The following is a 67,933-nucleotide window of genomic DNA, read 5'->3' as shown; positions in this document are numbered from 1 at the left end:
GCCCCGGTGGGGAGGTCTTGCGTGCGGGCTGCCCCCGAGGGCCGTCCCGGGCCGCCCCCCACGGTCCTGAGCGCGGCGGGGCCCTCGCGTGGTGGCCGCCGACCCCAGCCGCCTCCTGCAGCCTAGGCTGGCGGGAGCCGGGACGCGGGAGGCCTGCGTTCCCGGGAACAGCGTGGCTTCTCGAGCAGTCCCGTCGGCCGTGCGTTTTGGTAACAGTACTTAGCCAGCTAGGCCGTGGGCTCCCTCGCAGGTAGAAGTTGCTTTGTGCCAGCCGTCGTGATCCCCTTTGGTTAGTTCGGACTGTGAAGAACTAGGTAACCTTGCCGTGGGGTCCCGTTGGTGCGGCCTAATGTGCTTAGTGGATTAAGACGCCCGCTGGTGCCCTGGGAACCCCCAGAGCGGGATGCACTGATGGGCTGCGCCTGTGGGCGCCGCGTTCATCGCAGGTGCTTTTCCTCAGGAGCAAGCTCGAAGGCTCAGTACTGGTGTAGTGGCCTTAATTTGAACTATGCGTTGCCTTGATTCTGGTGGAAAGGTCACGATTCTACAGTACCACTGAGATGTAGGAATAGTACTTTCAGGAAGGGGTCAGCGGACCAGTTTAGAAAGCTTGCTGAGCAGGCATTCTGCTGGAAGTCCTGAGCTGTAGCCCTCGGCCTCCACTTAGTCATCAGGACACTCGGGGCTTAAACACTTAGCTTTGTTTTAAACCTGTTTTGGTGTTGCATAAGCAACAGTTTGGAAATTGACCTTTTTCACTTTTCATTTTTACAGTCGTTGCTTACTGGTTTTGTTAAACCTCAGGTTCTGTGTAGCAGTGGAGAAATGCTGCTTTGGATACAACTTTGTCTGATTTTATGTTATATTTTGTTTTTTTGAGATAGAGTTCTTGGTATGTAGTTCAGGTTAACCTTAAACTCGCATTTGTGCCTCAGCGTGCTGAGTGTTGGGACTACAAGTGTGTACCACCACAGCTGGTTGCTATACCTGATGTTAAAAAGAGTTGATGATGTGCGCATGAAACGCCTCAGAAAGTTACCTGTTGTGTCCCCGGCAGTTAGTGGTACTCACCTCTCAGCAACGTGCTGCAGCAAGATGCCCCCTCCTTGCCACACGCCTCCCACTGACCACGGGTCAGGCTTTGATTTTTCCTTTACTTCACCGCGAATCTTGACTGCACTGTGTTGGGTTTTGCATGGCTTTGCCCTCTTCGTAGTGATGTCTTCCACTCTCCCTGCGCTCCTTTCCACAGTTCTGTAGTATTTCGCGGAAGTCTGTCTCCCTGAGTGTTCTTGCTGTTAAACATGGTGCATCGTGGGCTCAGCTCCTGGGCTTCAGTCCTGCGCGTATTTTTAAGATGGTACGTGTGGGGACGGCTTGGGCCTTGGGATACTTGCAGCGCTTTCAGAAAGCTCTTGCTTTATTTTTAGCAGGGTGAGTGTGGGTTTTCTTTTGTTACATTTGGCCAGAGCATTGGGCTTGGGATCTGTCTGCTATGTAGAGGTAAGTGTTTCTCTTGGCGCTCTCAGGTTAGTGTAGTCCATTGATGGCAAACGTGTTAGAGATTTCGGTGGGCTGAAATACTGGCTCGGCACGCACACCATAGGCTCCCCAGCGATGGTCTGGTCTAGCTGCGCTACCTGATTGCTCGGGAGTACGTGTCGCCTCGTAAGATAAGGAATCAAAAACTTGATACTACTATGGACTTCGAAGTTTTGGGATTGTTAAGAATTGGATATTTGAGGACTAGAAATATGAGTAGGGAGTAAAGGCCAGGCACCAAGCTGGGATTTCATTTATTTTTGAGACAGGGTCTTACTGTGTAATTCAGGCTGCCTTTTTTTTTTTTTTTTTTTTTCCCTTTGGTGGAACAGGGGATTGACCTCAGGCCCTTGTGCTTGCCAGGCAAACACTTATTCTACTGAGCTATCTCCCCGGCCCCCAGGCTGTCTTCAAACTCACTGTGTAGCCCAGGCTGGCCTTGAACTCACTGTGACCCTCCTGTCTGAGGTCCCAGAATGTGGGGGCTGCAGGAGCATGCCACACTTCCAGCTCCATCCTGGCGTTCGAACCTGGAAGTGGCCTTGCTGGTTAGAGGTGCTTGTACTAGCAGAGGGCTTGTCTCCCCATTTTAGCAGTCCAGTTCCCACTTATTTTTGCTAAATGAGGTGTCTGTTTTGTAGCTAGCTTTAGAAGGGAGTAGATACAATTTTATTTTTCATTGAGAAGCCTTCTGAATTTATCAATCTGGGCAGTCCCAATTCAGATGCCTGATGAGACTCAGTTGTGCTCCACTCAACTTGGTATTTGTGCTGTGGTCCTGGGGTATGGCTTGCGGCTGCCCCATGTGAGGTTGGGTCTTACAGGAAGGGTTAGAAAAGGGGTTTGGGCTGGATCGGCACACTCTCTGCCCCTGAAAACTGCCGACTTGGCGCAGGTCTTTGTTTTCTTTGGGAAGCCTCCACTCACAGGTCCCCTGGGTTGCCCTCCTTGAAGGCAGTGCTTTCTGTCTGGGTGCCCAGTGGGGAGTTGGCTGTGGGGGTTGGGGTGGCTTAGGTTCCTCACCCAGCACTCTGTTGTTCCTAGGTTGTGAGGGTGAACCAAACCGCTCTCCTTTGCTGTAGGAATTGAAAGCAGCTGAAACTCCAAGGCTGGCTGCCTGAGGCCGGGCTGCCTTTTTGGCTTGCCTGCAGGAGTGCGGGCCCCTAGGCTGCCATCTGTAGTGAGTGGCGGGCTGGGCGTGCCCCTTTCTGGCTGTGGACATGTGGTCCTCCTCCAGTGTCCTTGGGCTCTGGTGCCATAGCCGAGATTGTGACTGCCCTGGCCTTTTATTTTTAGATTCCCGTTCCATTTTTTGGCCAACTCTTGAGTTTCATTGACAGTCTTAATTGTTACTACCTTTAATTGCAAAAAGCTTTGTGGTTTGGAGACAGGTTAGCCTCAGACGTGCTGTGCCGTACCTCGGTTGGGTGCTGACCTCTCAAGCCTGCCTCCGCCCGAGTGCTGGGGTTATAGGCATGTGCTGCCAAGCCTGGCTGCCACTGTACGTTGTGTATGTGCCCTCAGCTGACGCAGACTTCCGGCCTGGCTGCAGGAGGCGGTGAGGAGAGCGGAGCTCTTGCTGCTCCGCGAGGACCATGCTGAAAGCAGCAGGGAGGTATGGGAAGACTCGGACTAGTTGCAAGCCGTTGCTGTGCGGCTCCTTCCGCACAAGCTGACTGGCCCCTCTGCCCTGAGCTGCCCCTGCCCACCTCTGCACTTCCTTTCCTGCCTCCTGTTTTCCACCCTTGCTAGAGTCATTTTAGCTGCTGATCTGAAAAGCTGGCTGTGGAGGAGGAAACCCTGGCCCAGTGGTCTTGGGAGCAGGGTCCATCCAGGGGAAGTTGTGGCTGGCTGCAGTGTGCTTTGCTTCATTGCTCTGGGGTTCCTGGGGAGCTGTGTGCTGTGACCTCTCCATCCGTGGAGCCCCTCTGGAGCCTGTCACTGGCCTGGGACCTCCCTCCCAGTGAGCCTCTGAACAGCAGCACCTTTGGATTCCAAGTCTGAAGCACTTTGTCCATGTTAGGGGGCGATTTCAGAGAGAGTTTGGAGGGTGTTCTAGTAGTCTTCTGTTCTTGGCAAGGAGAGGGGTGCTCTTTCCTAAGTGAGAGGGACAGAGCGCCTTCAGGTGTGTAGTGCTGTGCTTGGGGCTTGTGCAGTGGAGGAGGAGGGGGAGGACAGAGGGTCTGGGTCTGCCCTGGTGGCTGGGGGAGGCTGAACTCATGATTCTGAGGGGCTTTGGTTTGCGCGGTCTCCTTCCTGTCCTGCTGCCCATCTGGGACACTGACAAGAGCAGAAGTCCAGCTTTACCTCCATCCATTCTCCTTTAGGTCTGAGTTCCTCCGCAGGGCAGGGCCGGCTGCTGTCAGCATGCTTCCGGATGCTCTTGGGCAGACTTCTCAGAGGGGCCACAGCACATTTTGTTCCTGCTTATCCTTAGTAGTCAGCGTTACAGTCAAGACGGAGCCCAGTGTTACAGTCGTGGTCAGTGACAATCTAGTGGCTACTGTGTGTGTCTTTTTTTATTATAGGGGAAAAAAGTGACAAGTTACTGATACCATGTACATGGTAGATTAAAATCTGCACCAGTCTCAGGCACACGAGTAATATGGAGTTCATGTGGGCCTTGGATCTCACCACGGTGCTGCCAGCAGAGAACCTGGGCTCAGAGAGGGAGCGCAGGGAAGGCCAGGCGAGGTTTGTGGGCTCAGTCAGTAGCTAGAGTGGAGGGCGTGAGTGTGCGCGTGCACGCGTGCGTGCGTGCGTGCGTCGGTCCGTCCGTCCGTCCCGGCATGCATCTGTGCACCTGGCAGAGGCAGAGCCCCCCCCCACCCCCCATGAGAGGTGATCTGCAGGTGAGGGACTGGCAATGGTCCCGGCCTGCCTGAGTGCTTGCAGGAAGGTGGGAGGAGCCAGGGCTGAGGGGTGGAGGCAGGAGCCAGGTGGGACAAACTCTAGCTGGGGTCACTGCTGTCACCAGGTTGGAAATCCCAAGGGCTCCCCTCCTGTTGGGATGAGGAAGGCAGATTGACTGGTAAGTGGAAGGGGGATGAGCTGGGGGGGTTGTGGGTAGGGGTGACCTAGGGACCATAGTACCTGCAAAGGGATAGTGATAGTTTCTAGTTTCCTGGCTTTGTTATCACAGGTGGAGAGGTGGCCTTTGATGTCTTGTTTCTTTTTAAAAACATTTTATTTATTTATTTATTTGGTACAGGGTCTCACTACACAGCTCAAATGTGTAGAGATCCTCCTGTCTCAGCCTCCCTAGCACAGTGGCAGGCATGTGGTGCTGGGGATCAAAGTTGAGTCTTTGTGCTTGCCAGGCAGACGCTTAGACTGCTGAACTGTCTCTCTAGCCTGATGTTTTATTTCTGTTGCTGGCTTTTTTTTCCCTCTCCCAGTACTGTGGAGTGAACCCAAGGTCTTTGTATTGAGTTATCCCTAGTCCTTTTTAATTTTTATTTATTTGTTTAATTTAATTTTATTTTTTTGGTGGAATCGGGGGATTGAACTCAGACCCTTGCGCTTGCCAGGCAAGCGCTTATTCTACTGAGCCATCTCCCTGGCCCCTAGTATTTTATTCAGAGAAAGGATCTCGGTAAGTTTCCCGGGCTGGGCTTGAATCTTTGATCCTCCTGCCTCAGTCTCCCAGAGTGCTGCCATTCTAGGCTTGAGACTCCTTCCGCAGCTGACTTTTTGGGTCTGTTTTGGTGGCACTGGGAATTGAGTCAGGGCCTTATGTGTGGTAGGCAAGCACTCCACCACTGAGCTACATCCCCAGCCCCAGCTGACTGCTTTTTTCTCTCTCTCCCTTGCCGCGCCCCCTTTTCTTTCCTTTTAACCTGGAATGGAGCTCAGGACCTTGTGCTTGGCAGGCAGGTGCTTGTGCTGCTGAGCTATATCCCTGGCCCTGAATTTTTTCTTGAAGTGGATATTGGGGATTGAAGGAAGGCCCCCTTTTTATGTAGCTGCTCTTCCTGTGATGCGGGGTTGTGTCCAGATAAAACCATTGAAAATTGGAAGTGTACGTTAGGTCTGTAGTGCTTATAAATTAGCCAGCACTTGGCAGGGTGGCTGTGCCACCCTGGAGGGTCACAGTTGTTTTCCCAGTGACCCTGGCATCGTTTGGCATATGGGCAACCTGAGGGGAGGTCAGAATTGCACATAGTTTCTGCTGAGTGCACATTGCCTTTGTACCACGTGAAGGTTAAAATTCCACACTGCCTTACGGAATCCGCGTAAGCCGTCCCTGAATCAGGATGCGTGGCGTCTCAAGCCCCGTGTAGGGCAGGCTGGGTATACGGGAAGACCACTTGGGGCTACTGAGAGAAGCACAACAGGCAGGAAGGAGAGGGGCCTCCGGGGAGTCTGCTGAGTGTGGCGGGTGAGGACCGAGGGGCATGGCAGCGGGCAGGTGCCAGGGAAGCTGGTGTCTCAGGGACTGCCGGTGTAGGAGGAAGCACAGCCCAGGGGTGATAGAGTATAAACTAGCCAACCCCGGCCCCATTTGCTCCATGTGTGCTGGGGTGCTCTTGCAGTTTTTGAGGGGGAGGGGTCACTTGAAGTTGGGGCTTTCAGTCTCTTTGAAGGCAAGTGCTTACAGCCCACTGGAGGGCGTTTTGTTACTGTTTTTTTGAACAGAGTCTCACTATGCAGTTCAGGCTGGCCTTGAACTCATGGGACTCCATCTGCTTCCGCTTCCCAAGTTTGAGTTCTGGGGTGACAGGCGTGCTTTTCTGTGCCTGGCTCCATTGCACGTGTGAAGTGCAGACTTATTTGGACCTTTGAGAAAGCCCTCTCTACTGAGGTATAATTTGCATGCCCTCAAACCCATGTTTAGGAGTGTAGTTGGGTGAGTTTAAAGGAAGGTGCGTGCTGCTGTGACCATTGCCGCAACTGAGAGAAAGTGCTTTCGTCCTTGTTGAGGTCCCCAGAGTCAGCAGGGCTTCCCGAGCTGGCCCTGGTGCTGCAGAGGCGCCTCTCCGTGGAGTTCCTGCACCTGAGCACACAGCCAGGCCTCGAGCGTCCTCCTCCACACCACGGACTACAGCCATGCGCCGGGAGCGTTGGGCCTCCCCTCGCCCCTCTTCTGCTTTCAGCTTTGGGGAAGTCTCACTGACCGGCCTCAGCCTCCTGGGCAGCAGGGATTGCGGCACGTGCCCCTGCCCCAGCTCGGGTGGCATTTGGAGGTTTCCTGTGAGGGTCCTTTTGTTTGGTGATTGTGCCATTCCTTGGCACAGTTGTCCGCAGTTTACTTCTTTCCCTGTTGGTAGGTGGTGACGTTGCCTCCAGTTTTTCACTATTGCAGATAAGGGTGCTGTGAACATCGTGTGGACAGATGCTTTCTTGAGTCGCCAGATGTGGGCCTCTGGGTCAGTGCACGTGGCCTTGGGAGGAAGTGATTTCCAGAGCAGCGGCATTGGGCTGGGTATGGCGGCTGCTCCGCCGACTGGCTGGCCCTGGCGCTGGCCACTTGTAATTTTAGCGTGTGGGTGGATGGGCAGTGCTGTCTCGCTGTGGCTTAGGGTGCATTTCTTTGGTCACTGATGATGCTGGCCTTAAAAATAAGTTAGTCATCTGAGTACCTGTTTCTGTGAAATACGTTTTATAATCTTGGTCACCTTTAAAAAGTTAAATTTTTTATTGGAAGATAATTGTGTTTAACACACAGCTGTAAGAAATACTGCCGGGGCCCTGGGCACCTTTACGCAGTCTCCCAGGGGCCACTTGGAAAGCTGGAAGAACTGTGAGCCAGGGCTTCCTGCCCCGCACCCGAGCTCAGCCTTGAGGCCGAGCCACGGGCCAGGAGCTGGCCTCCCGGGTTGAGGCGCCCCTCCTCACCCTCAGCGGCTCCTTAGCTGCAGCCCCGTGTTGACGGGTCGCATTGTCATTGTGTCCAGCTCTGTGTACGGTTTTAATGTTTCCCTTGGCGCCTCCTCTGTGACTCACTGGCCTAGTGTGTTTGGGCCACTTGAGCACCTCTGTGTGCGGAGTTCCTAAGTGACCGTGATTCGGTGCTCATTTCTAGGGGTGGGTGAGTGCCCGAATGGGCGCCAGTGGACTTGGCTCTGCCGAGGCCCTCTTCCTGTTCGCAGGCTGTGCCTTCTGGGTGTCTGCGCATGGAGAGGACACTCCGGCCTCCTCGGCCACTTGAGACAAGTGCTGCTCCTGTTCTTCCCTTCCTCACCACCCAGGGGCCCCGCTACAGTGGGGGTGCAGCTCTGGAGTTCTTGTAGACTTCCCTGTTGGGGCTTTGTTGCCATTTCGATTTCTTTTTTTTCTATTTTTGTTGATAGAGGGTCTGGCTACACAGTTTGGACTTGTAGTGATCCCTTGCCTCTGCCTCCCCAGTGCTGGGATTGCAGGCGTGCCCCACCACACCCAGTTTTGGGGCTGGCACTGTGTGCACCAGGTTTTGGGGCCAACACGGCATACCGTACTAGGGATCGAACCGGGTCCTTTCGCTTGCCAGGCAGGTGCTTAGACCGCTGGGTTATTTCCCCAGCCTGTTATTTTAATTTCTAATAAGATAGCATACTCTGGTTTTTATCTTTTAAACTTGTTTAGGTGTGTTATATGGTCTATTTTGGCTTGGTGACTGTTCCATGGGTGTTTGAAAATGTTCATTGTGCTGGCGTGTTGGGCACTGGAAGTTGGACGCAGAGGTCGGTGCCCACTCTGCCCATCTGGCTCACGCGTGAGACCTGGCACTTGCCAGTGTCCCTGACTGTACTTGGAGCTTTCCGTGGTGTTTTTGTCAGCTGTTAGCTGTTTCCTGTATTTTGAGGCTCCCTGGTTTGATGTGTACACAGTGAGGGTTTTGAGGACTTCCTGGTGGATTGGTCTTTTTTCTTCTGAGTCCCTCTGTGTCTTTAGTACTACGCTCTTTTACCAGATGAGACTGTAAGGAGGTGGCACTCCTCTGTGCTTGTGCTTGGTGTGGACCTGCGATCCGCCATGGCCGAGGAAGTGAAGTGGAAGAATACCAGAAATAACTTCTACATTTGAAATTTCATGCACGTTGAGTCACTCACTGAAATCTTGCCTGCTGCCCGGGAGGGGACTCATCCCGGTCCCAGGGCTGTGCTCTGCGGAGGCACGCGCCCGCTGGTCCTGACGTTCACATCTAGTGCCGTGGTGTGCCAGGGTCTCACACCAGAGTGCAGAAAGCAGCAGCGCTGGCCATCTGTCACCACAGTGTCCCCATGGGTAAGGCACTGCCCCTCTTCTGCTTCTTTTTAAATGTTTGCATAGGTTGTTGTTTTGTATCAGCTTACTTTCTAACTCATTTCCATTATTGATGTGAAGTCAGTTTTTGGGACAAGCACGTCATGTCATTTTTTTTTTTTTTTTAAACTTACTTTGCTGTTGTCAGTCTTTTAATTGGTCTGTTTAGATTTATTGTAATTGTTGTTATGTTAGGGCTAAAGTCTCACATTTTGTTTGTTTCTCTTTTTTTCTGTCTTCCCACCCCCACCTCAGATGGGATTGAGCCCAGCGTCTTCTTCACACTGAAGTAATCTCCAGCCTTGCCTGTTTAAATTCCTTGTTTCCCGTTGAGTTGCCCAGGCTGACCTCATATTCGCAGTCCTCCTGTCTAAGTCTCCGGAGTAGCTGGGGTAGCTGGGCTTAGGGCTTGTGGTTTTGGTTTTCATTGTATGAAACTTTAAGAACTCAAAGGCGAAAGGCAGTCTGTGTTTATCCTGACTCTTCATCTTTCTGATCCTCCAAGACTCCTTTTTGCGTGTCCTTTCTCTTGGCTTCCTTTAGCCTCTAGGTTTGCTGGAGACAAATTCTTTTACTTCCCTTCATATGAAATGTCAGTATTTCCCCTGTACTCCTTAAGGGTGGTTTCACTGAATATGGAATTTGTGTTTGAGCAGCATTTTCCTCCAGCACATGAAAGATAGGTGCCGCCTCCATGGCTCCCATCGCTGGCACTGTGTCCCCGGCCACCCAGCCTCCCGCGTGCTTGGAGATGTTTTGCCTTTAACTCTGGAATTCGCTAGGATGGGTCTCAGGCATTCCTGGGGTAGGCAGGCGCTCTGTGTTTTGTCGGGGCTGGGGCCTTGGGCCCAGCAGCTCCCGCAGGCCCCGCCCGCCCCGCGGCTTGCCTGGGTCTGCTAGGGACTGTTGCTCCAGATGTGCTCTCCAGCCCTGCACCTGCCTGGGAGTTTTTAGCTGTGTCTCTGCATTTTCAGCTGGATACTTGTGACTTTTTAAAGCTTTTTTGTTGTTGTTTTGGTTGTTCTCTCCCAGCATATTTATAATTGCTTGTCGAGTCACTTTATGGTAGGTTTTTTTGTTGTTGTTGTTGTTTTTTTTTTTTTTTGGTGCCTGCTCAGCCTGCCTGGGGCAGGGCTGGCATTGCATGTGGTGCCAGGCATCTGAACCGCATCCCTGTGCCTGCTTAAGCGTGCCTAAGCAGGCGCTTCAGACTGCTGGACGCTCTAGCCGACCCTTTACGGTAGTTACTGGAAAGTCTTTGTCAGGTAGGTGTTAGCTGGTTATCGTTTTCTTCAGTGGAGGTTTTCCATTATTTCCTGATCACATGGCTTTTCTGTTAGGAGATGCTGGGCGCTTGAGCCTGGGCCCCGTGTGGGCTGTGGTCTGCGTTGTGTGTGCCTGTTGTTTTCTTTTGGCGGAACCGGGGATTGAACTCAGGCCCTTGCGCTTGCCCAGGAAGGGCTTATTCCACTGAGCCCTCTCCCCGGCCCCTGCACCTGGTTCCTGCTGGTGGGCTCTGTCCCCGGACACAGCTTATGGGCAGCACGGTCCCTGTGGCTAGCCCTGCCGGCCGCTCAGCTGTGTTTGTCGCGTGGGGGCGGAGCCCCAAGCCCGACAGGGAGGAGTGCCTCGTGTCTCTGGGGTGGCCCGCTCACCTGGTGACTCGCTTGCAGTGGGGCAGCCACAGCCCGGTGGGGAACAGCAGTGTAGGAACAACAGCTGGCTCTGTTGTGGGTCCCGGGATTCTTGGTGTTGGCAGTCGGGCCTCCTGTTGGTGCCCTCCCTCACGGGGGTGGGGGGTGGGGCAGGGGAGGGGAGGGCAGGGGGCTTTCCTTGCTCCACCGGGACTCCACAGGCTCTGGCTGGCCTGCCCACGCCCCAGCATTCTCCTTCCTGTGTCCTTAAGCTATTCAGGGCTTGTAGCTGCGCCTGCAGGCAGAGAGGAGGATGGAGTCTGCCGACCTGGTCTGACCAGAGACTCCTGGCGCTTTAGAAAGGGCCTTTGTCTGTGGCCGGCATCAGCACTACTGTGGTGCTCGCCGCGGCTTTCTTTTCTTAGGCCTGCAGGCATTTTGAAGTGCTTCTTGAAGCTGTGATTTGTGAATTTTGCACAAATTGGAAGCTTCTCATCCACATCTACTTAATAAATACTCTTCTGCCCACGTTGGTCTCTTTTCTCTCTGGGCTTTCAGTTCCGTTTTCCTGACACCTGATGCCTGTCCTTTCCCTTCTCTGCACGTTCCCTTCCTGGGTCTCGCGCTCTTCCTCCGGCATGCTCCAAACTCTTTTCTGTCTCCCCTGGGTGTGAGCCACTGCGCGGGCTGCAGAGGTGGCTGCGTGGCTGAGCATGCGCGAGGCCCTGGGTTCAAACTCAGAACCTCCAGAAACACCTGTGGTATAAATTTACCTTTGGTGACTGTTCTTTTCTGTTCCAGAGTTTCTATTTTGTCCCTTAATGTCAAGAGCTTTTCATTTTCTTTTTTTAAAATAGCTTCTCCAGGGCTGGGATAGCTCAGCAGCATAAGTGCCTGCCTGGCATGTGCAAGGTACTGAGTTCGATCCCTGGTACCAAAATAATAAGAATAACAATAAGAAGAATAACAATAAGAAGAATAACAAGAAGAAGAAGAAGAAGAAGAAGAAGAAGAAGAAGAAGAAGAAGAAGAAGAAGAAGAACAACAACAACAACAACAACAACAACAACAACAACAACAACTGGAATAGCTTTCCTTTTCTGCCAGCGTTCTTGCCTGTTTTCTGTCACATTTGACACCATGTCCTTTAGCATCTGTGGCTGTGATTGCTCAGGCTGAGGTCCGTGAGTCTGCTTTTCCTCTGGGCTTTTCAGTCTGGTGGCTGTGGGCACCATCCCTCCTCACGCTCACCCTTGGGGGCTTGCTGCGCTTCCTGGCCCCTGAGCTGGGCTCTGAGCCGTGTGTACCTGGGCATTTCTCTGCCTCATTCCTCCCCTGGCACACACAGGAGGCCTCGGTGTCTCGTGCACCTCCCGGGACGACTGGCTGCGGCTTTATGCCTCCCTCGCTCCCCCTGCAGTCTCTGTTCTGTTGAGTCTGTCAGTGAGTTTTGTGTTGGTTTTGTCTTTTTCAGTTCAAGAATTTTTTTATTTTTTATGTATTTAGTATAGGGCCTACAGGGCCTCTCCGTAGATTGGCTCATAGTGATTCTCCTGTTTTCAGCCCCCCAAGCGCTAGGATTGCAGGCACACACCGCCACGCCCAGTCTCAATCCCATCTCAGCACACCTCAGAGACGGGGACAGGGACCCAACCCCAGCTGCTGCGTCAGTTCAGGAATTGTGATTAATGTCTTTCAGTTTTCTTTCTGTGTTGAGCTCTTGTGTTTCATCACCTGCCTCTTTCTAGGTATTTGCATGCTCTGCTGCTTTATGCCAGTTTACTTTCTGACCTGCTGCCGTCACTGACGTGAAACGAGCGTCTCTTTCCTCAGTAGCATGCCTGCAGCTGGTGGAGCCGGCTGCCTTAGCGCGGCGGCAGCCCAGCGCCTGGGTCCTCGCGGGCTTGGCCTGCTCCATTGACTTCCCCCGACTGTGGGCCATGTTTTCCTGGTTCTTTGTGTCAAGTGGCTGCGGATGGCGTCCTGGATATTTGTGTTCGGAAGCTTTTGGGAGTAATCTGAGAGGCCTGAGTGCAGATAGGCCTTTCTGCAGTGGGACTGACCCTTGTTCCAGTAGGTGCTGGGAGCCAGTGGCCCGTCCTGCGCTTGCCTCAGCTGCAGGCTCCGTGGCCTCTGGAGAGCCAGTCTGTGTCACCTGTTTCCTGCCACTACCCAGAGCATGGGGGAGGCCACTGGGCAGGCCGTGGGACCCTTTCTTTGTCATTAGGCACTGGCAAAAGGCTTGAAAACAGTTGCACTTCTTTCCCTCCCCTTCAGATCTGGATTTGCCTCCCAGGAGAGAAGGCTGACACCTAGGTAGAGCGGCGGCCAGGGGCACCTTCCTCCGGCTGGCTGGCGAGTGCCATGTCCTATGCCAGCGGAGCCTCAGTGCAGCATCTGTGTGCACCGCCCTCCTGTCTGTGGCAGAGACCCTTGAACGAGGGGCCCTCTGCCCTCCCCTCGCTCTGGGAGACTTCCTGTCTTCTGGGCCTCGCTCTCGCTTCGGCTGTCGGGCCAGGGTTCTCAGGTGTCTTGTTCTCTTTCTGTGTGCTGGCATTGGATACCTTGGCCAACTCGTGTGGCGGTGCTTCCTTGGGGCTGCCAGTGGTGCCCTTTCAGGGAGCCCCCGGGCACAGGGATCTTGGTGTGCATTTGGACTCCCCTGGCCCCTTTGTTTCCTTATAACCGGGGAGGTATCTTTCTCTGCTGGGCCTGGCCTTTTTTTAGGGGGTATGAGGAATTAAACTCAGGACCTTGCACTTGCCAGGCAGGCCCTGTGCTGCTGAGCTATCTCCCTGGCTTGGGCCTGGCTGTTTAGAAGAGCTGTGCTGTGCCTGCTGGGCTGGGGATGGGCATGGGGGATGGGCAGCAGCTCAGTAGTAGACTCTGAGTCCCTCCTTTTGGCTCCCCTGTCCTGCTCCGTGTCTGGGCTCCTGGCCCGAGCTCCAGGGTAAAGTCAGGGCAGCCTAGGGCAGGCGGGACGGCTATGCTGGCTCCCGCCTGTCTTTCTGTTCTCAGGCACTGGGTGCCTTCTGCTGTGGTCTTTGGGTTCCCTGCGCACTGGGCTGCTTTTCTGCCCCCTCCAGTGCCTGTCCTCTCTTCAGAGCACATTGCAGTAATCCTCTAAAGTCTTGGTTGGACAATTCCGACATTCGGTTCATGTCTGTCAATTGCTTTTCTCTTGAGTTACAGGTTTTCTTGTGTTTGCTTTTCTCGTTTGCTGAGGGATTTGGAGAATATCCACCCACTTCTTTTTTTGGTACTGGGAATCGAACTCAGGACTTCACTCTTGCCAGGCAGGTACGTGTGCCACTGAGCTATCTCCCCTGCACTGTTGAGGGATTTGGGAGGTACAGAGAGGTGCAGTGGCCACTTGGCTCAGCACATTTTGCAGCTCTGTGGGACCTGTTAGGAACTGGGATGCTGGTGTTCTGTTTCGCCACTGTCCCCCAGCCCCAGGAGTCGCAGGGCACTGCTGGCGGGTCTTCCCAGCCAGGCCCTCCTGGCGGGCACCAGGTGAGATGCAGGCTGTGGGCTGCCTGTGCCCTCACGGCTATCACCGTGGCTACCGCAGGTTTCATGTCATGCATGGGCAGAGGTCCCCTCACCCCTCCTTGGGATGCCTTCCTGGCCCAGCTCGAAGCCGAAGTTTGCACTTTCACGCCTGTGCCTGTGCAGCACGGAGGCGCCTCACCAGGTGCCTCGCTTCTGCCACTGGGGCACGGGGTTGTGGCTCCCCATGGTACCTGTCGGTGCGTGGGTGTGGCCCTGCTGTGGCCGGGCCAACTTTTCACTTTTACTTTTATTGTTGTCATGGTTCTGTGACTCAGACTCGGGCCTGGGCATCCAAGCAAATGGCCCCCACGGGCTGCAGCCCCAGCTTCTGGTCCGGGGCCTGCAGGCACATGCCACGGGCCTGGCTTGGGGGCAGCTTGGCTTTTTTTCCGTTGGGGTACAGTAGTGGTGGTCTGGAGTCAAAGGATCTCCAGCCGCTGCCTCTTGGAGGCCCCTTCTGCTTGCCTTCTCCTGCCTGAGCATCACTGTACCATTGTGTTCCAGGGCTGATGGCACCAAGCCCGCTCCCCTGGCACAAGAGCCGTGGGGCTCTGCGCGCGGCTGGCACTTGCTGGGAGGAGCTGGGGCTAGTGTGGGCACGTCCACCGCAGCCCTGCTCAGGCGCAGGGTGGCTGAGGGCAGCTGCTGCCTTGAGTGTGTAAGAGAGACACCAGGGATGAGGAGGATGCTGAGACCCGCTGCGTGGTCACCGTGCTGTGCTGCATCCGCTCCAGGGGCCCAGTGTGGGCGAGTGGTCTGGTCCTCACACAGCCCGGCAGGTGGAGGCCTCTCGTGTCCCAAGCTCCCCGGTGGGGTTTAAGGTTTGGAGGCCAGGCAAGAGCACAGCGGGAACTGGGTCCACTGTTGGCTGCAGTCCCCACATTGGCTCCAGGCTTGTCCGCACCCTTGCCCCCTTCAGAGCACCTTTCCCGCTCCGGCAGGTTGTGCCCCGGCGAAATGCAGCCAGCAGAGCAGAGCAAGAGCTTCCGGAGAGGTGTGGCCAGTGCCCTTGTGCTGTGTCCCGTCCCCGGGGCCTGCGATGGCTGCACCTCCTGGCCCGGGACTCTCCCACTGCTCGGCCCAGGTGGCGTTTGGCCCTCAGCCCGTAGTCTGTCTCTTCAGTGTTGCTGGGTGGCCCCTCTGAGAGGTGGCCTGCCTCCCTCTGAGCTGTGCAGCGCCGTGGTCGTGCCCAGCCACTGTAGTTCCTCTCTTTGGCCTCTCTCCTGGGCCCACCTGACACGGTCTGCTCTGCAGGCCTCCTCTGCCCTCCGACTGGGAGACAGCCTCCGGGGTATTGTCTTATTTATCTGTTTTCTTTCTTTCTCTCCCCCCTCCCCCAGTACCAGGGATTGAACTCAGGACCTTGTGCTTGCCAGGCAAACACTGTCCTTCCTCCGTGGGTACTGTGTTCATATATGGTAGGTGCCAAGTGCCACCCCTTTGGCCTGTGCCTCTGATTCCTGATGATGGCATTCCTCTGATGCCTGCCCCGGCTGAGCTCCTGCCCGTGGCAGCTCCTTCCCTGTCAGCTCCCGGCTGCTGGCTCCTACCGTGTCTCGGCCAGCAGGGCGTCTTTCCATGTAGTTAGTGCTCACACTTCTCTGGCTGAGAGACGGACGCTTCTGCTTCCTTCCCAGGCCCCTCGCTCTCCTCAGCCCAGAACCGCCACCCGCGTCCAGACCTGCCCTCCACTCTGAGCAAGAACAGCAGCAGATAGTGTGATTTCTTTTTTTCTCTTTTTTTTTGTGGTACCAGGGATTGAACTTGGGACTTTGTGCTTGCCAGGTGGGTGCTTACGCTGCTGAGCTATCTCCCTGGCCCCAAAGCAGCACACAGAGTTTTCCTGCCCTCCAACTTCTGCTCCTGAGCAGCCTGGCCTGTCTGTCCTCACCACATGCGTGCAGAGCACCTGACCCTGATCACCCAGACAGCTCTGCAGCGAGGGCGGTGGGTGCTCGGCTGAGGACTTGCTAAAGGAACGGGGAGACACTGAGTTTGTCCCTCCTGTGTGGATATGCGGAGTCACGCTTAGGTTGCTAGGCCACCCCTGGCCTGTGTCTGTGTGGTGCCCCCACACCCTGTGGGTGGGGTGTGTTGGCGTCTTTGTCCTTGTTGGAGCCTGGGCCTGAGTGCTGCGGCTCTTAGACCTCACCTCTCTGTTATCTTCCTACTCTTCCTGGCTTACCCAGGTGCTCAGTAGTCGTTGAACAATTCTGCTTCATTGGGTTTTAGAAGAAATGGAAAGTAAGTCACCAGAAAGATACTCCAGGCGTTTACAGAGCTGACTTAAAAATAGCTGTTGACTGATAAATTGGAAACATCAGGTTCTTGGTGCCTGCGCTCCACATCTGAGGGCCTGGTGGATGTGAGGGGTGTGGCTGGCCCATCCCCGAGCAAGCTGGCTTCTGTGGCTGAGGCGGAGGGAGTGTGCGGAGGACCTTGGGTGCAGAGCTCTCCTGGGCCTGTACCCTGGATCTCGGAGCTCCTGTGGTGAATCGGAAGCATGGGTGGCTTCCCTGACTCATGTGCACGCAGGATTCAGAGTTGAAATGACCCAGGGAAGCATTTCTTTTTTTTTTTTTTTAAAGTTTATTTATTCATTTTGTGTGTGTGTGGCCAGCTCAGCCCACCAGGGGGCGGGGCTGGCTGGCATGTGGTGGTGGGGGATTGAACCGCGGTCCCTGTTCTTAGCTTAGCTTGTTCTCAGTGGGTGCTTTAGACCACTGAGCCATCTCACCAGCCCAGGGAAGCATTTCTGCTGGACGGATGGTGGGTTTAAGAGGCCCTGCCAGGTCAAGCCTTCCCTCCTGTCAGCTCCAGCACTCACGCTGGGTGTCTCTTCACCCTGTGGCCTCCGGCTGTAGCAGCTGCTCTGGGGCCTCCTCACTTCCATTGAAGGCCAGCTTTGCTGAGCCTGTGTCCCCGTCCTGTCCTGTGTCTCAACCCCCACCGCCAGCACCCAGAGAGGCAGGACCCTGTGCAGTCTTAAGGAGCTCTCCTAGGGTGGAGCCTTCCCAGTTGTCCCTGCAAGAGTGGAGAGTGACCTGGGCCAGCCAGTGGGGCTTGGTGTCCTGGATGTCACGTGGACTTGTCACATGGCAAGATCACGGGTGGCTCCTGGAAGGGCCAGGGCCAGGGCCAGAGTGTGCACTTGGTGATTGCTGCACATCTGGAGCCTTCCAAGTCATTAGGTGGAATGGGGTCCCCTGGGGTGGGAAGTAGGATGTGTCCCTTGCTGTCTTTGGAAAAGAGCGACCCAGGCAGCGGTGTTGCCAAAGGAGAGTGGAGGAAGGCGGTGGTTGCTGTGACCTGGAGCCACTGGGCTGCTGCTGCAAGCACATCCTCTTCGTGGTGGCCACGAGAGCTTCTTAGGCCTTGGCTGGGTCACGGGACTCTTGGCCCCATGCCCGTCCCTGACTTCCACCTGTTTAGTCGGACTCGCTCTGTGTGGTGCCGTCTGTCTCTGGCTACTGTGGCTCCCGCATGTGAGGTGGCTCCTGCCCTCATGTCATTGCAGAAGGCAGAGGCCTGAGCTTATGCTGCTCGCTGAGCTGCTGCCTTCTGCTGTTGCTTTGGTCCCATTCAAAACTGCGGTAATTTCAGGGTAGGCAGCTACCCCGTGTGCTCAGGACTGTGGGGTTCAGCCTAGTGACACCATCGAGCCTGGGAAGGCTGCGGCTCCTGCAGGGTTGCCATGGTGACCAGATGAGAGGTGCAGCACGGTGATTCAGAACCACAGCATGTGTGGACGCTGGCCTCGCTGTTCAGAAAGGAACCCAAGGAGGTGTGAGGAATGCGGGGCAGGGGCGGGTCCACACACCCACAGTTAGATTCAGGCTCAAAAAATAGCACTGGGAGGAGGAAAGGAGCAGAGAGGGTGTGCTGCTGAGGGGCTGAAGTGCCGCTGCTCTGCTCAGTGGCCACGCACCCTGGACCTGGTAGGTGCTGGAGGATGTGGGTGTCCAGGTGGCGTAAACAGCGCCAGTGTCCCTGGCTGCTTCTGGGCTGGTTGTATGTGGGCTTTCCTCAGCCCCCTTCCCGGAGGTGGTGACTTTCTAGACACATCTGGAGGTTTGGGCAGTTCCAGAAGGCACTGGGGTGCTACAGTCCCGGCAGAGCGTGTGGCCAGCTGGGTGCTGGGTAGGAGCTTCCTGCAGGACTTGTCTTGCAGATTCCTGTGAAGGGCACAGTGGGGAGGCTCAAGGGGCTGGAGCGATGTAGTGCACTTGCCTGCACGTCTGGGTGGTGCTGTGTGTGCGTGTGTACATGCCTGGAGTGTCAGGCAGCGCAAGAGCAGGTTGTGTGGATGCAGTTGGGCTCTTCTCAAGCCTTAAGCATGGCTCCTGCCTCCCTGCCTGTGACATGGGGAACTCTTCCTCATCCCGACTGGATGAAGGGAATGGGTTTTGTGTAGAGGTGACTGCTGCTTGGCCAGAGCAGAAGGAAAGGCGATGGCTGCTGTCCTGCTGCCCCTGAGGTTGCAGCGGCACCAGCCGGGCTGCTGCTGTGGTAAAGACTGGCTGTTTGGTCCAGCTGTGCCCTCCATCCTGAGGCTAGAAGGCCATGCCGATGCCTCCTCAGGGCGTGAGGTGGTGACGACTGCACCCCATTTTCTCTGCCCCCCGTCACCAAGTCTGGGTCTTTGGGCGAGCTGCAGTTGTGAGTATGACACACTGGCGTCTGTCGCTGCAGTGTCCCAGATCTTCACACCTGGCAGTGGTCCAGTTTGTGGGTCGCAGCTTTGCCAGGGCTGCCGAGAGGCTGCCCTTGTCTGTCCTGGGCCCGGACGTCCGTGTGCCTGTGCTTCGCTCACAGGTGCTCTCTCCTGTCCTAGACAACATCCCTGAAGATCTCCGAGACCCCTTCTACACTGACCAGTATGAGCAGGAGCACATCAAGCCGCCCGTCATCAAGCTGCTCCTCTCCAGTGAGCTCTACTGCCGCGTCTGCAGCCTCATCCTCAAAGGGGACCAGGCAGCTGCCTTACAGGGACACCAGTCGGTCATCCAGGCCCTGTCCCAGAAGGGCATCTACGTGATGGAGAGTGATGACACCCCAGTGACTGACACTGACCTTGGCCAGGCCCCCATAAAGATGGTGAGTGTCCGGCGAGGCAGCATGCTCCTGCCTCAGCACATGACCCTTGCAGACTTCAAGCAGGAGCTGCTTCTGTTGCGCTCTTTCTCTGTGAATGCTGTAATGCCGAGGTCGTGGCTCGGCACTGGATGGTTACGTGCCACATCAGCCCCTGTGGTTCTGTGACTCAGTGATCGAGCCCATTGTGTGGGAAGGCTGCAAGTGTAAATGTGGGCATTTTCCCGCCTGAATCTGTTGGCCCTTCCCTCCGTGTCTAAAGCCTGGCTGCTCCTGCTGCTGCATGTCCTGCTCAAGGCTCTGAGCAGCAGTGCTCTTCACAGGCTCTTGTGCTCAGTGGTTTGAGGGTAGAGGGTGTGGTGAAGTCCCTTGCTTAGAAGAGAGGGCCCGAGGGCAGCTCTCCTGTGGAGGTGTCCCTGCTCCCAGGGGTGTGGCTGGGCTGCTGGAGTGGGGAGGTGAGGGAGCCAAGTTCCACTCCATGCTGGCCCTGTGGCTCTGCATCCTGCGCTTCCGGCCCTTCTTGAGGCCGAGGAAGCGAGGGGATGTGTGGGGCAGCGAGAGAGGAGCAAGTCTGGGTGGGACCCTTTCCCTGGGGCCCCCTGGGTAGAGGAGCTGTGCGGTGCCAGTTGTGTCCCTGCCCCCAGAGTGCCCACATGGCCATGGTGGACGCCCTGATGATGGCCTACACGGTGGAAATGATCAGCATCGAGAAGGTGGTGGCCAGCGTTAAGCGCTTCTCCACGTTCAGCGCCTCGAAAGAGCTGCCCTATGACCTCGAGGATGCCATGGTGTTCTGGATCAACAAGGTGGGTGCCCCTGGCCCCCAGCAGTGTGCTCCTTGTCCCTCGCTCTGGACCTGCTGCTTGGTCCTGGGCCCACAGTGGGAAAGCCGTACACATCCTGGGTGTCCAGAGCGAGTCGAGGGCTGGGTGATAGCTTGGCAGCAGAATCACCCGAGTTTGGTCCCTGGTATCTCATGCTGTGCCAGCCCCAGAACCCTGGGTGTGCTGGGTGTGGTGGTGCATGCCTATAATCCCAGAGCGGGGGCAGCTGAGACCAGAGAATCGCTATGAGTCCAAGCTGCGCAGTGAGACCCTGTATCAACAACAACGAAGAAGTGTGGGGCAAGAGGAAGTAGACTTGAGTTGCAGTGCAGACATGATGACAGCAAACAGCGAATTTTTCTTCTTCAGCCCCCGTGTGCAGTAGGTGCATTCCCTTTTAGAAGAATTTTCCTAAACACCACTTTCTCCTTTTACACGTGGAAGCGTAGTGTAGTCTGCACAGTGCGCCAGTGTATGCCATGTAATTATTTGGGAGCAAAGCTTAACACAGCTCTTGGGTAATGAGCACCCTTGTCTGCAAAACTGTGTTCAAAATGAGCGTTGGGCTTCGGAGACAAGAGCATGAGGCCCCAGGTAAAGCTTTCTCAGCGAGCTTGAGAAAGACGCGTGCCCCCTGGGGACATTGTGCAGGCAAGTGCCAGTCAGGCCCATGGCTCCCGCAGCCCCTGCTGTGATGGGGGTGTCTGTCTGTCGAGGGAAGGCTTGGACCTGGACTTCCACTCAGACGCTGGTCTGCTCTTGAAGTAGAGGGTTTGAGGAATGGACACCATTCACCCCTGAGAGCCTACAAAGGCGGAAAACCTGGCTAGGCCTCAGCAGAGAGCTCTGGGTCCCGGGCAGACCTGGGTGCCGCCGGGTGTGCGCACCTGAAGGGGTTTGGCTTAAAAATGGCTCTTTTGAGCCTGGCATAGCGGGACACATTTGTGATCCCAACACTGGGAGGTTGAGGCAGGAGGACTGCAAGTTTGAGCCCAGCTTGGGCAGCTTACCCTCAAAATAAAAAATTCAGGAAGTGGGGCTGGAGATGCAGCTCAGCGCGAGGCCTCAGGTACACGCCCCTGCTGGCCTCAGGACTGAGACACGTTTTCACGGACACTCTGAGCGACCCTGAGCGGGCTTTCTGCGTCCCTGGCAGGAGCGTCCTGGGGCAGAACATGGACTTCAGCACTCTGTCACGGCTCCTGGTAGTTCCCCCTGTTACAAGAGAAATAGTGTGGTGACGATAGAGAACTTAGCCACTGCGTATGAGTGACAAGACGGTGTATAAACTGCCTGCCGCTTGGTGTCTGTAAAGGCAGGTGGCGTTTGCTGCCCCTGCAGCGAATTTGCCTGCGTGTAGCACGCAGGCGAGGTACACAGCTGGAGCTCACCGAGGAGGCGCGGCCTGCAGAAGCCAGGCTGGCCGGCGAGGTGCTGGGAGTGCCTGCCCGGAACCGCAGCTTGCTTCTGCCGTGACTTCCGCCTGGGGAGCAGCGGAGATGGCTGAGCGGAGGAAGTGCCACTTGGCAGGGGCAAGGTCCTGAGCTCAGTCCCTGGCACCACAGGAAAAAAGAAAAAGAAAGAAAATAGTTGATTTTTGCCGATTGTTTGCTTGTGTTTTACCGGGTCTGGCCGTGAAGGTGGTGCCGTTCTTCTCACCTTACAGTGTGTGCATATCTTTTCTGTGTTTTCCCAGCAACTGGATATTGTTTAAAAACACTTGCAAAAACAACCAAACCACTTGCCAGTTTGAAGGTGAGCAGCTTCGTCACCGACGAGGTTGAAGTCGGGCTGTCTCAGCCCTTCCTCACCGTCTTACTGTGGCTCAGGGCGGGAGGTGCCTTCGTTTCCTCTTTGGTCGGGTTGCTTATGTGTTTCCAGATCACTATCCTAGGCCATTGGTGACAAACCTACGGCACTCGTGTTATATTTCTTTTAAGACACAATATGTTAACGACAGGTGACGTGCTTCAGCATCGGGGTTTAATGGCAGCGTTGGTGCTCTGAGGGCGCCGTCGGCTGTCCTTTCTGAAGGGCTGCTCATCACTGGCCCGGGTTCCCGCCCGGGAGCCCGTGCCTGCCGCGTGTGCAGGTGGTCTCCACTTTCCTCATGTGTTGATTCTGGCTTCTTCCTCCTTCTATAGTGTTTAATTGTCTATGTGGCCCAGGTTGGCTCCTGGCGTTAAGTGGCCATAACCTTCCTGTGTCATCTACCCAAGTGGCCGGGACCACAGAGGTGCACAATATTTTAAACACATTGTGCTTCTGGGTGCATGTTCAGGTATTTTACCCAGATTTTCGTAAGGTTTTCTTGACGTTGCCAAGTCGTATGTGGATATTGGGAATGAAGAGTGCAAGGTCTGTGTGGGGAGCATCTTCCCCATCTCGTCTGCTTTCTGGTTTCGTAGTAGAAGTCGTGCTGCTGAGATTCTGCGTCCTGGCTCTGGCATCCCCATCTGAGAAGTCTCTGCCTGCCCAGGCAGGGCAGGACAGGCCTCTGCCTCCTTGCAGCAGCGTGTGGCTCCGTGCAGGGGCAGGCGTGGCGCGTGCACCTCTGTGCACAGGGCAGCGATTGCCCCATCCTGACCCTAGACATTTTGGGGGCAGGTTTGTTGAGCATTTGTTGAGCCACTTCTGTGTGTCCTCTCAGGGATGTTTGTCCTTTGATTGGTGTAACTAGTCTCCTGCCATTGTCAGGTAAACTGGCTTATGCGAACTATAACCTGGTAATACTAATCTGGATGAACTGCAACCCTTTTTGCTAAGAAGCTATTACTTAGCTACTACATCTTATTGGCTGTAGCAAGCCAAGTATCATACCACTTTAGACTTTTTAGTGGCATGGGAAGCACAAACTGCACTTGGGAGAAGCGGAGAGGTCCAGCCAGCTCAGAGGAGGTAAAACTCCAAATTCTGAGCCATGGGGACAGATTACAGAGCTTTTTAAGAGTCTGTGGCAGGAAAAGAGATGCAGGTGAAGCTGCAGAACAAAGGCACTTACTCAAATTAACAGGCCAGTGGGGAATCAGGTGACAGGCGGAGGAAGGCGCCTTGAGGCGCAGGAGCTGTTGTAATCCAAGGCTAAAATCATGGTCAGAGCCCATCATCATCTGGTGGGCGGGGTGGGGGTGTCCCCAGATGGGTTATTTTCCTGTCTCGTTATCTACATGACCACATGAATTTTAATTTTGTTTTTTGAGACAGGGTCTTGCTGTGCAGTCCAGGCTGGCCTTGAGCTCACAGCGACCCTGCCTCAGCCTCCTGAGTGCTGGGATTACAGGTGTGCACTACCACCGGCCTGGTACTGCGGTTTCTAGAGTCTGTTTGTGCGGTACATAATGGTGGCCATCATCGTGGGGACTTGGTGCTGCACAGATTACACCTTTGTTCTTTTCCTCCCCTCCCCTACACTCTGCTGAACTGGAGGCTGAGGCAGGAGGATCATTGTGAGTTCGAGGCCCCCCTGGGCTACACAGTGAGATGAAGGCCAGCCTGAACTGCATAGCAAGACTGTGTCTCAAACAACCAAGAACTGAAACCAGTTAGAGCTGCTAACCTCTCTCCCCTGCTTTCGCTGTTTCACACCTGCACCCTCATCGCCACGCCAGGGACTAGCCCAGGGCCTTGCGGGAAGCTCTGGACCGCCGAGCCGTGCCCCGGCCTGCGCATCGTTGTGGGCTGTGTGCTGCATTCGCACCCCAAGGTGTCCTCGGCTGTGTGCTGCATTCGCACCCCAAGGTGTCCTCGGCTGCTCCTGTAGGCTCTTGTGTGTCACTGGGTCGTCTGGAACGCTTCCGTTGGAGGTTTACTTTTTGAGGCAAGGTCTCTGAACTCCTGTCTAGCTTCCCAGGTAGCACTGTACGCTTGCCATTGCGCCCGGGGGTGCTTGTCTAATTTTGAATATTTGGAAGAAAGTTCCAGATGCCTCTAGGTGTTTCGTTTCTAGTTGATTCTGTGGCTAGAAAAGGTGCGCCGTGTGTGTGTGAGACTCACACTGTGTCTCTGACCGTCAGTCCTAGTGGCCGTGGGTGGCGGCTGTGGTCACCACAGCCTCGCAGTCCTCCACCTCCTGTCCCTGTCAGCCAGGTGCTCTGAGGAGGAGAGACACTGGGGTCAGCAGCTTTGGCTGTGTTCGCTTCGTGGCTCCATTCTGTTGGGTTTGCTTATCTGGGGTTCGGAGTAGTCTTCGGGGGCTCTGCTGCTCCGGCGAGCTTCCCCTTAGTCACCAGTGATTCTCCCGCCCTAGAAATCTTGCGAGCGGCTTCTGTAGGGCTTTCTAATGAAGACACGTTCCTTCCTTTTCAACTGTTACTTTTAGCCTCTCGTCTGTCCATGTAAAATGAGTTGCCTGTGTTGAGAGCGCTTGGCCTGTGACATGCCAGGTTATACCCAGTCTGCTTTCCGCCCGCATCTCGTGGCTCTCCTCTGCGCCCACTCACTGGGGCTGAGTGTCTTTAGAACCCTGTTCCGTCGCTCACTGGCAGGGCTGCAGCTCGGGCCGTCTGGGCCTCCTGGGCCTGGTCGCGCTGCACCCTGCATCTCCCTGGTTCTGGCAGCTGTCACCTTTCATTTGGTTTTATTATTTTAGCTTTTAGCTATTATCTTTTAAGGTAGTTAAAAATCAAGAATAGAAGTCTTTAGGATTTTCCTCTTTTTTTTATGCTTGATACAGGGTTTCTGTATGTCGTTTAGGGTAGCCTTGAACTTACTCTGTAGCCCAGGCTGGTCTCAGACTTGCAGTGATCCCCCTGCCTCAGCCTCATGAGCGCTAGGATTAGCCTCATGGCCAGCCTTAGCTTTTTTTTTTAATATTTATATTTTTTATTTATTTTTTATGAGCAGAGTATATTTATTGAGGGAAAGAAAGCTCCTGTCTAAGAGAGGGACAGGAATAGGCCCAAGCGGGTTGTTCCTGGCTTTTTAAAAATAGCTCAAAATACTTAATTTTTTTGGCTTCATGACTGATTTATATTCTTAAGAGTTACTGTAATATCAAAGGGGTTTTTTTTTTTTTTTTTTTTTTTTTTTTTTTTTTGGTCTTTTTGAGATAGGGTCTCACTATGCAGTTCAGGCTGGCCTTGAGCTTACTTCGTACCAGGCTGGTCTGGAACTCACAATGGTCCTCCTGCCTCAGCCTCTCCAGTGCTGGGATTACAGGCGTAGCCACCATGCCCAGCCATACTTTCTGCTTTATTAAAACCCTCCTTTCTTGCCTTCTTCCTGGGACTTTAGTGCCCATAGTTTCATAATGTCATGCATTGGTCTTTTAGAGGATGGCTTTGCTGAGTGTCCAGGTCCCCGGATCTCAGACTTCCGTGACAGCGTGCAGTGCCACGTGGTAGCTCACCACTGACCTCAGCAGAGGAGTCTTTCTGTACTAGGAGCCCTCTGGCTTTTGCTGATGGAGACAAGTTTTCCAAAATGTTAATTTTGCCTGAGATTCCTGTTGTCACTAGAAACAAGTTCTTGGGGTTGTTCTCAGTGCCCCACACACTCAGCTCTGCTTGTAGTGCCGCACTTGCTCGTGGGAGACAGTGCCTCTCAGGTGTGCAGGTCTGGCGCTGTGTGGCCCAGAGGCCCCGTGGGTGTCCCTGCATCACCTCCCCACATGGGTGCACAGGAGCTGTCCTAGTGCGTTCCACGTGCTCCGCAGGACATGAAGGCCCTTGCCAAAAGGCTGAGTGTCCCAGCCCCTCCAGGACTCAGGAGCCTGCGCATGTGCTCCACAGTGATGTGGAGCGGTGCACGTGGGGAGGGCAGAGCGCTGAGCTGGGGCCGTCCCTCGAGGTGTCTCCGAGCCCCTGGCGTCCCCTTGCCCTCTGGGCAGGCTGGAGGCACCACAGTTCCACCCGTGTCGTCTTCCTTTGCATGCTGGGCTCACGCGTGCTTTTAGGGTTCTTCGTGAGCTTCGGCTCTTCTGGTGGAGCCCTGGCTCTGCCGCCAGCCCGCGTGTGGGGATTCTGCACTGGCTCCGGAGCCCTGGTGGACAGCGTGTCCCAAGGAGCCGCGGGGCGGCGCTGGCCGCGCTTGCTGCCCCTGGGCCGGCGCTCGTCTGCGGCGTGACTGTCTCCCCGTCGGAGTGCGGGTGGCGGGCCTGTCCCTGGCACTCAGCCGCCAGCGCTCCCGTCTTGCTGTCGCTGCTCCTTGTCTTTCTGCTGTGGATTTCCAGCTTTTGCGTTTTCTGGGTCATGTGTGGCAGACAGCACATGGTGAGAGAGTGGTAAGTGTTTAGTCTCCTTGATTATTTCAGTCGTGTGTAGTACGTCACCTTAGAATGGTCTTTCTGTCAACAACCGGAAAGGAACTTCTAGTGTAAGTAAAAGGACGTTCTTCTATGTGGTACTTTTTAGTGGTTTTACTTTTCCTCAGAAATTATGACCGCATCATCTAGTTTTGTTTTGTGTTTTATTTGACTTTCTGGCTTGTTTCTGTTTTTTGAGACAGGCTGTCACTATGTGGTCCAGGCCTTCCCGGAGCTGCCTGCGTTGTCCTAGCCCCAGACGCGAGCTGCCCCTCCTCAGCTGCCCTGAGCGCCGAGACTAGGCCTGCCCCCCAGGGCCTGCTTGTTATGTGATTTTTAATCACACTTTTAACACTCAGTTGTGGATTTAACTTTCTTCGTGTTTTCTAATTCATTGATTTTTATGTTTACCAGTATTGATTTTTTCTTTATGTTTTTTTCAGTTTAAAATCAAATTATAAATTCTTATTTTCACTGCTGGGGGTTGAACGCAGCACTCCTCAGCTAGGGAGGGCTGCCTCCCCTAGCCCTCTTCGTTCATTCATTTGAGACAGGGTCTTGCAAGCATCCAGGAAGGTCAGACTTGCGGTGCCTCAGCCTCTGTGCTGCGTCTCTGGCGCGTGCCTGGCTCCCTCGGTCCACTCCAGGCCAGAGCTGCAGTTTGTGCTGTGGGGACTGTAGGCGCCACCTGAGGTGTTGGCCAGCTTGGGAGAGCAGCTGCCTTCTTAGTGTGTTTCTCTTCTACCGTAGGTAAATCTTAAGATGAGAGAGATAACGGAGAAGGAAGCCAAGTTAAAGCAGCAGGTACTGGAGAGCCCAGCTCATCAAAAGGTAAATGGCAGGTTTAGTTCTTGGGATGACTAGTGCTGGCTCCTAGGGCTGCACCTGTGCCTTGTGTCCTGGTCTCCTTCCTGACCCCGTGAAGCCAGCCCAGGGCTGTGGTGGCCTCGCCTGCCCTTAGCGGGATCTGGCTGTTGGACTGTAGGCGGGTGAGGGTATGCTGGGAGGGCTCGGCAGTGGGCGCCTGGAAGCAGGCTCCCACAGTTAATGCCTGAGGACCCCTGGTGCCTGGGGTGCCCTGGCTCATCCCTGCGGAGGCCTTGGGGTGCAGCGGAGCAGCGGACAATGGGGACGCCCCATGTGGGGATTCGGGTGGGAAACTTGTGTGCTGTTGATGTGCCACACGTTCCGGGCTTTAGTTTCTTTCCCTGGTGTCACTTTCTCTTTTGCCAAGCACGTGCGTACAGGACACGGCCTAGCTGTCACACAGTCTCACTGGCTGTGGAGAGTGGTCCCCCATTCCCCCCCAGCTCCTCTCCCTCCCAGCACTGCACCAGCTGGCTCCTGTCTGCAGCCCAGAGCCTCCCCTGTGGCTCCGAGGCATTGCCCCTGACTGGAGGTGGTACGTGCATGTGCGTGGGTACTGCCTTGCCCTCCTTCGTGGGGTGGACTGCTGCTCGCCTGGCCCTGGCTCCGGCCCTGGCCCAACCCTAACCCTTGCCTAGTCCTGAGGCGTTCTTTGCTCTTGCAAAGGACAGAGTTGAGAAAGGGGTATGTCACCTTGCCCTTGACTATCCTGGTACTGTGGTGTGGGGAGGTCTCAGGTGCCTAAACGCCTTTGCCTGTGGGGTGCTGTCCCCACCTCTGGCGTGTGAGCGTGTCACGATGTCCCCGTAGACCTGCTGCTGACCCTCCTCTCCACTTCCTTTCTGCTTCCTGAGCAGTCTCCCTCCAAGTGGTATTGGAAGTTAGTGCCCGTAAGTGACCCCGCCACAGCTGCCATCTGCTGAGCCATCCTGTCGCCATCACGCGCTGCCATTGAAGTTGCTCGCACCCAGAACTGTTTTTCTTTTGTTGTTTGTTCAGTGTCCCCCGGGGACTGAGGTCACGGCTTCCCTAGGACCGAGTGCATGAGCGCCCGGCCAGGCTGGATGGGGCTGGGTGTGGCGCTGCAGGGCTCCTCGTTGTACCTGCCCAGCCTCCTCCTGCTTGTGTCTGCTCACAGTGACCCCTCCATGTGACCAGCACAGCCCAGCTGACAGTCTCCTTCATAGCGGCCCAGGCTGCTCCTGAAGCTTGGCCTTTCTGGTGTTCCCTGCCTAGCGGTGGCGTTTGCCTTGCTGTCCCCTGGTGTCCCAAGGCTGGTGTCCAGTTGGGAAGGTGGCTCCGTGGTGAGGGTGGGGGGGACTGTGGAAAGGGCTCTTGCTCGTGTCCCCAGGGCCCACACCCTCCTCCTGTGCCCCTCCTCCCTGGCATGTGCTGCTCCCAGGCAGGGGCTGAGCGTGGTTGGCAGGCCGTCACAGGCTCAGGGCTTCTGCCTTAGCTTGCAGACAGTTCTGGCTGCATCTCACCTGGCGGCCCATTCTGGACAGAGCGAGTTTCTGTGTCACCCTGTGCCCACAGAAAATGCTTGGTGCCCAGTGGTGCCTTTGCGCATGACCTTGTGGACGCGAGTCCGTGTGCAAATGGTTCTGTTTGTGTCCCTCTGCAGCCTGTGCGTGCTGGCTCCCTGACTGGGACTGGATTGCCCTCAGGACCCCTCCCTGAGGAGCCTATGGCTGTGGGCTGCACAGGGCTCCTCTGCGCCAGGCCACTGTGTTTCTCAGCGTGCGTTAGTGGGCGGGCTGTCTCATGGTTGCCACAGATGTCTGGCTCTTGAGTCCCAAGTGTGATTAAGGCCAGGGCTCACAAATTCAGTTGTATAGGAGATTAATGTGATGAAGACAGAAAATTGTCCCCGTATCATCTGGCACAGTATAATCCCAGCATTCGGGAGGCTGAGGCAGGAAGTTCTGTGTGAGTTCAAGGCCAGCTTGGGCTACACAGCAAAAGTGTCTCAGAAAACAAAAACAAAACAAACGAATGTAAAAGAAAAAACCAAAAAACCAAAAATCAAGCGAATGTTCCTTCGCAGAGAATGGGTGAGTGCCCTGCCACAGTGGTCCTCACCACCTGGCCAGGATGAGTCCGATAAAGGTGGTGGGCAGAGGTTTTACCTTGGCACCCCACAGCCAGTGACCGGGGCAGCTGTGTGGGGCAGGCGTGCGAGCGAGCGCCCTGGCCCTGTAGCTCCGCCTGCAGCCCGACCGGCCCTCATCATCCATCTTTAAGCGAGAGACCATTTGCTTCATGCATGACTCTGCTCGCCCCCATGTCTGCTGTCCGTGGAAGCCTGGCCTGGCGCATGCTGTGGTACATTGCATGCTGGATCCCGTGGACCTTGCACGTGTGGTACAGTATGAGGCGGGTTACTGTGGGAGCATGTGTCCTGGGATCCGAGAAACAAGTTAAAACGAGGCTTGGAACAACGTGTTCACGCAAAACAGACCCTGTTGTGGAATTTGTAAAGACAGCGTTAGAAGTGTCCTCTGCTGAACGTGACTGCTTTGTACTTTGTGGCCCTGGACATCAGCTGGCAATTCTGGCCTAGGAACTTGCTTACCTGCAGAACCAGAAACTCAGGCTTCTTTTGGCTCAGAGCAGCTGGGCTCTTCCTGTAGTCTCCCTACAGGAGCTGTGGCTGGCAGGAAGAGCCACGTGTGGAAGCCATGTGGGGTGAGCTGGTGCAAAGTGGGGGGGTGGGGGGCTGCAGGCTGAGGCGGCTGGCCCAGCCGCTGTACTCCATCCACTCATACCGCTGCCAGAGCAGGGCTGAGGCCCCCGGCGTCCTCTGCGTGGAGACCTGGGGCCACAGCCCAGTGGCTGCGTCCTGAGCGCATCTCTGCGCTTCCTAGCACGCTGGGGTTGTGCCCCGAGAAAGTAGTCTCACCTGCTCTCAGAGTGCTCAGATTCTGCACCTGGACTGTGTTCTCCTTAACAGCCACGGTGAGCTGACCACGCGTGCAAGAGCTGAGAGCTACTCCTGAAGCCCGAAGCCCGAAGCTCGTTTAACTTGTTTCTCGCTAGTTTGTAGCGTGTTGGCTCTGGTAGCGTAGCTGTGTGCTCTGCCTCGTTCCCGTGTGTCTTCTCCAGTGTCAGCTGCCGCTCAGTATGGCCGGTGCCCAGGTCTCTGGTCTTAACGAGGGTTCTGGGCAGAGTGGTGCCAGGCAGGCCGAGCGTGCCAGGCCGCCACAAGTTCTCTCCGAGTCTCGGGCCTACCCATGTGGTGCTCCTGCAGTGTGGCCGCAGCACACACTGGTGCAAGTGCACGTGCAGAGACCGTTTTCCTTTTATCAACTGCAGGTCCGCTATCGGCGAGAGCACCTTTCCGCTAGGCAGTCGCCCTACTTTCCACTATTGGAGGACTTGATGCGTGGCGGCAGCGATGGTGCCGCTCTCTTGGCAGTAGTGCACTACTACTGCCCCGAGCAGATGAGGCTGGATGGTGAGTGGACGCCTGCTGCGCCTCGGAGGCTCCAGGCGCGTGCAGTGTGCGGGCAGCCCCGCAGGGCTACACACCTAGGGCGGCTGCGCCTTGTCTGAGGGAGACACAGCACAGCAGCTGTGTCCGGGGAATGTGTCAGAGCGTGTGGGGCTTGCCTGTCGTGTGCCTCGGAGTGGGTGGCTCTTACGTATCCTCCCTGTGGCTGACCAGTTGGAACTCCGCCGGGGAGCAAGGCTCATCAGTACCGCGAGTGCCGCAGAGCACTCCCGAAGCTGTGTGTGCTTGGCACTGGCATAGTCTGCAGCGGGGCAGGGCAGAGCCCAGGCCGCATCTGCCCAGGTGCTGCTGAGCACCCTTGCGTCTAGAGCAGCCTGCACAGGCATCGCAGCTCAGCCTGCTCAGGGACAGAGGGGTCGGGCAGTGTGTACCTTCTTAAAGGCAGATAGCTCACAGACACTGGGCTGTATGCCCAGTGCCTCCCTGTCTGGTCCAAGCTGACTACACACACCTGGGCCGCAAGGGTTCATCCCTCCTCAGCCTTCTGGGTAGCTGAGGTGCAGGAGAGTAGCATGGTACTCACAGAGCTGCACTGGAAGGATGGGTAGCCTCAGCTGCCAAGAGAGGCCTGGAGGAGAGCCCGAGGGAGGACCTGTGGGTACCTTGAGGCCCAACAGGCTATAGCCTGCAAGTCCATCGGGCCTCAGAGCTGTGCATCAGGAGCTGCGACTGGGAAAGTGCAGGGGCTCTGGGGTGCCCGCCTCTCTGGGGCCAGCAGGATGTAGTGGCAGGGAGGCCGAGGCTCCAGGGGAGGGCTAGTGTGAGTGCTCTGGGGCTGGGGATCCTCATGGCCCTGCAGGAGTTCTGATAGAGCATCCAGGCCCCTCCTGACCTGGTGGAAGAGCACAAGTGTCTGTCGGGGATGTAGGCCCCAAAGCCCGGATGGAGCTGGCAGGAAGACGTCAGTGATAGTGCCTCGGGCTTGGTGCCTCTTCTGTCTGCACCCCTGCATCTCCTTTCTGGTGGTAGCATCCTCTTGGATCTGGCTGCAGGAGCTGGGGGCCTACACTTGGGGAAACTGAGCCAGGCAAGCTGTGGGGTCAGGGACAGGCAGGCTTGAGGTGACGCCCTGATGAGGGGCTTTGGTGAAAGCTGCTCTGTGTGGTTCGCCCACCCCAAGGAGCCTCAGCTCTTGCCCAGCTCCAGGAGGCCCCCTGGAGCCGGAGCTGGATGCAGAGAGGGTCAGGAGTCTCCTCAGCAGAAACTGGGCTCAGGGAGAAGACCAGACCACTGAGGCTTTCCCTGTCACCCGCAGAAAAACTCATGCCTCCCCGCCTCTTAATGGGGTGTGGGTGGCCAGCAATTCCTGGCCTGAATGAGCCCCAGGCCACAGCGGCAACATAGGAGAAGCAGCGCCACAAGGGGGTAGAGAGTCAGAATCCAGGGAGCTCCGGGGAGGGAGCGCTCAGTCCCTGAAATGTCAGAATTCTCTAAAGAGCTAGGTTAATTGGAGTTGAAGGAACCTTGGAACCAGGGTGAGGAGGAGGAAGAAGAAAACCCAGAGATGAGTGGAGGAGGGAAGAACAGAGGAAACTGAGGCAACACCAGAAAGTGTAGAGGAATGCCCCCGGGAGGCAAGAGACCACCCTGAAGGGCCCTGGGTGGTCAGTGTGATTGCTGAAGCAGGCCGAGGGCACAGGAACGGGATGACACGGGGGCAGCTGAGTGCACCCCACTGCGCAGGGAGGCTTTAGCCTGGTGCATTCCCGCCCAGGGGCGGGAGAGAGGCTCACATCTGCTCCAAAGGCCCCAGTATTCAGGGACCAAGCCCCCTGGCTCAGGAAGGGCAGGTAGGCCCAGCTCATTGGCCACCAGACAAGTACGAGGTCTGAGACACAGCAGAGGTACAGGGAGAGGTGTGGCTCAGGTAGCCCAGGGACATCCTCTGGGTCCAGCCACCCAAATGCTGTGTGATGCGGTAGCCACCACCTGCTGCTTGGCAGCATGATTGTCACTTGGTGCTGGCAGGGTGGGCACAGGGACAGTGTTCAGAGGAGATGTGAGTCTTGGCCAAGGGCTAGTGGGCTTAGGTAGACAGTGGCTACTTCTTAAGCTTTTTTTTTTTTTTTTAAATGTATTTGGCAGAAGGATTTTTTTTTTTTTTTTGGCTTGAACAGAATGCCTTCAGGGCATGTTTTGCTGGCTGGCGTTGTGGGGATCGAACCACAGCAACCTGAGGCAGACTGTTTTGTTGAAGCAGCCACTTAAACAACTGAGCTACGGGGCGGGCCCTTGTAATGCGTTTGGCACAGGGTCTCGTTACGCAGGTCAGACTCTTTTGCAGTGAGCCTCTTGTTTTCAGCCTCCCCAGCGCCACCATGCGCGGACTCTGTCACCTTCTCAGCATGCAGTACTGGGGATCAATCCCCAGTCCCTGTGTTTGTCTAAGCAGGTGCTTAGTCAACTGAGCTCTCTTGCTGGCCCCTTCGTCAGTTTTTCAGTAAAAATCCTGGTGGCATTTTAAAGACTTTATGTCTTTTGTTAATACAAAAATCTTAAAAATTTTTAGTGAATTTGATTGTATGATAATAAATACAAGTTTTAAAGACAGACTATATAAAACAAAAGCTTTTTTGTTTTTGTTTTTTGTTTTGTGCCAGGGATTGAACTTAGTACTTTGTACTTGTCAGGGAGGTGCTTAAGCCCCTGAGCTATCTCCCCAGCCTAAAAGCTTGTTCTTTTAAAAGATTAATAAAATAATTTTCTGGAAAGATCAAAAAGAGGGCAAAAGTAAAGAATATAGTAAATAAAAAACCAACAGATTTAATAGGTAGCAGATAAAACCAGGAAGAATATCCGTGTGCCAGTGTCATTTGGATATTAGCCGCCGAGGCGCATTCCCGCTGGGCCCAGGAGAGAGGAGAGCCTGGGACCCAGCCGCCGCGAAGTCAGGGGCTCGCCAGTCTGGAGACGCCTTCACGTGGGCGGGCCGGTCTGGGGCGCCGTATGCCAAGGTCAGGGGCCTGGCGGTGTGCGTGGTGCAGACTGGCCCGGGACAGCACGGGGGCTGCCCCGCCCCTGGTGAGGGGGGCTGCTCCCTGACACGGCCTCAGGAGGGAAGCCAGTGGAGAGCTCTCCCTGCTCCTACAGGCTGCCAGTTCCTATGTGAAGTGTCAGAAGGCAAGACTTGGACATGGACGTTCCCTCCGATCCTCCCAGTAGGAGGTTCTAGGCCTGTTGGTGACCTGCTTTGACCTGGTCCAGTGTTCCACACCTCATGAGCTCCTCACACATGTCCTGTCCTGTTTGTAACAGAGGGAGGACTATAAAGAATTCCAGAATGAAGTCAGTGAAGAGAAGGGAGAAAAACATGAAAACAGGTTTAAAATTGTGTGGGAAAAGCACATCTTTCTATAGTGCTCGGGCCAAGATTTAACGTTCTCAGATGCTGAGTCAGTATCCTAAATGTAATTTTTCGGAATATCCTGTAAGTTTATTGCCAGTCAAGTAACTGTTGTTTTCACAGAAATCGATGTCAGTGTAAAATTCGCGCAACTAAGTGCAAGCCCAGGCCGAGCTCTCGCTCTGTCACACTGCCCAGAGCTGATTTAGGTACACAGGGCGCTCAGGGACCCTGCAGGTCCCCAGGCTCCCGTGGCCTCTCCCCAGCTCGCTTGCGGTAGCAGCTCTCGTCCTTCAAGCCGATCTCCCTGCGGCTTCGGGCGTCTAGCTTCTGTCTGAGCTGCCGCCAGCTGCCTCGGCCTTGCATTTGTGAGGCTTGCGGGTGGTAGAGTGTCCCTCTGCCGTCAGTCAGCTCTTTTCCCCCACTGTCCCCGTGGGTCAGGTGGCCAGTGCCAGCTGCCCAATGGGTGAGGAAGATTCTGCTTCAGTGGAGTGGGGAATTACACATAGAGCCCTGAAAAAAGGCGCTGTGCAGGGGACCCATGTGTTGGGTCACAAGCCTCTTGGATAGATAGGACTGGCTCGTCATACCTGATACAGGTGGCCATCGTATGACCTGGCTTCTCCTTAGAAGTCCCTATCGGTGGGCCTGTGGTGCTTCCACGTGGTGAGCCTGATGTCCTAGAGTTAGATTGTCCTGCCCCAGGGAACAGCAGGTGTTCCTGCAGCTTCGTGGAGGAGGCTTGCACTGTGCGGAGTCTTGGCTTTGGGATTGGTGACCTTCCTGGACCCTGAACTTGGCTTCTCCCAGCATGGACAGGGCCTTGTGAGAGGCTCTGGTTGCCAAGGGGAATCCGGTCACTACCCCTGTGCAGCAGGGCTCTGGGGTGAAGAGGTCAGGGCCACCTTTCAGGTTAGAAGCCTGTCTCAAATTAGGAATCTGTTAGAGTGTTTCAGTGTCAGCTGCCAGACTCAGATCTTGGAGTTGTCTTGGCCTTTTCCTTGAGATAGTTTTAAATCTCCTGACGTCATTCCTCTGAGTTCTGCCCCTCCCTGTCTGTCAGACATATGCCTGAAGGAGGCACCGTCCACGGCAGACAGCCTGTACAACATCCGGCTCCTGAGAGAGTTCGCCAGCGAGCACCTGAACAAGTGCTTCTACCTCACGCTGGAGGACATGCTGTACGCCCCCTTAGTGCTCAAGGTGAGGCCGGGGCACTTGCGCTTAGGGTGGGGCTGTGCATGGCCTGTGCTTCCGTCCTCATCTAGATTTTCATTTCTTTTTTAGCCCAATGTCATGGTCTTTATTGCTGAACTCTTTTGGTGGTTTGAGAATGTCAAGCCCGATTTTGTTCAGCCTCGGGATGTTCAGGAGCTGAAAGACGGTAAGTGGCTGATCCGCCGCCGGGGGTCCGGGACTGTGTGGGGGTTAGAGTGGCCGCCAGGCCCACGTCTGTCCACTGTTCTTCTTCTAGTCTGTGTAGCGTTTTAACAGTAACACTCGCCAGTATAGTGGTGCACACCTGAAATCCCAGCAGTTAGGAGGTTGAGGCAGGAGGATTGCCCACCTGAACTGCATAGCAAGACCCTAGCTCAAAAAACCACCCAGAAAGTCAAATCTGACATACAGCGTATTTGTTAAATTTGGCACCAGTGTTCTGGTGGTGTTTGGTTTCAGGTAAATGTCAAGTTCCTTTTGTGTTTATAAAAGATGCAGGTTTAGCCAGGTGTAGGTATAGTGGCTCATGTCTGTAACCTTAGCCTCGGGAGGCAGAGGCAGAAGCGAGCCTGTGAGCTCAAGGCCAGCCTGAGCTACGCAGCGAGTGGTCATCTGCCTCGTCTGCATTCAGGGGCCCTGTCTCAAGGCAGGCGTGGGCTTTGCATTTCATGCTGGCTTCTGTGAAATCGTTACTTCTGCAGCTAAAGCAGTGTTACAGCAGAGGAGCAGCCGGCCCCCTGTGCCGATCTCCAATGCCACCAAGCGCAGCTTCCTGGGCAGCCCTGCTGTGATGAGCCCAGCCGACCTCCCGCCCACCTCGCTGCCGACCGAGGGCGGGCTCCGCTACCACCTGCACCCCGAGGAGCCTGAGTGTCTGTGAGTGTCTCTCCGCCTGGACAGGCGTTTGGTTTCGTCTTCACAGTGGCTGAGGCAGTGCCGTGCTCCCTCTCAGGAGTACACAGGCAAGTGCCCAGGCCGCCGGCGGGCTGTCCTGGTGGGGCCTGCTGCGCCTGCTGATGCAGACTCCTCCAGGACGTGGGCCCAGGCCAGCACTGTGCACAGAAAACATTTCTTCATTCTCCTTTTACAGTAAAGTATGTGGTTTAAAAGTAGTCTAAAGAGTAGAAACATTGAAATAAGAGTTTAAAATCAGTTTGAAATATGGTCTAGTAGAATGTAAGGAATGAAAAACTCTTGCATTTTAAGCGTCGTAAACTGCCCGCCTCGTGACCCGGGTCAGTCTGCTTCCTTAACTGCAGTGACAGTTCACGTGGTTCTGGCGAGAAACGGCCGCCCTCTGCTTTCTGGACACTGGAGTCCTTCTCCCGGGCCTGGCCTGGCTAGCACAGCATGGTGTAGATGGGTGCAACAGCCTCTGGACTCGGTGGGAGCCTGGTGCTGGGGGCGGGGGGCATGGGGGTCCCACCCAGAGCACACCTAGGACCTGGAAAGGCCTTTGGAAGTGTGGAGAGAGTGTAGTGGGGCTTAGGGTTAGAGCTGGACTCGGGCAGTTCTGAGCCAGTGGCTAAGCTGCATGGTGTATGGGACAGCTGGGGGGAAGGACCTCGCATCCTTCAGTGTCTGCGTCTTTGGAAGGTTCAACAAGGCGGAGAGGTCCTCAGACCCGAGAAGCCATTTGTTGGCCTGCCTGCCGAGGGAGGGACGTGGCACATTCTGGGTGGGGGTGAGGTCCAGCAGGGGGGCCTGGTACAGAGAGGAGAGCTGTAGCTCAGAGCCTGTGGGCACGGGTGGGATGGCAGCTCCCAGGCAGAGTGTATAGCCTCGTGGCACCCCGTGCAGGTGCTGGGCGTCCTCTCTCCAGGCTGTGCCCCTGGGTGGTTAAACCAGCGGCAGCAGTGTGGGAGCTTTCCATGGGCCTGGTGCCACGCACCCATGCCGCCCTGCTCTCCACCTAGCAGTGTGCTGTGGGAAGGTGCCCACCTGCCGAGTGGCCATTGTGTCTGGGATTTAAGGGCGCTGCCTCCAGGCCGGGGTTCCCTGAACCCTGCCCTCTGGGGCACACAGCTCTCAGCCTCTGTGACCTCTCTTTCCCTCTCCCCTCGTTGCTCACTCCAGCACCCCATCTCTTGCTCTTGTCTCCCCCTGCTTTCCCCCTTTTGGTCTTTGAGACAGGTCTCACTGCAGCTCAGGCAAGCCTTGAAGTAGACCCTGGCTGTGGTGACAGCGTCTCTCTCTTGTCTGCCCCGGTGACCCTTGCGTCTGCCTCCTTAGGCCCGTGCCTAGCAGCTGCAACCCATGTGCTTGTGTCCCGCAGTCCCCTACCTGCCACACCTTTGTGCTTAGCCTTGCCAGGCTCCCGGGAGTGTGGCAGCCAGAGTGCCCCTGCGCTGCGGGCCTGGCAGCCCTCCTCCCGATGTGCCCGTGCCTCCAGCAGGAGCGTGTGTCCTCACACGCGTGCCTCTGCAGCGCCTGCTGTGCCTGCCCCTCGGGGTGGCCGAGGCAGTCTTCGCCGCTGCCGAGCCCCCGACTCTCCCCAAGCCAGCGGTGTGCAGTGCGGGCAGCCACACTCTTCAGTCTCTTCCTGTTTCTGCTCTGGCTTCCCTTTAACCTGAGCTTCGTGGCTGTTGAGATGGGAAGCTGGTTGGGTTGCACACTGACCAGAGTCTTGCTCCCTGTGTGCCGCTTGGGTTTGCTGCAAGTTCAGAGTTCCTGGCAGCCTTGTCGCTCGCTTCCAGAGCAGTATTTCCCAGGAAACCTGCCAAGCTGCTCACAGCGGAGAGGGGAGTCTGGATTGTCCCTGTTGGGCCATTTGCATTTGCCTTTGAAATTGAAGTTTTATCATTGGTGATTTTCTCTCTAATTGTTTTCCATTTAGTGGGAAAGGAACTTCCGCGTTTAGTCCGTCCCATCCTTTACTGCCGCTGAGGCAGAAGCAGCAGAAAGCAGCGCAAGCCGAGGAGACGCCCGGTGAGTCTCCTCCCTCCCGTCCTTATCACAAGACTTCCCAGAGTGAGCGACCTAGCTCTGCTGTCCGGAGGCCAGTTACGAATGGGCTCGTGAGCCCTCATGTGCGCTGTGCACCTCGAGTTTACCATCTTACATGACCCCCCAAGTCTGATAAATCCCGCGTAGGCAGGATTGCTGCGGGAATCAAAGCAGGAGCTTCCGCACTGAGGTTCCCTAGGATTAGGTTCCTGCCCTCCCTGGGTTGGGTGGTTGATACCCAACGTGAGTTACCAAGACTCAGTGGGATTGGCGTGGTTTTCTGCTTGCCTTGAGTAGTTTTGGTGTATGCGTCACGAGCATTTCCTGGGAAGATGTTTGTTTGCTGAAAACATTTCCAGTGGTACTGAATGTCATAATTCCTCCGCACTGCAGATCAGCGGCATCGATCTAATTCATTAACCCGAGTTGACGGTCAGCCCCGCAGCGCAGCAGTAGCATGGCCAGAAAAAAAAAACAGGTGAGTGTCGTGTCTCCCCCGGCCCCTAGATTTTTTATCTCTTTGAGATGTGTCTCACTGTGCAGCTCAGGCTGGCCTTGAGGTCACCGTGCAGCCCAGGCAGGTCTTGAACTTTCGGCAGTCCTCCTGCCTCAGCTTCCCGAGTGGTAGGATTACAGGTGTGCACCACCACGCCTGGCGCAGGTTGGCCCTTAGGGTGATGTTTCCGTTGGGCTTTCACCAGGCTCCTGAAGCCTGAGCCCTGTCCCGTGGTGGTGCCGCGCGCTCTTGCACACAGTTCCACCCCATGGTTTCTGCTCACTTTCAGGCCTGCATCCCAGCCAACACCTTTCGCACTGCATCATGCCACCAGCTATGAAGTAGACCCTGGCTCTGGTGACAGCATCAGCTTGGCCCGCTCCATCAGCAAAGACAGCCTGGCTTCCAACATTGTCCACCTGACGCCCCAGAACCAGCCGCACCCCACAACTGGGAAGGCCAATGGCAAAAGCCTCCTGAGCAACGTCAGTATTGAGGATGAAGAGGAAGAGCTCATGGCCATCATTAGGACGGATGTGACTGCCCACTGTGGAGACCCGGAGGTGACCAGGGTCTCCCCTCGTGCGCCAGTCCTGCCAACCAGTGCAAAGTCTCCGCAGAGGCAGTTGGACATTGTGGAGAGTAAGCCTGACAGTTTCTTCCTGGAGCCCCTCCTGCCAGCAGTACTGAGGCCAGCGAAGGAGAAACAGATTATTACCAAGGAAGACGAGTGTGGGGAAGGGAGGCCGCGGAGCTCCACAGCCAAGCGGTCCAGTGAGGGCCCCCAGCCGCTGGCACGAAAGAAAGTGACAGGCAGCCGTGGTGGGCGGGATTCGAACAGGACTTTCACCCCCATCCCTTCTTCAGAGTTTGTGGCAGGCATCGACCCCGCTGAGGCACGTCTGCATTCAGTGGAAGCCCTGGGAGAAATGCGCGGGGGGCCTCTGGCCACGGGTGGGTCCCAGCCATCCCCCCAGGGCCAGCCTGCGGATGGCTTCTTTCTTCACGTGGGCAGGGCCGACGACGTGGAGGGGAGGCTGTGCATCGGCTCGAAGAGCCCCAGCTCACAGGACTCAGAGCCCTGGACGCTGCTGAGGCAAGACTCTGACTCGGACGTGGGTGACATAGAGGATGCGGAGCAGGACTTGGTCGGTGAGGGCCACCCTGTGGCCATCAGTGCCTATGCTGGGGAGGAGGAGTCGGCCAAGTTGCAGGAGGACATGAAGGTGCGGGAGCACGAGGACAAGGATGGCGCCAGTGGCCGCTCTAGCCCATGCCTGAGCACGGCCTCCCAGCTCAGTAGCGTGTCCCTGGCCAGCGGGAGTGTGAAGATGACCAGCTTCGCAGAGCGGAAGCTCCAGCGGCTCAACAGCTACGAGACCAAGTCCAGCACCAGCAGCTCCCAGAAGACCACACCCGATGCTTCGGAAAGCTGCCCAGCGCCCCTAACCACGTGGAAGCAGAAGCGGGAGCAGAGCCCAGGCAGGCACGGCAGGGACGCCGCCAGCCTGCTGGCCTCCGAGCTGGTGCAGCTGCATATGCAGTTGGAGGAGAAGCGCAGGGCCATCGAGGCGCAGAAGAAGAAGATGGAGGCTCTGTCTGCGCGGCAGCGCCTGAAGCTGGGCAAGGCCGCCTTCCTGCACGTGGTGAAGAAGGGCAAGGCAGACGGCGGGCCGCTACGGCCTGAGCACTGTGTGAAGGAGTACGTTCAGCACAACGGCGAGGACCTGGAGGGCAGTGCTTCCAGAGCAGAGGGTGTGCTGGTCCGGGCTGAGCAGAGGGAGGGCCTCAGCGAGTCTCGGGATGCAGACGGAGAGAGCCTGGTGCTTGTGCAGCCTCACAGACCCCGGGAGGTGGCCGCGCTGCATGACATGGCTAAGAGCAAGACGATCCCCGCCGCCCTCCTGGAGGACACGGCGGGCGAGGCTGTGGACATGACCGAGTGTGAGCTGTCCATTGAGAAGCTCAACGAGACCATCAGCACGCTGCAGCAGGCCATCCTGAAGATCTCGCAGCAGCAGGAGCAGCTGCTCATGAAGTCCCCTACTGTCCCAGTGCCAAGCTCCAAGAGCAGTTCCCAGGACCAAAAGGTGAAGGCTGCCATCCACTTTGTGGAACCACTCTCGCCTCCTGGGCTGGCAGGTCACCGCAAACCGCCCCGGCTGGGCCAGGGCCGGAACTCCCGTTCTGGAAGACCAGTGGAGCTCAAGGTTCCGAAAGACAGGCAGCAGGCTGGCTCCTCCAGGAGCAAAACCCCGACACCCAGCGCGGAGGGCCCCCCGCACCTACGCCCCTTCCCCCCAGGATATCCCCCACGCACGCCTCCCGACCCGGCTGCAGACAGCACCGCAGAGCCCGGCGGCCACCCTCCCGAGAAGGGGCTCTTCGACAGTTACCGGCTCCATGATGAGAGCAACCAGCGGACATTTGTTCTGTCCTCGTCCAAAGATCCCAACATCATCGCGGAACAGATGGGCCTCAGAGACGTTCTGGACGCCGCCGTGAAAGAGGCAGGGCTGAGCTCCAGCAGGGAGTTCCTCCCTACAAAAGAGAGCGTCTCTGTGGAGGAGCCACTGAGGAGCAAGGCCAGCCTCATCGAAGTGGACCTGTCTCACCTGAAGGCCCCCGACGAGGACGGCGAGGTGGCTGACCAGGACAGCGCCCCCGAGCTCATCAGCGATGGGGACCAGAAGCCTGGGGTTGGCTTCTTCTTCAAGGTACGTGGGTGGCAGGGTCGCAGTGGGACTGAGGCGGGCTTACACCTGGAACTGCTGGGGCGTGGCTAGACGGAGTCCAGGCGGAAGCCGCTCGGCCGTGCTGGTGGGGCCGGGCCCCAACTCTGCTCCTGGGTTCTGGGGGCTGCTTTCATGGCAGCTTCCTGTATGAGGAAGTGTTTTCCACTGATGAGTTTTCAGCTACTTCATGATGCCGGAAAGCTCCACAGAAATGCTGAGGCCAGGCTGCCCTGTGTGGAGCTCCGGGGTGCAGAGCGCTTTCCTTCTTCCCATGCTGCTGTCATCCCCAGTGGGGAAGTGGGGTGTAACCCGGGCTGCTCCTTTGTCCTGGCGGTGCTGTCCTCGTGTGAGGGCCCCCGGGCCGCGGGGCCTGCTGGTGGCGCTCAGCAGGGCTTGGGTTTGTGTGTGTGGAGCATCGCGTGGTCCCTGGGGCCCAGCTCAGAGTCTGGAACGCGTTCCGCTGCCTGCAGCCCCATTGTCGGCTGTCTGACTGGGTACCTTTGAATGGTTGGTTGGTTTTCCATTCGTTCCACAACGCATGAAAATGTGTTTACTCAGCTCAAAGTGAAGTTTTAAACTGTACGTTCAACATTCTTAAGTTTACACCAGAGTCTCATAGGTGGCTGAAGGACTTTGCCTGTACTGGTGTCACTCTCTACAAGGTGGCATCTGTGTTGTTGGTAGGATGAGCAGAAAGCAGAAGATGAGCTTGCCAAGAAGCGGGCGGCCTTCCTGCTGAAGCAGCAGCGCAAGGCGGAGGAGGCGCGGGTGCGCAAGCAGCAGCTGGAGGCGGAAGTGGAGCTCAAACGCGACGAGGCCCGGTACCCTTGTCCCCAGAAGCCTGTCCCACACCGTTCCCTTACGTACGGCACTCGGCCCAGCACCCCCACAATGGGCTCAGCCTTCCCCATGGCCCTGGCCTTGCGGGCTGTCTGTGCGTCCCACCCCAGTGGTTCTGAGGCCACTGTGTGCCACGGGAAGGGATTCCCCACGGCTGCGTGGCTCCACAGTGAGGCCACTGAGTCCCCTGCCAGAGCGTGCTGCCGGCCCTGTGCCAGCGACCCAGAGTACGCCAGCCTGGGGCCCTGGGCAGGCCTGTGAGCTGGCCCTGGCGAGGGCCTGCTGCCTTGGGCCCACCGTGGCCTGCTCTCCCCCAGGCGCAAAGCCGAGGAAGACCGAATCCGCAAGGAGGAGGAGAAGGCTCGACGGGAACTCATCAAGCAGGAGCACCTGCGGAGGAAGCAGCGGCAGATGCTGGAGGAGCAGGGCCTGGGCAAGCCCCAGCCCAAGCCCAGGAAGCCCCGGCCCACGTCCGTACACCGCGAGGACTCGCGCGGCGACCCAGGCACCAAGTGCTCCTCCACCCGTACGTGGCCTGCACGGTGTGCCCGCCCATCCTGCGTGTACAGCCTGCTCGGCTGGGGGGTGTGCGCGCGTGCCAGGACCCTTTCACGGCACGGGCAGGCCCCAAGACCACAGGGTGTGCACCCGGCAGCCTGAGGGCGGTGGCGCTGTACCTCACCTTCTGGCTGAGGAGCTCTCTGGAGAAGGGAAGGAGCCAGGCAACCTGCTGAGAGCCCAACCCTTGTCTCTGCAGCTGATAACTTGAGCCGGACGCACTCAGGCTCCAGCCTGTCCTTGGCCTCTGCAGCGACGACGGAAGCCGAGAGCAGCGTCCACTCAGGGGGCACGCCCTCTCAGCGGTAAGGAGGCCCAGCCATGGGTGGTGGGCTTCTGTTACAGAACCCCTGAGGTACTCTCGCCCTTTGCTCGGGTGGGTCCAAGCCTGTGGCTGAGCTGCGGGCGTCTCTGTAGAAAGCCTCCTGCCCTTTGCCAGGTGCCGCGGCCTGCCACGCCCTCCATCTGGGAGGGCCGAGTGCAGGCCGCCGGTCCCTCATCCCATCCCCTCCCCTTGCTGTGTGCCCAGAACGGGGCTTTCCTACATCATCGATCGCCTTCCGCTGTCCCCACGGCATCCCCAGCAGCTGGCCTCCTGTGTCCTGTGCTAGGACAGGCCCTTCACCCTGGCTGGCCTCTCGGCCTTCCTGTTTCTGTCTCCAGGCTTACTCTATCAGTGCTGCGTGTTTGCAGGATTCTCTTCCTGGCAGGTGGAGCACATGCCTGGTGCTTGTCAGCTCTTCCCATCCCCTTCCCCGCCTCCCCCGTGCCTTTCATATTTACAGGAAACCCATCTCGCCTTTTCTTGTTGTATGTCTTTAATGTTGTTCTTTATTTGTATCGTGGGTTTCTCGTAAGAAAAGCTGGTGTTCAAGCTTGTGTGTGGTTGGTTTTGCCCACCAGCATGCTCGAGGTGCAGCCATTTGCCTACAAATGGCACAGCAGTGCTCCGTCTGGCCTAAGTCCACATTATCCATCTGTGGACATCCGCTTCCACCGCTCAGCGCGTGCGTGCTGTGCCGCTCGGAACATGAGTGTGCAGGCACCACTGTGCCGTGGCACTGTCAGGGCTGTCCCCTCGGCTTTAGCTTGCTGAGGAGTCTCCTCTGCATCCCTACAGCAGTTGCGCTTGTCCACGCCCCCACCGCACTGCGGAAGGGCTCCACTTTCGCCATTGCTTGAGGGTCTTTTTTTTTTTTTTTTTTAAATATATCGGGTTGTTGCGGGTCTCACTCTGCAGCCCTGACTCGTGGTGTTCCTCCTGCCTTCAGCCTCCCCAGCGCCGGGATTCCCGGCTGCGCCACCACGCCCAGACTCTGGCTGGCTGGGGCTGGCTCAGCCCGCCCTGGGGCGGGGCTGGTGTGGCATGGTGCCGGGATGGAGCCACGGTCCCTGCACTTTGCCTCAGCTGCCGTTAGTCCAGACACTCCAGTCTGCTGCGCTGGCTCGCTGGCCCTCAAGTTCTTGGTGACGGCCGTCGCTGTGGTGTGAGAGGGATCTCAGGGCCGCTTTACTTCGCACTTCTCGAATGACCACAGATGCCGAACATGGCTTCATGTGCTTGTTTCCCGTTTGTGCTTCTTTTGAGAGGTGTCTTCATTTCAGTTGCTTATTTTTTGATTGGGTCTCTTATGGGGTAGGTTTTGAGATGGTCTCCGTATTAGTTCCCTGCCCTAGAGTGGCTGGCAGAAACCTTGCTCCGCTCTGCAGGATGTCTCTTCACTGCTCCGTTGGGTCCTTCGCTGGGCAGAAGCCTTTCTGTTTGGTGTGACTATTTGTTGGTTCTTGGTGTTGTCTCTCGTGCCATGGTGGTTCTGTTCAGAAAGTCCTGTCTTGTGTCATTATCTTCAAGAATTTTAACCTATTTTATCTTCCATCAGATTAAATGTTTCTGTTTGAATGTTTAGATCTTTGATCCATTTTTTATTTTAATTTAGTACATGGTGAGATGTTTGAATGTAGATTCAATCTTCTGTGTGGACAGCCAGTTTTCCCAGCACCATCTATTAAAGAGACTGTTTTTCCTCCAGGGTGTGTTTTTGGCCACTTTGTCAAAGATCAGCCATGAGTGTGCCTGTGGGTTTTTTTGTTTTTGTGCTACTGGGGAGCGAACTTAGGACCTTTCCCTTGCTAGGCGGATGCTTATACCACTGAGCTATATCCCCAGTGCCTGTGTTATTTTTGCGTCCTTGTTTTGTTCCATTGATTTATACTAGTACCATGCTGTTTTTATCACCGTAACTTTGTAGTACAAGTTGATATCCAGGGTTGTGAGGCCTCCTACTTTGTTCTTGTTGCCTTGGATTGCCTTTGCTCTTCTGGGTCCCTTAGTTCCCTGTGCATTTTAAGGTTGTTGTCCCCAGCTCTGTGAGGAGTGCTGTGGATGTTTTGATTAGGATTGATTAAATCTGTGTGTAAGTTTTGACATGTGACATTTTAACTTTTGGTTTTGCTTCTCCAGGAGCAGCAGTTTCTGAGTTTGTTTTTTTGTGCTTTTGTTTTTGTGTTTTTTAGGGAAGGGTCTACAGGGTGGTCAGGGTCTTATTACTAGATTGGACTCGTAGTGATCCACCTGCTTACAGCCTCCCAAGAGCTGGGATTACAGACGTGCGCCACCACGCCCAGTCTCAATTGCCATCTCAGAGCGCCCGGGGCCTGCACGACATGGCATGGCATGCCAGGGATTGAATCCCCGGCCCCTGCGCCTGTGCTTTAATCTGCTGAGCTATTTGGTCGCTCTTTCTGTTCCCTTTTCTGATGTTCTCGTCAATCTCTTTTCTAAATACTGTAGTTTTTAATTGTAGAGATTTTTCACTTCCGTGGTTACATTAATTCCTAAGTATTTAATTTTCCTGGGTGCTAGTATGGACGATACTGTTCTCTTAATTTCTCAGTGAGTTCGCTACTGTTGTACAGAAGGCTGATGATTTTCTTGTACTGATTTTATACCCTGCTGCATGGCTGCATTTGGTCATCCCAGGAATCTTGGAAATTTGGTCCTTCTCCGTGGCAGGCCTGCCTGGCTCCCCCGCTCAGGCAGGGGTCTCTCCAGCCAGGCAGGATCCTGTGTACATAGGCCGCGTAAGCTGCTGCTTGCCAGCTGCCTACCCGCTGTTAAAAGCTTCCCTTTGTGAGTAGAAAGTCCCTTTCCAGGTGACCAGAGGGCCTTTCCACATGCGCTGAACTTTCTCTCTAGGGCTTTAGGAGTCCCTGCCCAGCCCCTGTGGCATTGGCCTCAGTAGCAGCTGCTACTTCTTCCCATGTGTCCCTGTGGTGCGTGTGTCTCTTGTGTCCAGTGCCACTCTGTCTGACAGTGGGCTGTGGTTTCCTGTCTTGGGCACATCAGTGGCCTGTGGTCTCCTGGCTTCGTACAGGTTCCTCTGAGCACCCCCAGGGCTTGCTGGAATCCAGTTCTGGGCTTCTACCCCTGGCGCTGCCTGCCCCTGTGGGAGAGAGAGCGCAGCCCTGCCCTGCCCACGGTGGGGACATCCCTGCACGTGCAGCTCAGGGCTGCCAACTAGAGTCCCTGAGGTTCAGGTTTGCAGTCAGGCCCAGAGTAGCCCCTCCTGCCTGGACTGCAGCGGTGGGTCACCAGGCTGTGTCCTGCATTTCCAGAGCCAGCAGCACCGCGGTCCTCGCCCACAGGGCAGCATCCTCAGCAGAGGCGCTGAGCTACCCTCTGTCACTCGAGGGGGTGATGCTAGCTTCCACCTGTGTGTGCCTGTGTTGGGTGCATGCAGCCACGCCACCCCAACCCCCGTCCTCCTGTGCCCGCGCCACCCCAACCCCCGTCCTCCTGTGCCCGCACCACCCCGACCCCCCGTTCCCCTGTGCCTGCAGTGTCGAGTCCCTGGAGGCCCTGCCCACGCTGAGCCGCAACCCAAGCAGGAGCACTGACCGGGACTGGGAGACAGCATCGGCAGCGTCCTCCTTAGCTTCAGTGGCCGAGTACACAGGTGACGGCTCACCCCTCCCCAGCACTGTCAGGGCCCCTGGCCACATGCCTGGTGTGGCCCTCCAGGAAGTCTCGTGCTGCGCTTGGGTCTGAAGGTGCCGAGTGCCAACATGAGGTTTGCAGGAGCCCCTCGGAGAGCTGGCTGCTAGTGCCCGGGAGGCCACACACTTGAGATCTGAGGCCTTGAGCTCTCGCTCCCCCCTTCCCTCCCTCTTGCCCCCACCCCACCCCCGCGGTACTGTGTAGTAGGCCATGCCTGCAATCCCTGCTGCTTGGGAGGCTGGTATAGGCGGGTCACAAGGTCAAGGCAACTTAGCAAGACCCTGTCTTTCTCCACAGAGAGGGGTGGAGCTGCAGCGAGTCTGCAGCTTGTGTTCCATGCCAGTACCACCAAAACTAATCAATGAAAATCATTTCCTAGGTTTGCCAGTATACAGGAGAGAAATGAAAACCTGAGTAAATAAGGCACTCATTAGATACTTTAGTCTTTTTACTTTCTTTTTTTTTTTTTGGACAGAGGGTCTCACCATGTAATTCAAGCTGGCCTTGAACTTATTTTGTAATCTAGGCTGGCCTCAGACTCATAGCTAGCCTCCTGCCTTAGCCTCCTGAGCGCTGGGATTACAGGTGTGGGCCATCACACCCAGCTGTCTTTTATTAGCTTTTAAAATTTCGGCTGGAAGTGTTGTGGGTTTGCAGGGGTCCTCTGTGCACACGCCCGGGGGCCTGTGTGCCCACAGTGGTGCCTGTGTCTTGGCCCTGGGGTGGCGTTGCTGCTTCTCGGGTACGTCCCTCTTCGGACGCCGACTCGTGAACCTTGGCCCGACGCTCTCAGGTCCCAAGCTCTTCAAGGAGCCCAGCAGCAAGTCTAACAAGCCGATCATCCACAACGCCGTGTCGCACTGCTGCCTGGCCGGGAAAGTGAACGAGCCGCACAAGCACTCGGTGCTGGAGGCAAGTGTCCCGTGTGCTGCCACCGCCGCCAGGGCCAGGCGGGGACAGGGCTGTGTCTCTGTCACTGTAAATCGTCCTGGCCACAAGCGAGTGAGTAGATGGCTGTGTCCCAGGGATCAGACAGAGTTTCTGTGTCTGGGCCCCAGTGGGCACAGGAAGAGTGGGACTCGAGCATCAGAGCTCAGGGAGTGGCCGTACTTGGGACGGCCGTGGCCTAGCGTCAGCAGGCCAAAGCAAAAGACTGCCCCGGGCGGGACCCAGGGCGGGGATGGGGACAGGGTCTTGGTCGGTCCTAACAGGCCAGGCCTACATTCTGGGCACCTGGGTAGATAGGCAGAGGGCCGGAGACAAGGAGGGCTCCCCATTTCGGAGAAGCTGTGTGGCAGGGCCAGAGGAGGGCGTCCATGCGCTGGGTGTCCTGGATGTGAGCCAGTCCAGTGGCTGTGGTAGGTTGTCCTTGTGCTGTCTGTCACCTCCATCTCTGCTGGGAGAGGGGCGAGCTGGGCAGAGCTGGGAAGGAGGCCAAGAGGCAGCGTGGGGTGTGCTCACACTGGCCCTGCCCCGGTCGCTTGTAGGCATTGTTTCGGAAGGCATCAGGGTCTGAGGACAGCTTCTGTGAGTGCTGGTGGACCTGTGGGGTCCTGCTTTCTCTGCACCACCCTCAGTGTGCAGACAGCTGGGCCTGTGGGCCTGGCTGGCTCCTGTCACTTTACATTCACTAAGTAGAGATGGGCTGCTAATGGTTAGGGACAAGTAACCAGGCATCCAGTCAGACAGGGGTGTGGGGCTGCAGACGGAAAAAAGAACTGGAGGTAGAAGAGCATCCTCAGGCAAGCTGGTCTATGTGGTGGCAGAGCAGACGGAGACTAGTGGCCAGAGGCCATTGAGGTGAGAGGACATGTGGGACAGGTTCTGTTCCCTGGAGTGAAGCTGTAGTGGGGGTTAGGGCTATCACTGCTGCGGGACAGAGCCTGTCGGGTGGGAGGGTAGAGCCTGCAGCAGTCCTGGGTTTATAGGCTGGAGGAGTGAGCTCTGCCGTCTACTGGGCCAAGGACACAGCCAGCAGCTAGTGGTGGGAGGGCTGGCGTTCTCGGGAGGTAAGGACGCCAGGGTACCTCCCTGCACTGGGGTCCACTGGCCTGGCAGCCAGGGAGCGAGCTCTTGAGGGTGAGTGCAGGTCAGGGGTGCCAGGAGGAGAGCCTGCCAGGCCACCCCCAGCACACTGTGACCGTCACAGGCCAGGCTGCAGGAGCTTGCGGGTGAGGAGGCAGGCAGGCTCTGAGCCCTCGTGACTGTGGCTCAGTCCCTGAGGCAAACACTGGACCTTACTTGCTGGTTTACTATAGAAAGTAAACTGGTGTGTACAGTTGTGGCCCACCCCAGGGACATGTTCCTGTCTCAGAAACACAGACCCTGCAGACTAGAAACGTCCCTTTAGCCCGTCGTGTCGCTCATTTACCCAGAGACAAAGTGACCTGTTGTGGCAGCACCACAGAGTAGGTCTCTGTGCCTGGTAGCCGCAGTGCCCAGGAGCACCCAGGTGCCCTGAGGGGTCTCTGTGCCTGGTAGCCGCAGTGCCCAGGAGCACCCAGGTGCCTCGAGGGGTCTCTGTCCCCTCTGCGCGGCCTCCTGCCCTGAGCCGCTGTTTCTGTGCGGCAGCACCCCCCCCTCGGCCCTCCGAGGGGCCACAGGGGCTCGTGCCAGCCAGGAGCTCCTCGACCTCTGTTCCGTCCTGCCAGCAGCTTCTGGACCTCCCCCACGCAGCACTGCCGAGAGCTAGGGTGGATGCCTGCCTGTTACATGCCGGCCGAAACACATGTCTCTATTGAAATCATTGTCTACTTAAGCAGATAAAGTGGTGTGTCTCTGAGATGCCTGGTGAGGTGGCAGAGAGCTGGCCTTAGCCTGACACAGCCCCATGTGCCCTGGAGCCTCCGGAAGGCTCTGCTGTGATTGGCACAAGAGCAGGCATCAGCACTGTCTTGGTGGTACTGGGACTAGCCTGTGGACCCTCAGTGCGGACCACAGTGAGGGCTTTGGGGGAAGCTAAGTCACATGGATGTGCTCCTGGGCCCACGGGAACTGACCTGCTGTCCAGAGCACTCGTGCAAGCTCTGCAGTGGGTGGGACCACGTGGTGTGTTTGCCACAGCTTCTGTTGTCATCATGACTGTCGAGTTGCACCTCCCCCCACCCCAGGTCACTTGTTAGAGGCGCAAGCTCGCAGGTGGCATGTTCCACGAGGTACCACCAGGGTGCTGTCTCTGCCTCAGTCTCTGGGTGTGCTGGTGCACAGGCCTGTGCTGGACTTGGCCTGCAGGAGCCCCAGGACACATGCCCTTCGGGCTGGTGTCTGCCACAGAGCAGTGTTTCTGAGGTTCCCGAGTGTCGTGGCGCCTGCCGCCAGACAGCATTGCAGGTTCCATAGGCTGCGGGTCCTAGTGTCCTCTGGCAGGGGCGTGGGTTATTTCTGCTCGTAGACTGGTACAGACAGGCTGCTGTGGGCGCTGTGTCTGGTGTCCCTTGAGTACTTGTGGGTCCCACAGGGGCTGTCAGGGGCCCCTGTGTGGCTGGCACGCGTGTTCTGCCAGCACCAAGTGTGTCCTTGCTCCAGCCCCGATGACTGGCAGTGGGGCTCGTCTCCTTTTGGGGGAGGCATACAGTGCACACATGCTGCAAAGTGTCTGCCCGGCTTAGAGAAGCCCGGCGCCATCCGGTGCCCCACGGAAGGCAGAGCCGTAGCTCTCAGGCACGGGAACTGTGGCCGATGGAAAGTGGCTCCGCTGCACACGGGCGCACCTGGCTGCCCCCCTGCCGCGGTGTCGTGCCCTCAGCGTCACAGTGACGCGCTTCTCGTCCCCCACAGGAGCTGGAGAAGTGCGACGCCAACCACTACATCATCCTGTTCCGCGACGCCGGCTGCCAGTTCCGGGCGCTGTACTGCTACTACCCCGACACGGAGGAGATCTACAAGCTCACCGGCACGGGGCCCAGGAGCATCACCAAGAAGATGATCGACAAGCTCTACAAGTACAGCTCGGACCGCAAGCAGTTCAGTCTGATCCCCGCCAAGACCATGTCGGTCAGCGTGGACGCGCTCACCATCCACAACTACCTGTGGCAGCCCAGGCGGCCCGCAGTGCCAAAGAAGAGCCAGACTCGCAAGTGACCGCGCACGGCGGCCCGGGAGCACCCTCCAGGGCGGCCCTATTTATTATTTCCTCCACTTGCGCACGAAGCGTGCCGGGTCACAGACCTTTCCTGAGCCTCTGGCGGCACGTGAAGCCCAGCGGGGTGTGGACACCGTGTCCGCCATCTGCCGTGGCCCCCACTGAGCAGGGCCCCGGCTGCGCGTCTCCCCCTGCAGCTCTCCGGGACAGGTTGCGCGAGACCCGCCTGCGCCCCGGCCTCCCTCCCCGCTCCTTTGCACACTGCCTGAGCCTCGCGCTGGCTGGCGAGGCCGCCCGGGGCTCGGCACGGAGGCACCCTGGGTCGGGGTTCGAATGTCTTCATACAAGGAGTCCTGTGGGAGATCTTTTTCATTTGCGAAATTATATGATATTTATTGATTGTGTCTACTGCCAACCTTTATATCTAGTTCTAAGATTTCTGAAAGACGTCCTTGTTCCTTGCTGCTCAGAAAAAGTTTACTGAAAACACCAGTTCACTGAAAGCCCAGAAACAGGCCCCGTCTGTCTCTGCTAAGTAACGTTTACGCGCTCGGAGGGGCTGCCTCTGCCTGTGCAGCAAGGACCACGGGGCACTTGTGGCTGGTGCTGGCCAGCGCGGCGCCCCTGCTGGCACCTCAGGGGCCTGTGGCGGTCTGTTCACCTTAATAAAGACAGTTTGGTACTGGAGCCGTCACTGCGCGTGCTTCTGGGCCGCCGGCTGCCCCACTCTGCTTCGCAGGGCGCTGGGGCCTGTGGTCAGTAACCTAAAGAAGCAGCAACGTGGTCATCCCCAGCTGTTCCCGTGGGCTCTTCCCCTGTGGTCCCTGGGTGCCCGGTGCTCCTCTGAAGTGGACCCCAAACCGCCGGGCTCGCGCACCACGGTAGTGCTCGTGCGGCGGGCTGGCTGCGGAAGCGCCTGTGGCCTCCGTTTCATTTGCACACACTGTTCTGGGAGTGTTACTTGAATCTGTCCTGAACTGCAGAGAACGTGAGTAATGGAGTCAGTCACTTGTGACAGTTCCGTCATCCTGCTAAGTGCAGCCCGCCGAGCGCTTGCAGGAGGAGGGGGCTGTGCCTGTCTGGCCTGTCCTGCTGGAGGAAGTGCAGTCTCAGCGCTGTGTCCCTGTGCCCGCACTGGGTGGCTGTGCCGTGCCACACCCACTTCCAGGCTGCGTGGTCTCTGGTGCTGAGCTAAAGGCCGCGAGGCTCCATTTCTCCTGGTTGCGCAGACATCACCGTGGCTACGTGGGCAGGAAGTCCCCTGTGTGCCCTGATGTCACCTGCCCCTGTGGCAGCCTGAGGGGCTCGAGGTAGCCTGGTGCTGGGCCCCATGCACACACAGCGCTCGAGGCTGTGTCCTGCTGCGTTTGGCGTCTGCGGCCTCCGGAGCCCTTGCCACAGCAGCCACGCCGGGCTCCTGTAGGCCTTGCTTCTTGTGGCTGTGGCGGGTGCTGGCCTGGCCTGCCCCATGTGTCTGGGCTAGGCAGTATCCAGACTGTGTCACCTGCGGCCTAGGGCCATGTTCCCTGCCCCAACCCCCTCCCCATTGTTGAGGTCCTGGGGATGAACCTCAGGCCTGGTGCATGCCAAGCAGGCGCTCCACCAGTGAGCTGCACCCAGCCCTTTTATTTTGAGATAGGGTCTTGCTGAGTTGCCCGGCCCGGCCTCTGACGTGGGGCCCTCCTGCCTCAGCCTCCTTGGTCGCTGGGCTTGCAGGCTTGCTCACCGCGCCCCCACGGTGTGTCCTCTGGCCTGCCCCTCACAGGGGCCTGTGGTGCGGTCTCCAGTGGGGCTGCAGGCCCGAGCTCTGTCCCTCACTCAGGCACTGCTGCAAGGTGAGCCCCACTCTGGTCACTGCTAGGTGATGATTTTATCCCTAAAATTGTAATTGTAATTTGGAGGAAAAAGTATTTATTGAAATAAAATTTTCTGTTAAATAATTAACTTGGGTAACCTTTCACAGATTCTGATTTATTTTGTGAAATGGGTTTGACCCGTGAGCAGGGAGAGTGGATGCCTGAAGGCCGTCTCACCTCACTGTGGCCTCTGTCCACATGTGCTAGCCAGCATGAGGGACACCAGCCGGCCGGCCGTGCAGGGCCTGGGCCACACACCCCAGCGCCCCTCCTGGGCACCGGGCAGTGCACACCGCTTTGCTGTTGCTCTCGGGCTAGGCCGTGCACGGGAGACCTCGGGAGCGGACGGGCCTGGATGAAGCCCCCGGGCGCCCGAAGGTCTCCGTCCTGCCTGTCCCCGCACCCGTGCTTTGGGAGGCAGCGCTGCACAGCGGGCACGGAGGCATGGGGGGGTGGCGCCCAGCAGGGTTGGGCTGCCAAGTTGCACGTGCCACTTGTGTCAGCAGGGCATCCTAAGACTCGGTGAGGCCAGCAGTGTGGTGGAAACCACATCTGTGGGATGGAAAGGGTGGCCCTGGGCCTGCTGAGTGCAGTTCTGTGCTGGGGGCAGGGTGCGCCGAGAGCCCACGCCAGGGCTCAGAGGTCTGGCAGAGCATGCCCAGGCCTGCCACGCTTGCCAGGCCACGGCGTTGAAGTTGACCAGGTCCCAGGTGACCGGGCTGCCCTCCTTAGCCAGAGTGATGTTGTCCCTGGCTGGAGCGCGGAGAGGAAGATGGAGGCAGTGTGCCGCCCCTTGTCCCAGAGGAGTAGGCGTGCCTTCAGAGGTGCGGGGACAGCCTGGGCGCCGTGGAAACAGCACAGAGCTGAGGGTGTTGGGCTCCGAGGGGTGGCTTTCAGTCACAGTGATACAGCACTCATGTCCCATTTTTGAGAAATGACTTGGGTTTTGTCCCTTGGGTTTTGGTTGCAGGACAGCCTGGCTATGGCGAGCAGAAGTGACCACACTACGGAGGCTCAGGGCAACCTCACAGCGCCATTCCGAACCCCCCGCCCAGCCTGTGTTCATCCCCAGAGCCCCGCCAGTCTTTGCTTCTACTTTTGTTAGCTCGGCTGAGTCCCGTAAGCTGCGAGTTGTGTTAGACTTGAGTTAGCTGTGTTAGCTTTGCTTCTAAGTTACGTTACTGCCAGCGAACAGGGCGGGGTGCAGCTCAGTGGAGGCGCTTGCCTTCCGTGTGGGGCCTCGGGCTCTGCTCACAGCGTGCATCCAACGAAACACACCCACCGGGGCCCTGGACCCCAGCAAGGCACGGCTGTGGGTCTGAGGTGCACGAACTCCCCCGATGGCAGCATGGGCGTTGGGGTGGGGTGTCTGCAACCCAGCAACACCCTGTGGGAGCGCAGTCACTGGAGAGGAGCCAGCAGAGCCCGGGGCCGCAGGCCGCTCGCCCTGGCCACCCCAGCCCGTCTCTAAAGCGAATGCTACTTCGTTGTTTTCCTTGCCCTGAACTAGCGCAGAATCCATTGGATAAAAAACCCCTGCTTCCCAGATCTGTAGGGTTTGTTTATTTTCACTTTTAGCAAATGACATCAATCAGAAGGGGGGAGCGTCAGAAGTGTGTTGGTGAGCACACACGGCCAGCTCCCTGCCCCTCCCCACGCGCTGGGAAGATGCGCCCAGCCATTCCTCTCTAGATGTCCGGGTGTGGCCAGTGCTTTGCGGCACACTGGGTGGGTGCTGAGGCCACGGGACCGGCGAGGATGAGGAGCCTCAAATGGGGACAGCAAATGTGGTGGAAACCAAGACCTGTTCATTGGAGGGGCACTGCTGGTTGGCTGTGGCAGCCCAGGGCATGGTCCCGGCACTCTAGCACTGTGGCAGGGATTCTGAGCTGCAGCGGGGCCCAGACCACACCTCAGGGCCACCGCTGGGCCGCTTCACCTGCAGACTCAGAGGTCCAGGGCCACTGCAGCTGCCAGGTGTGGGCTGTTGTATTTCCTGGTGTCCTTGTGTCCTTGGCGTGCTTTAGTTGGGCTGCTTTGTGCACGTGGGTTTCCACCTGGGCTCCCAGGAGCCCGGGGCGTCCGAGCAGCACCACCCCTTCCTGCGTGAGCACAGATGTGCTGGGGGCTTGAGTGCAGCACTCATTTCTTAGTGCTTTTGTTCCTCATTCTCTTTGCAAACATAGTATTTCCTGTCAGTTTACAAAAGCTATTTACAGTTCCACCACAGCAACCAACGATGGACAGTAGCCATGGCCCTCCGCTATCCTATGGCTGTGGGCCTCTACAAGGGCCACAAGGTGACTAAGTGTGAGCAAACCTAGGCACAGTCACCATCGCCTGACCACATACACCACGTTTGTGCGGGACATGATCGGGAGGTGTGTGGCCTCACCCCCTCCAAGCATCGCACCATGGAGCTGCTCAGCGTCTCTGAGCACAAGCGCACCCTCAAGTTCATCAGAAGGGTGGGGTGCACATCCTCGCCAAGAGGAAGGCGAGGAGCTGAGCAACGTGCTGGCCGCAATGAGGAAGGCAGCTGCCAAGGACTGAGCCCCTCTGGAATACAGCTTTGCAGAGAAAAAGAGCTGCTTACAAAGGGTCGGCCAGATAGTTCAGCAGATTAAAGCACCTGCTTAGGCAGAGGGGATTCGGTCCCTGGCCTGCCGTGCCACCCCGCCTCCTGGGTGCGCTGAGATGGCAACTGAGACTGGGTGTGGTGGCAAGCGCTTGGGGGGCTGAAAAACAGGAAGGATCACTACGAGTCTGATCTGTAGCAAGACCCTGTAGACCCTGCACTAAATACATTTCTTAAAAACTATTTGCAAAGCGTTTCTACCATTGCTTTTAACTATATTAAGCACATCGACATATCTAGAACTATATTTTTCATTTAAGAACTTGCCTATTATATAGCACTGATAAATAAAATAGTACATGTAGCAATGGTTGTAATTTGACAAATCTATTTTTTTTTTCTTTTTTTTCGTCTTTTTGAGACATGGTCTGGCTATGCAGCTCAGGCTGGCCTTGAACTCACTTTGTAGCCCAGGCTGATCTCAAATCTCAACAATCCTCCTGCCTTAGCCTCCCAAGTGTTGGAATGTGTTACCATGCCCAGCGTTTTTTGTTGTTTGTGTATTTAATGTATTTGTGTACAGGGTCTCACTACGAAGCTCAGACTCCTGGTGATCCTCCTGTCTCAGCCTCCCCAGTGCTGGGATCCCAGGCATGTGCCACCACGCCTGGTGAGCTGCCCAGTGGTAGGACTGGCAGTGTGGCGCCTGTGCTTAGTCCACTGTTGTTTTTCTGTGGCTTCACGGTGCAGTTTAGGCTGGCCTTGAACTCACCAGGGAGCCCAGGCCGGACTTAAACTCGAGGTGACCTCCTGTCTGGGCCTCCTGAGTGCCGGGGTTACGGGCGTGTGCCCCACCCCTGGCTGAGGTGTCTGAATGTGATCATTTTAGCCTCACTTCCTTCTCTCTGCCTTCACCCCTGTGGACAGGCACAGGTGCGTGAGTGTTGGAGAGAGAGGCTGAGTCCAGAATGCGTGTACACAGGATGAGCGTGGTTGCGTGTCTCAGCGCGGTGTACAGCCTGTGCCACGTCACGCTGCACTGGCAGGCTGCAGCATCTGGGGACCAGCCGGGGACTGATGTGCCCATTATATATACACCACGCATAGCGACAAAACCACAAGCCCACAGGAAGATGGTGTTGAGGAGTCGGGTCCACGCGCGCTGGCGCTGCCCTTGGCAGGCGCGTCCCTCCCAGCCCTCCAGAGCCCTGAGCAGGCCCCGCGGTGCCAGACGGCTCGCGCCATGGCTCAGCCATTCCTTTCCTGAGAGACGAGTTCACGGGCACGTTAGCAGGAAGAGACACGGTGGTGTTCCGCTGCTCCGCATTTAGCATCCGCGCCGAGGACACACCCAACACACTTCCAGCGAGGACGCGTGCCACAGACTGCCAAGCCACGTGGAGCCGGCGCCGGCAGCGCCTGGAGCACGTCCTACAGTAGAGCCCTTCTTGCTCCAACAGCCCACCCGGTGCGCTAAGACGCTCGTTTTCAGAAGACAGCCTTCTCTAGGCCTTCTAGTGCAACTTGTACAGAATGTGCTAGCTTATTAACTCTACTTTTACCCAGCTGGCAGCCTCCAACTCAGCAGTCAGCCCGGGGCCGGCGTCCGGGCAGTTCCACGGCCCAACCTCGGAGGACAAGATACTGCAGAGTCTCATTTGTCCTTTTCAGACCCTACATAGGCCGCCAAGTGGGACAGAACACATGGACCTGAGGGACGGTGTCATGGCCTCGCTGTAGCACCAGGGCCGGGGGACCTGGCGCAGGAGCCACAGGCACTGCAGGCGTCTGCCTGTCCCTCCACCAAGTCACGTCACGTGAGTTCTGCCCAGCAGAAATCGGCAAAATGCGCTGGCCGGGCACGGGCGAACATCTTGCAAGTCCGGGTAGCTCAGTAAAGCACTCAGCGCTGGCGTCTGTGTAGATGCCCAGCAATGAGAGTGAAAAGCCACGCTGGCTGCGGTCACAACAGCGCAGGCCATGTCACCCATATGTCCCCCATCTGTGCTGGACTCGCAGTGTCTTCTCGCAAGCGTGGGCTGGTGTCACTCCTGGTGTTGCTTCTCAGGTGGGCTGACGAGCTCCACCTCATAAAGGTACTTTCAGAGGACATTTGCTGAGTTGGGGAGGTAGCTTGGCAGCGTAAGCACCTGCCTGGCAAGCGCCACGTCCTGAGTTTGATCCCCAGTACAGGGGGAGAAAAAGAAAGAACCCAAAAGGTTTTCTGGTTTTTTGTTTTTTTTTTTTTTTTTTTAACAGGCATTTCCAAGCTGTGGGATTTTCTGACTCCACTCTACTGTACGTCAGCAGCCTCTTTACATCTATCCACAGGCAGCCAGTTTTATTTAAAAGGCTGGGCATGTTGAGAGCAGCCTTTTCACGTATCTGCAGGCCTTCTAAAAGCGGCCAGCCAGCCTTCCCAGAGGGCAGTGGGCATCTCCAGTTATCCCGACGCGGACGTTTGTCTCTGGCGACCGCCCATGGCCTGCTAGCCGCTCACCTTCCAGGGCGGGTGAGACCTTACTTAGCGCTCTCGAGAAGTGTGGCTGCTCCAGCACAGCCAGCCGCATCAGGCCAGGACCAGATCTGGGCAGTTCTGCAGTCCGCACTGGCTGAGCTTCCAGAGCCCCCTTCCTGGGTCCTTGGTATGATGGCCCAGCCCTTGTGGATCAGTGGGTTGGGGGACCCTGCGTCTGCCATGGCCAGGCCAGCGGGGTTGGGGAGTTGGGCTGGAGACCCTGCAGCCTGAGGAGTTCTGGCTCCAAGGCCACCGCTGCCACCAGGTCACCCAGGTGGGGTGGGGATGCGGCTTCCCGTGCTCAGAGCCTGGGCCCAGCCAGCAGGTGGCCACAGCGAGGGACCCAAGCACTGCGGGGCAGAGGCGCAGCTGTCCTCGCGCCCCCCCATCCCCCGGCTGGAGCAGGCCAGCCTGCAGCTTCTTGTCCTGCTCTGCGGGAACCCCTCTAATGCTTTTAACCGGCATTTCTGCCATAAGTGAAGCTGCACCTGTTCGGTTTTTCCCCTCTCGTAACGTGTCTGCATGCTTTTTACCTGTTCTTTCTCTGATTTACTTGGCCTTTCCCTCTTACAATGTCTGTGACTCTCAGAGGGTTTGTCATTTAGAGGACCACCCTAGCTGTGTTTGTGTTCCTAAACTTTAGGAAGCCTGGGCCCATCGTGAGGTTAGGAAGGCACCTTGCCACCAGCCCTGGCCGCTTCCCTTTTGCCCGTGCCCAGCCCAGCATGGCACTGGCCTTTTCCCACGTGAGGCAGGGGTCACCTCTCTTCCCAGGGTGAGGTGCAGGGCCTCGAGCCGGCTCCTGGCTGCCCCGCTCCCTGCTGGCCACAGGGAGCCGGGTGCCCCCAGCTCTGCTCCGACTTCATCCTAGGCTGCGGTCTCTGTGGGGTGAGAGGGCAGGGCCTCATCTCAGGCCCTGGGGCTGCGGGTGCAGACAGGTTGCCCCAGACAACCGCCAAGCAAGCCACGAGCCCAAGGCAGGCCCAGCCTCCGTGGAGGTGCGCTCGTAGGCGGCTCGGGGGTTCTCTACTACTGCTCTCTCAGCATATTCTGATTGAGTTGGTTTATGGGAACGTACAGGCGGTCTTCTGCCTGGCTATCTTGCTGAACGCTTGTTACCTCGAACAGTGTGGGCTCACTGACTCCAAACAGGAATGGCCCTGTCCCTTCCTCACGGTAACTGAGCCTCTTGTCGTCTCTGCCTTTGGTGCCTGGAAGGCCTCAGCCTGCCAAGCCCCACCAAGCAGGGGTGGTGCCCTGCGCGTCCCCTCCCACCCATCCCAGGGTGTACTGCCAAGGCCACGTGTCCCCATGTGTTGTGGGTTTCCCTGGCAAGCTGCAGACAGGCCCTTGCTGCTCCGTGTGCTGCAGGCGGTGTCCACATCTTGAGATGACCATGTGGCCCTTCCTTCCGTTAGTGTGGTGGGTTTGTCCACTGATTTTCCAGGGCCCAGGCTAACCTGATTGCAGAGTGGGTAAGCTTGACTCTGTGTGTGTGTGTGTGTGTGTGTGTGTGTGTGTGTGTGTGTGTGTGTGTGTGTCTGGTTGGATTTGGGTGACGGCTTGCTAATCTGTAGGCCTTGCGTGTGTGATGTTTTCCCGACATGGCTCTTTGTAGATTTGCTGTCACAGCTGCAGTGACAACACCAAATAATCTGCGATGTGCATCTGCCTTTTCTCCCCTTCAGAAGAGCGAGGGTGTCTTGGAGGTCACAGCTTGTGCGGTGAGCAGCGGCCATTGACTCGGTCTCGGAGGCCGGGGCATGCAGCAGGCGGTTCCCAAGGCCCCTCCTTGGCTGGCGGTGCCATCCTCGTGGTCGGCACTGTGTCCCGGCCTCCTGCTGGAAGGACACCGCTTGGGCTGGACGAGGGCCTCGCCCATGACTGCATCTTAGCTGCCTTCCCTCTGGACACCTTGCGCCGCCCTGCCGTCAGCAGCGGTCACATGCAGGAGGCCAGGGCTCCAGCAGACAAACGCAGGCACACAGGCAGTGGAGCAGGCGGTGCCCATGGCAGTATGCCTGGCTTTCTGCCGCGCGGTGCTGACGTTGCCCAGGAAGCCAACTGCGTGGCTTCTCCTCCCCCGTGCACCGTGACCTCTGGACGGCACCAACATGCGTGTGTGACAGGCACAGTAGCAGTGTGCGCTCCCATGAGTCTTCTGTTCAGGAAGCACCTTCCTAAGCAGATTTCTAGGCAGGAAGGAGCCAGAAACTAGGCCATGTCCCACTGTCGGAGGGCCACGGTCAGCCTGTCTCACCCCGCACGACCTGGTCACCAAGCGCTTCCTGTGCGCTCCGTGTGCAGCCGGTCCCAGGAAACCCACACCAAAGGGTGCAGTAGGCAGGTGGACTCCAGAGGGTGGCAGCAGCCGGGGCTGGAGGAACCAAGGTAGAGTGGCGTGGCCACGTGACTGGGCCAGCGACGGCAGGTCTGTCTTGTCTCTGCAAGTGGGGCTGCAAGTGGGGCTTGCTGTGCCCAGGCTGCCAGCTGGCTTACACCTGCTGAGACAGGCAGGACACCTGGTGGCACCAAGGGACAGCGCGTGTGCCATGTGTGAGGTCACCTGAGGCGGATGGCAGGGACAGGCGACCCTGGGTTCATCCCAACCTGCTGGCACAGAGGCCAGAGGCTCCTGTGGGGCGCCATCTGCACTGCAGCCTCATCTCCTTGGGATGCCCGGGGGTAGCAGGGCTCGCTGGGCTGTGAACGGCCTGGAGAAGCGTGAGGACCTGCTGTCGGGGAGGGTGGGGCTGTGTCCCAGCAGGCGACACCACTGTTGGTAAGCACAGTGCTGCCCTGCGCGTCACGGTGGTGGCGATCCTGGACTCCAGGCCAGGCCCTGATGTGGCTGCCTGGCTCCTTGCTGTTCATCTGCCTTGCGGCAGGCACAGGGCAGTCCAGTAAGCCGGGCAGCAGGATGGCCAGGGGCACGTGCACACTGCCCAAGGCCAGTGTGCCTGCGGCAGCTCCTTGGGCCGGCAGCTCGGCCGGCACAGGCCACTGCCTGGAGCACATCCTGTAGTGCAGTGGCCGGGGGAGCCACGTGGGGTCATCCCCGGGGGAGGCTGTGGGCGCCTCTGTTCACTTGCATGTCCCTGCACACACTCACACCCCACTCGTTCACAGGAGCTGGCCTGGAGACCGACTCGCTTTAGCCCAAGCTGTCCAGGTTCTGGACAGTCATAGGCATGGGGAGACAGACACACAGGACCCCGGGACCGTGGCATTGTGCGGAAGAGGGCAGTGGGAGGCGTGAGGCCCACAGCGCACTGCTGCTAGGGAAGGGAAGATCAGACATTCTCAGCCACTGCCCAGCGGGAGTAGGTCTTCCTGTGGCTTCTGGGAGGTGGCAGGAGCCGTGAGCAACAGCCTGTCCCTTCACCCACAGCTGCAGCACCCACAGCACTAGACCTGAGCCAGCAGCTTTGGGAAAGCCTTCCTCCTAACGTGGTATGCTTCCAAGCCCTCCCGCCGGGCGTCTCAAGTCCTAGCTTCTGGGCAGCAACGGCCCTGGCAGCCAGCTCAGGCCGCGGATATCTCAGGAGAGCTTTCAGGGCCAACTGGCAGGCAAGGGGGCTGCAGGGACCCCACTGCTTGGTGCCAGGGCCACGTGGGAGCGGACCCAGGACACGCAGAGAGGCCCCTGGCGTCCCCCAGCCCAGACGCGGAGCGCGCGGAGGCCAAGGGCAGCTCACAGCTGCAGGTGCACAGGCAGCTTTTATTGGGCTGGTGACTGCTGTCTCTTGGGACAGCTGCCCTCCTGAGCAGCACAGGGGCAGCCCCCGGCCTGTGCTCTGGGGGGGCAGGGCACTCTGTCCCGGGCCTGGTGTCCTTGGCAGTTGAGGGCCCTGGCACACCCACCGGCAGGAGCCACACGCACCCCACCAGGGACCAGGATGCTGCTGTGCATAGCCATACCCTACAGCCAAGCCCAAAGCGGGAGCAGCCCTTCTAGGCAGGTGGCCACAGGGAGCTGGGGCATGGCGCAGGAGACGTGTCAGGGGGCACCAAGCCCTCCCTGGCAAGGCAGGCTTGGCCCATCCCAATGCAGGAAGCTGGGGGTTCCCTGGAGCCTCTGGTGGCCTCTGCCCAGCAGGGACTGGCCTGGCCACCCCAGCCCAGGGGCAATGCCTGCGACTCCATCGGGTTCTGGGGCTTCCCTGTCCTAAAACCAGAGTGCTTTCTGTCGCTAACAACGCTGTGCTGAGGACTTCTAGGCACTTTCTGAGCAGGCAGCAGGCAGGCCAGTGTGGGCACAAGCTGGACGTGTCCAAGACATGCAGTGGGCAGCCTGACCTGGGTGTGTCTACCTGGTGGGCAGGTCCCCCAGTATTGGCCCTGCTGTCCCTGAGCTGCCTGCCCTGATCTCAGGAGCCTGCCCTTTCACCCCAGCATCTTGAGGAGGTAGGGTTCACAGCCCTGCCTGCAAGTAGAGGGGTCCCCAACAGCTGTTGGCCCCAGAGGAGCAGTGCCCACCCCAGGTCTGTTCCGGGGTGCCCCAGCCCAGCCCAGCCAAGCTGCTGACCTGCCACACGGGGTTTGATGCCCACTCTGTGGAAGGCCAGTGCTGTCTGGGTCTAGGTCAGGTGGGCACCACAGCAGGTGTTTTTAACCCTGCAGCAGGTGAGCCCAGGTGTCCTGCAGCCCTGGACCAGAGCCCCAAGTGTCTGGGCAGCTGCCCTGGAACATGCAGCCTGCAAAATGCAAGGGTTGTCAGGCGCTGGACGAGGGGCACCTCGGCCCGCAGCCTCTGCCCTGGAGGAGCCTGTGGAGGCTGCGGACAGCAGCCTGCATCCGGGGCTAATTGTGCTTCTCGTGTCAGGTGTTAGAAACAAGGCTTTGCTTTAGAGGAGAGTAGGGCAGGCCAGGAACCTGCCAGGAAGTCTCCAGCCTGTGACTTCTGTGCCAGCAGAGGGCGCCCTCGCTGGCTCAGGGCTGTCCACAGACCCGCGCCCAAGCCCCATAATAGCCTTGAGGGCACTGTCATGATGGGCGGCTCCTGGGTGGGTCGTGGGGCTCCTGCACCAGGTCCCCAGGGTGCCCTTCCCTTCCCAGTCTCCTGTCCTCCAGGAGAACCCAGTTGTGGCCATGCAGAACAAAGGACTCAGTGTCGAGTCCCCACCTGTCCCCTCCTAGCCACCAACCCTTCCCCTTTGCTGGGTCCTGGTCACGAGTTGCGGTACAGCTGTGAAGAGACACAGGTCAAAAACAGTTTTGTAAAAACAGGTTAGAAAATGCTTCTCGCCAGCTTCCAGGGCGGTGCGGAGGCCCCTGCACTCACATCCCGGGAGCCACCATGAGCAAGCGCCCATGGCTGGAGCAGGCAGGGCTGCTCCCTCCCAAGTCTTTGCAGCAGCCCGCAGAAGCCCAGGTCCGGGTCTCAGAGCTGGGTCTCATCGCGGGTCTCAGGGTTGCAGGACGACAGTTTGTGGCTGCAGCTGCTCTTGTGGCCCGGGGAACTACTGGCCATGTGGGCCAGGGGGTCAGAGCGGATGAGGTACCTGCGAAGGACAGCAAGACCCTGGAGCCACAGGACCCCTGCCCGGGCCGCCCCCAGGACCCATGCCACTCCCACGCCTGGCGAGATAGGCGGTGCACTCACACAATGTCGTTGGGCTCCAGCCGCGTGTCAGGCGGGGGGTTGATGAGGACATAGGAGAGGGTGTTCTGCTGATCATTCATCTCATCTGCAAAGGACACAGCCGCGGGACATCAGCACCTGGCCAGGTGTGGAGCTACTGGGAGCTTGGAGCCAGGGCGGAGATGCTCTTGCCCGCCCTACATCAGTGGGTCATGTGGTCGGACCCACACCCTGGAGCTCAGCTGGCCCAGGCCGCCCGCAGAGGGGCACTGCAGCAGGGTGGGCCTGAGCAGAGGCGGCGAGCACACCCCACGCGCCAGCTGACACAGCTCCCCTGCACACACCTACGACCAACCCCCGTGTATGCCACGTGTGCACACACAGCTGCACTCATGTAGCCAGGTGTGCTCGTGTGACGCGGCCCATTCCATGCCCTTCCTGCCGCCCTGCAGCATCCCATCCCTGGACAGCCTCCCCACTCCAGGCTCAACCTTTGTCTGGACCTGTCCCAAGCAGCCCCAGCCCAGGGCACTCACTGAGCTCATGGATCTGAGAGCAGGACCCGGGGCCAGGGCTGCCCACCTGGACACAGCCCCACATACAGGCTGGCCCTAGTGCCACCAGAAGGCGAGGATGGCATTGGGCCAACCCCAGTCATCTCCTAGACATCTGCACTTGGGCAGGGTGCCCCTGCCAAACCCAAGGACAGAAATGCGGCCTGTGTGCTGGCCGTGGTCCTGAGCCCACCGGCCTCAGTTTACCCACATGCTATCCAAAGGAATTCCGGACTCCCAGAAAGACAAAACTCCTCCAAGACAGGACATCTCCCAACCTTCTGCTTTGCCCTTGCATATCCTCACAGGAGAAGCTGCTGGCCATGCCACCCAGGAGGGCCTGGGAGGGCTGCAGCGGGGCTTGAGACACCTTGAGTCCACCAGGGATGCAGCTTTCATGCTGAAGTCACAGCTTGCACGGAGAGGGCGGGTGGACTTCTGGGACCTGGCCTGGCCAGCTAGGCCAGCGCCCCTACCCTTGGCTGGGGTGGGTGGGCCTGACCACCCTGCCCCTATGTGACACGGAGCTCTTCTGTCCTAGGCGTATGGCCAGCAATTCCCCTACCCACCCTTTGCTGGCCCCAAGAGGGGCTGTGGACTCCAGAGCCCCATACCTAGACCACAGCCCCCAGCTGTATGCCACGCCGTGGTGGGCACAGCGCAGCCACTGCAAATGAGAGCAGGCCGAGCTGGGCCTGGCTGTCTGCTTACTGGGGCACTGGGTGGGTCTGGTACATGCACTGACCACTGGGCCGGCCAGCTGGTTGTGCTGTCCTGAGTGGCCATTCCCGTCCACACGTGGGGCTCAGTTCTTAGCAATGGTGACAGACACCCACTGAACCCCTGTGCCAGACCCTTGCCCAGCACAGCAGACTCGTCCCACCTCTTTGAGCTCCACCTTCCGGGCTGGATGTCCTGCTCATTGAGCCAGAGCCTCCCCTGCCCAGGCCAAGCTTTCTGTGGTCCCTTCTGCACCCCGTGGGCCTTGCTGAGGCCACCCTGGGGTGCCCCTCCAGCAGGACTCTGCCCTGCTTTCCCTCCTGGCCCAGGCACCCCCAGCTGTCTGCTTGGGGAGTTCTGTACAGCTCCTGCCACAGACCCCAGTGCCAATCCCCAGCCAGCATACAGGTGGCGCTCAGGAAGTGCCACTTGCAGGCACATGTGAGCCTGGTGGCCCTCAAGGTCTGTAGCTGCCCACCCTGCCAGGGACCCGTGGGGATGCAGCACAGCCAGGCATGGGGCAGCATCCAGTTCGTGGGAGCCACCAGCCCTGGCCGAGCCCCAGCGCCCAGCTCTTCCATGAACCAAGCCAGGCGTGAGGAGGGGCAAGAGGGTAGCAGATGCCGAGGCCTCACCCCCGGGCAACTCAGCCATCCCAGCATCCAGGCCTCGCGGGAGCTAATGCCTGCCTCCCCACCCTGGGAGGCCCCAGCACCCTTGGGTGGCTAGGCACCCAAGGCCTGCACTCTGCCTTGAGCTCCGGGGCCTCGGATGGGCACCTAGGGAGGAGTGCGTATAGGTCAGACTCGACCCAGCCAAATGGAAATTCCTGCTCCTGAAGCCCCAGCAGAGGTTGGGGGAGTGGGCCCCACCTCCGCCTGGCTCCAGGAGCCCTCAAGCCCACACACATCAGGGCCACCCCAACCCAGGCTTCCAGCGTGCTTCGGAGTGGAGCGTGGATCTCTCCCAGGCTGGCCGCAGAGCTTGCAGGGGCCTGCGTGCCCCTGCCCGCCAGGCTCAGGCAGAGGTCAGCCTCACCCTCTGCAGTGGGATGGACAGCCTTGGGCTGGCAGGCTCGTGCCACTCGCCAGCCACCCCGGGCCAGCACAAGCCCCGACGACCCCGTGGAGGGTGAAGTCCAGCCAGGGGCACACCCAGGCCCTGCCTGACAGGAAGAGGCCCGGCCCTCTCTCTCCTGCCACTGCCTGGCCCTGCTGGGGTGGCAACCGGCTGGCGTGTCCCTGAGCAGTCTGCGTCCACCAGGGCAAAATTACCTTGCAAATATCCCAGGTTTACCCGATTCATGACATCACTGGCTGTTAAATTTGCTACGTCCTCTAAGAACACGCAGGAGAGGCACAGACAGAAACAGAGAGAGAGAGAGTCAGCAAGCCTCGGGGCGGGCGGGGGCAGGCAGCAGGGGCCAGCTATGCGGCAGGCATCACAGCCATGGTGACAGTGGTGGCAAGAGCCACCTCAGAAAGCCAACAGGAAGCGGGCTGGCTGCGGGTTCTTTTGGGTGTGCAGGCATCTCAGGGGCCGGAGGGGTGTGGAGCAGGCACTGGCGCTGGCCTCTCCACCTGCCCACACCCACCATGGGCTGTGAGAAGAGGACCCACTCCAAGCCCTGGTGGCCACGTTCTGAAAACGGACAGGGACAATGAGGTATACTTCAGGTCACCCCTCAGAGGAGCTGCTGCCACCCTACACCCAGCACACCAGGCCTGGGGGGGACCCGGCCACTCCTTCCTCTTGGAAGGCTCAGGGCCCGACCCACACGGTAGACACGAGCAGCAGCAGCCTAAGCCATAGCTGGGCTTCACATGGAGCCCGAGGGAGGCTGGGCCAGGGGGTGGAAGTGGGTGGCAGTGGCACAAGCCAGGGTGGGGCCAGGCCCCTCAGTCCCCAGCAGCAAAGGCAGCAGCTCCACAGGAAGTAGAGGGCCCAGGCTTCTGCCAGCTGAGCACTTGGTCCAGCAGGCACCTCCCAAGCAGGGCCCAAGAGGGTGCTGCGTGAGTTGAATCAGCCACAGGGGCGCTGTGAGATCCCGTGGTAGCTGAGATGGCTGCGAGGCCCCAGAAAGGTCAGAGGGCAGAGGGAGCATCCCAGTGCAGCTGTCCCTGTCCCCGTGGCAGAGACCCCTCCACCATGGCCCTGAGATGGCACAGATTTTGGGCTTGGCCCTCCCCTAGCCTCGGGCCCAACCACACCTCACTCTCCAGATGGGGACACCGCGGTAGGCCCACAGTGGCGAGAGAGTAGGTCATGGACCCACGCTGCCCGCCCACCCCTCGTCCCTCCACCAACGCATGTGGAAGGCGCCCATGCAGGGCCGGGGTGCGGCAGTGCTCACCATAGCCGATGGTGGGCAGCCCCAGGTGCTTCATGCGGTTCTTGACTAGTTCGGAGAGCTCCTGGCGCTCAGAGCGCCGGCACAGACTGAGCCGCTGCTGGCCGGCCCACTCGGCTGTGGGTGCCTTCCCCGAGGGCCTGGAGCCCTTACGGCTCAGCTTCCGGGCCCACTGCAGGCTCTTGCGCCGCAGCAGAGGGTGCTGGGCTGGATCGCTGCTGCCAGTGTGGCGGCCATGGGCACTGCCCCTGCCGGACCCAGCCCGTGCACCCCAGGGTCCCTTGGCCTCTCGCGTGTCTTCACACTCTTCCATGTTCACCAACACCTGCGACTGAGTGGGCAGAGGCGGGGGGCAGGGAGGCCAGGCCTGCATCTCTGTGGGTCTGGCTTTCCCCAGGATTGAACCCCCATTTGCAGATAGGGAGCCAGCTCTTGTAGTTGCAGCTTTAGGGTGTGGTTCTGCGGGCACCCAGTGCTAGGTGAAACATGGGTACCCCTCTGGGCAGCACCTCAAAGGGCCCAGGGCTGCTAGGCCAGACCGTGAACACACATGCTGGTGGCCTGAGGTGGCCAGCTATATCTACTGAGACTCATCCAGCCTCAGTTTCCCCACTAGTACAGATGGAAAACGGCCAGAGGGCCTGGACCCTGGGCGTCTCATGGCCAGTGCATCCTGGACAGGACGTCCGCCCTAGGCCTGGGGTGCTCTGGGCAGAATCAGGGTGCTCACCTGGGCTCGGAGGTCCTGGGGCTGCGGAGGAAACAGGGCCAGTCTGGGCCTGGGGTGCAGCTGCTGCCCGACCCCGTGCCCCCGCGCTGGGGTCCCTGCGGCGCCAGGCTCCGCCCTCCCCTGGATTGGAGGACCCCGTGCAGTCCCGCGCAGTCCTGCCAGCCGCCACCCGCAGCCCACCTCAGAGGAGAAGACATGGCACTCGGTCCTGTAGATGCCAATGGGGATCTCAGCGCTGGAGGAGCAGAGCTTCTGGAAGAGGCGGCCGTAGGTGCGGATCCACAGGTCGTCCTCCGTGACCTTCATCTGCAGAGGCGGGCCCTGAGCCTGGGCC

At 57.9% G+C, this 67,933-nt stretch overlaps 2 protein-coding genes across 2 annotated transcripts in view; one reads left to right on the top strand and one right to left on the bottom strand.

Moving 5' to 3' along the window:
• Positions 1-14,912: 14,912 nt before the first annotated feature.
• On the top strand, positions 14,913-51,108 carry Camsap1 (calmodulin regulated spectrin associated protein 1). Its single transcript, XM_023700238.1, has 19 exons — positions 14,913-14,949; positions 17,855-17,893; positions 18,790-19,052; positions 19,694-19,855; positions 26,865-26,945; positions 27,839-27,871; positions 30,297-30,438; positions 34,902-35,041; positions 35,126-35,222; positions 35,758-35,932; positions 37,893-37,984; positions 38,396-38,480; positions 38,788-41,215; positions 41,918-42,054; positions 42,391-42,599; positions 42,831-42,936; positions 46,472-46,587; positions 47,422-47,540; positions 50,406-51,108. The coding sequence occupies exons 1-19, from the start codon at positions 14,913-14,915 to the stop codon at positions 50,706-50,708; spliced, it is 4,764 nt and encodes a 1,587-aa protein (XP_023556006.1). The 3' UTR covers positions 50,709-51,108.
• Positions 51,109-62,404: 11,296 nt separating this feature from the next.
• Kcnt1 (potassium sodium-activated channel subfamily T member 1) overlaps positions 62,405-67,933 on the bottom strand; it is a 51,993-nt gene continuing 46,464 nt past the window's right edge. Inside the window, exons 27-31 of the mRNA XM_023700237.1 lie at positions 67,780-67,905; positions 67,600-67,620; positions 66,873-67,200; positions 63,267-63,351; positions 62,405-63,165 (exon numbers count right to left, since the gene is read on the bottom strand). Coding sequence (XP_023556005.1) covers positions 63,045-63,165; positions 63,267-63,351; positions 66,873-67,200; positions 67,600-67,620; positions 67,780-67,905 — 681 coding nt within the window. The 3' untranslated portion in view covers positions 62,405-63,044. The remainder of the gene's footprint in view (positions 63,166-63,266; positions 63,352-66,872; positions 67,201-67,599; positions 67,621-67,779; positions 67,906-67,933) is intronic.

This window comes from Octodon degus, unplaced genomic scaffold, assembly GCF_000260255.1.
Source record: "Octodon degus isolate 3935 unplaced genomic scaffold, OctDeg1.0 scaffold00123, whole genome shotgun sequence".
In the NCBI taxonomy this organism is placed as follows: Eukaryota; Metazoa; Chordata; class Mammalia; order Rodentia; family Octodontidae; genus Octodon; species Octodon degus.
This window is presented reverse-complemented; position numbering and strand designations above follow the sequence as displayed.

Coding starts and splice junctions, on each gene's coding strand:
- Camsap1 (XM_023700238.1), top strand. CDS start 14,913: ATGCAGCCAGCAGAGCAGAGCAAGAGCTTCCGGAGAG. Junction 26,946..27,838: donor AGAGCCCAGCTCATCAAAAG/GTAAATGGCAGG, acceptor CTTCCTGAGCAG/TCTCCCTCCAAGTGGTATTG. Junction 37,985..38,395: donor GCAAGCCGAGGAGACGCCCG/GTGAGTCTCCTC, acceptor TCCGCACTGCAG/ATCAGCGGCATCGATCTAAT.